This window comes from Microcebus murinus, chromosome 2 (genome assembly GCF_040939455.1).
Source record: "Microcebus murinus isolate Inina chromosome 2, M.murinus_Inina_mat1.0, whole genome shotgun sequence".
Lineage (NCBI taxonomy): Eukaryota > Metazoa > Chordata > Mammalia > Primates > Cheirogaleidae > Microcebus > Microcebus murinus.
The window spans coordinates 24,569,197-24,641,285 of record NC_134105.1 but is presented as its reverse complement, the minus strand read 5'-3'; positions in this window follow the sequence as shown (position 1 = coordinate 24,641,285).

Sequence of the window (72,089 nt, the reverse complement as noted above, 5' to 3'; positions counted from 1 at the left end):
GGGGGTCCTCTATGATTTCAAAGGGCATGCCACTGTCTGCTGGAGGCCCTATCATTTTATTAGTCAGTGTTTGCTTGTTACTTGTCCATGAAAGAAAAATGGGGTGACTGGGGAAGTAAGGGAAAAAACTGCAGTTGCAGGAGCCTCAGGCCAGGAACCAGGGACACACTCACCTTGAGGATGTTTTTTCCTCCTATCTGCTTGCTTGCTTCACTCCCAAGGCAGGTATCTGTTTTCCGCTTAGTGGGGAATGGGGCCACGCATTGCCCCGGGTTCCTATCCTGCCAGTTGCGGAACAACTCACCTCTCAGCTTACTGGTCCCTTCCTCAGGGAATCCTCCCAGATTCCAAGGTTAGGTCTCGCTGTCATGCTCCTCCATGACGCTGAGCTCAGTTCCTAATTACATACCTGCGTGGTTATTTGATTTGTCCTTTGAGGCAAGTAGGCCTCCTCCATGAGACTCTAAATGTCATGAGGACAGTGCTGACACAGCCCTGGTGCTCCATCGACACTGGTTGAATGGATTTGTGGAATAAACTCAGCAAGTGCAGAAGAGGGGAAAGTGTTTTAGGCAGAGGGAATAGCACTTGCCAAGGCCCAGCGGACAGGACGAGTCTGGCCCTCTCAAAGCAGGCATGCCAAGAGTCTGCTCAGGGTTGGGATAGATCATTAACATGTAAATCCATGTAAGGATTTTGAACTTCTTTCCAGGTGCAATGAGAAGCTGTTGCAAGGTTTTAAGCAGAGAAGTGATGAGATAGGTTTTGTGTTTTAGCAAGATTGCTTTGGTGCTAGTGAGGGGTGAGGCTGGAAGCAGGGAGCCTGGGAAGGAGGCTATTGCAACAGCCCAGGAGGAAACAAGGGTGGCGTGGACTAGGATGGTTGGTGGCAGTGGCGTGGGAAGGAAATGACCCATTTGGGAGATGGGATGGGCAGGCTTGGTGTAGGGAGTGAGTTGAGAAGGATGTTAGGATGAAGCTTGCTTGGGTTTCTGGCTGAGGCAAGTTTTGAGCAGGACTGTTGGTTCAGGCTCATTCACAGCAGCAGGGTGGAGGCCCAGTTCCCACAGGGCTCTTGATCTCCCAACACACCTTCTAGAAATCCTCGGAGCACAGCTCGTGATATAGCCCTGCATTCAAGGACTCAGGTAGAATTTATTCTGTAATGGATAGCAGTTCTGGCCCAACTGTCTGGCCACTCGAAGTCCACCTGGGTCCACTGCAGGAGCTCAGGAGGTCTTTGCTGGTCCTGCCCTGCAGAGAAAGGGCCTGTCATGTGGGAAAACGGAGACAGGGCTTGGGAGGTCTGAAAGAGCCAGGCCTTGTTCATACAATCCCAGATGTGAGCACCAGGGGGCCCCCTCGAGTCCTGAGAAAGAAAGCATGGGCCCAAACAAGGAAGCTGCATTTCCTTACCTTTGTCTCTGGTGGATTCTAACAGGCTGCTGGGACTTACTACCTAGGGAGGCTGGGATGGTTGGATGGATTGATCGATTGATTGACAATTATTCATCCAACATATGCTTATTGAGAGCCTACTGTGCTAGGCTCTGGAGTGTCCTGAGAGTCAGAGGTCCTGGACTTGCTACTCATCCACCAGGGAACCTCGGACAAGCCCCTTCTTCTTCTTGGATTAATAGTCATAAAAGCCACACTTTATGGAGTCATTAACATGTTCAAGGCACAGATTGTTTACTACTCACAACAATCATTTGAGGTAAGTGTGATTATCCCATTTTACGGATGAGGAAGCTGAGTCTAAAGAGATTTAGTGACTTACTCAGGGCCACAAGGAAGCTCAGTGGAACTGCAGTTTAAACCCAATGCCAGAGATTGAGGGCGAGTGCATGTTCCCTCCCGCAGGTGGGGGTGTCATGAAAAGATTTTAAGTTGGGGGACCCATACCAGGGTCTGATTGGAAAGGAGGTGATACGGTGGTCTAGGCCAAGGATGAGGCAGGAGCTAGGGACTGTGGGCTGGAGAGGTGGGGTGGATATGGCCACATAGCCATGAATGAATCCCTAGAATGTGGGGTCTCAGTGGACAGAGTGGTGGGAGACGCTGAGGATGTCAGTCGTGTGGCTGGCAGGATGGTGGAGCTGCTGGCAGAGATGAGGAGTGAGGGAAGGGCAGGCTTGGGGGGCAGATGAGAGCTTCACAGCCTAGAAGCAGCCCTGTCCTGGACTTGCAGGAGGGCCTCTGTCCAGGCAGCAGTGCCTGGGAGGGCCCAGGTCGTCTTTGGTGTAGCATCCTCTCTTTCTTAATAGCTTCCCATGCAGGGGCCGAATCTTCCTGCTTAGTCCTTACGAATCATCTGAAATGGAGTATGCGTGTGTCTGTGTGTTTATTTCTCAGATTTTAACCTTGCCAACTTGTGCCTCTTAAATACTAATTACCTCTTGGGCTCTGACAATTCTGCTTTCTTCAAACAACCTCAGCAGGCCCCTCCTGTCCGTGAAAGGCCAAGAGTGTGGCCGTCTCTGTGCTGGAGGCCTCTGGACAGCGCAGGTTTCAGGGGTAATTAGCCAGGGATGGTGACGCTCCAGGAGTAGACCAGGTGACTCGGGGTTGGCGGCCACAGTGTCTCCACAGCAGAGCCCTGGTGGTCAAGGCAGAAGATGTTGCAGCAGGCCGCTGCCGGGCTGCCTCCTGTCCCCTTCGGCCTAATGGGAAGAGGCAGGCCAACCACCGGGCCTGCAGGCTAGGGGGTAGGGCTCTGCGAGGACCGGTAGGCCCTTCCCTGGGCAGGCTGACAGTCCTATTGGCTCCTTAAGTGGGGGAGGGGAAATTAGCTTCCTCCTAAGGGGACAGAGCACATGGTACAGCCACCAAGCTCCCTGCTTTCTGGGATCAAATCCAGTTTTGGAAGACAGAGCAAAGGTGTGTGTGTGGGAGTGGGGCCTTCAGGAGGTGTGTAAGGTCAGCACCTGTGCTGTGAGCTGGGGACTCAGGTCCCAGATATACCGGGAAGGTGACGAGCGCCATTCAACCCTCTCCCCTCCCCCCAGCATCCCACGCAGCATCGCATGGATTAGTGGTTAAAATCTCTCCGTAATCAGGCAAACCTTGCTTCCAACTCGTTCTTGTTCCCTGTGTGAGTGTAGGCAACTTACTCAACCTCTGTGGACTTACCTCCCAGAATGGTGGCCATGGCTTGATGAGATTGTGTTAGTTTGCTAGGCCTGCTGTGACAAAGTACCATGAGCTGGGTGGCTTAAACAACAGAATTTTCTTGTCTCACAGTTCTGGAGGCTGGAAGTCTAAGATCAAGGTGTTGGCAGGGTTGGTTCCCTCTGAGGGCTTGGAGGGAAGGATCTGTTCCCAGCCTGTTTCCTTGGTTTGCAGATGGTCACTTTCATGTCATGTGGCATTCTCCCTGTATGCATGTCTGTCTCCAAATTTCCCCCTTTTTACAAGGACACCAATTGTATCAGATTAGGGCCCACCCTAAAGACCTCATTTTAACTTGGTTACCTGGATTGGGGGACACAATTCAATCCGTAACAGAGAAACCACATGCAAAACACTTAGTACAGGATTCAGAGTATGCCTGCTGTAGATTATTGTCATTGTCATTGCCATAATCCCTAATAGCTAATCTCCAGCTATCCCCCATCTGAAACATACTCTGTTTCAGCCTCAATACCCTGTCTGTTCCCCTGTACTTCCTACCCTATTCTTTCCTACTCTAACCTCTATTTTCTGTCCTCCCTGACCTGAGGATTCAACCCCCATCCCCAAGAAGGAAAAGGAATCCATCGTGAATGGTGTGATGAAGGTTTAGATCACTGGGTATGTGGATCACATGTCCAGGCTGTTGGTCTGAGCCTAGGTCCTAGCTGCCTCCTGCATCTTGGATGCTCATGCTCCGGGACTGGCTTACCTTAGTCTCTAGAGAAAGGTGTGAGTAAATGTCAAGAATTTGTACCTAATATCCATTACTTCCTAGCCCAGGGAACAGCAAACTATAGCCTGTGGGTGATATTTGGCCCACTACCTGATTATTGTAAATAAAGTTTTCTTGGTACAGTTATGTCTGTTCATTGACATATTGTCTATGGCTGCTTTTGTGCTAAAAAGGCAGAGGTGTGTATTTGTGATCAAAATCAACCACATGGCCTGCAAAACTGAAAATTTTTACTATTTTGCCCATGATGTTAAAAGTTTGCCAACCCCTGCCCTAGCTTTATAATGTTGGACATATGAACTAAATAAAATCTTAAGCTCCCCCCTGTTGGCTGACTGAATGGACCCCCTCTTGGCCAAGGGGATACCCTAAAACTGAGTTGCTGGCCATGAGAAGTGAGGTCAGACATGCCTTATCACGTCCCCTCCCTCTTTGAAGATATCCTTTGTAACTCATGAACAGGCCTAAGGCTATGCAAACTGGCAGGTCCTTAATTTACATAACAAATCACTGAGTCTGAGTATATGGCCAGTGGCTTGTCTGTGCTTAACAGACTTCCTTATCTTAACTTAAAACACTCTGAGCCTTTAGGCAAAGCTTCCTTTCTTTAACCAATTACAAATCAAAGGGTCTTTAAACCCACGTATTACCTGTAACCACCCCCCCTTTGAGATGTCCCACTTTTTCAGGCTAAACCTATGTATACTTTCCATGTATTGCTTTATGACTTTATCTGTAACTCCAGTCTCCCTGAAATGTATAAAACCAAACTGTAACCCAGCCACAGTGAGTCCATTTGGTCAAGGCTTCTTGGTCATGGCTCTGGGCCATGGTCCTCAAATCTGGCTCAGAATAAACCTCTTAAAAGTATTTTACAGAGTTTGATTTCTTTTCTGTTGACAAATCTCCTGACCTCACTGTGTGTCACTTTCCCTTTTATTAATTGGAGGTGATGACGGTACAATAAACTTAAAAGAAAATCCTAAGTCCCCCACTGAGTGAACAAGCCCCCTCTTGGCCAAGGAGGACCCCAGAAACTTCCTATAACTGAATTCCGGGCCATGAAGGGAACAGAGGTTGCACACACCTTGTTGTACCCTCTCCCTTTTGGAATTTGGAAACAATGATCTATTAGGTAGATAGTGAGGGATTCATCTAGGGAGGAAAGTGGGTGCTGTTTCTTTGGTGCAATTGCCCCACCTGGGATGAAGGACAACCATCTTGGTCCTGCCCCACCCTAATCCTTTCCTGAGAGACTGCCTACGGGGGGTGGGGGGGAGGGAATACCCTATGAATCAGCCAATCATAACATAGTGTGCCAATTGAAAAAGAATGCAGAGGACTCTCCAGCCCACGGGCCAAGGAGCATAGGTACCATAGAGTCCAGAAATGACCCAGAACAACCCGCATGTGTAGTAATGCAACTCCCAACTGTCCAATCAAAGTGGTTGTATGGTGACCTCTGAACCATGAGGGAGATCCCAATCAGGGCACTATAAAACAAGACACAGATCATAACCAAGACCCTTTTTTGCACCCTTACTTTTGCTCTTCCTTTGCTGTAACAGTGGGTCCTGTCATTATCTGTGGCATATGTATCATGATCTATAAACCTATCTCTTACTTTTGCTCTATAATCCTATCTTTTCTTTCCTTAATAAACCTCATTTTCGTGCTTGCTTTACTTTGGTGTGTCTGGTCATTCTTCAACCATGAGCACGCCAAGAACTGACATTTCAGACTGAAACCTGACAAATCGACCAGCATTAATGTTAAAATGGAGATCCTAAGACAGACAAAACTGGCTTCATGGCAATAAGATACCAAATTAGAAATAAGATGGAGCGCCATGCCAGGCAAGCAAGGGTTAAGCCACACCCTACAATCCATAAAACCTAGTTAAACAGATCTTTGTGTTATTTTTGCTGGCATGGTATCACATGACAGGTAACAGACCCCATTATCTTAATTTAGGCATTCCTTCTTACTGACTCCACATTTTCCCAACAAAGCTTAACTCTCTTGACAATTGCCAATTAAAGAATCTCTAAATCCACCTGTAACTTGTAAGCCTCCCCCCCCCAAAAAAACTGTCAAGATATCCTGCCTTTTCAGGTTGAACCAAGGTATACTTTCCAGGTGTTGACTGATCTATGATTTTACCTGCAATTCCTGTCTTCCTGAAATGTATAAAACCAAATCATAATCCGACAGTCTCAGTATTGCTTACTCAGGCTTACACAAGGCTTCTTGGGTTTGTGCATATTGGTCACTATGCACATCTGCACTATGCCACTCTGCATAGTGGTCACTCATATTGGCTCATAATTAGTTAATTATTTAAATTATTTTCCATAGTTTCATTTTTTCCCCCATTAACAGTACTTTTCTCATGGGGATATTGTTGTTACTGAAAATTCTGCACTTGTCCTCAAGGTTGCATCAGAAGAATGAGGACAAGTGGTTTGAGGAGAAGGATAGAGGAGTTTATTAATTTGCCGGCAAATGAGGAGGTTGGCAGACTCCCATTTCAAAGTCTCAAAGTACCAATGTCCTGCTTCTGCTCAGAAGGGTTCTGATTAATCCCATCTTCAGCTAAGACAATCTTGTGACTGCCAACCAGACAATTCCCTTGAGCCATCTCTTGTGGCACAAAGAACAAAGGACACTCCCCTTCCCCTCCTGACCACTGGCCTGAGGCAGGGCTACAGGTTTTAGTTCTCAAAAAGGGTGAGGGTGTTTTGAAGAGACAGAAAACATTTTTACCATTTTTCAGGCCATTTTCTCTGTTACATTTTGATGATTAAAGGTACTGATACATGCAGTGCAGCATGGACTATTAGTGTTATTATTACACGAGCCACAGCCAAACACCACTGACCTGGAGCCCTTTGCCATTTGCTGGGCTTTGTAATCAGGGCCAAAGATCTGACTTCACAGCCTTGATGGAGGAACTCAGCCTCTCTAAACCTATATTAATAGCATCTTCCTGCCTGAGCAGGCCTCCCCTGGCTACTTCTGGTTTGCATAGTTGTATGCCTCTCTGTTTTTTATCTCCAGCTGCCTCAAGCCAAGTCTCACACTTGCCCCGGTCTCTGCCATCCCATTCTACAACTATTTATTGAGCGCCTACTATGTGTGCAAGGAGTCCTGAGCTAGGCATTCTCAGGGCTAGAAATAAACACAACATCATTCCTGCCTTCACATTCATCCTCCTCCTCTCACTTATATAACGGGGTATGTGGTGGGGACTTGGACCTTACAATTTTTGAAGCTGAAAAACTTATTTAAAAAATTTTGAGCAGTTTCTGTCTTTAAGGGTGGAGACTGAAATTTACCTTTAGGGCAGACAGTCCCTTTGTTCTCTGCAGAACCTCTTGAGTGGGCCCTTGTAGTTATGTAAATGAGAAGCAAGTACTTTCTCCCCAGCTCTCAAGGACCTAAATACAATTGCTTCGGACTCAGACGTTAGGTGTACTGCTTAGTAATGTAAATCAGGAGGGTATTTTAGTGGAACCATGCCTCTGCAAATTATGTTTCCTTTAGAGAAATGTTTCCTTTCCAATTCTGGATCAAGACTGCCCGATGCCTGCAAATTGTCGCATTTGTACCAAGTCGGTGAGACTTTTCTGCAAGTGGCTGTACCTGACTGTACTCTTGGAGAAGCAGATTTTGGGAAATGTGCCGTGAGATTCTTACAGGGTTGTCTTGTTGGGGACCTGATGCCAGATCTCTTCTTTGTGGGTGGGTGGGGGTCGGTTTCAGTGAGGGTTTTCATTTTGGGATAGGATTTGAGGATTTGGGAGGCAGGCTTGGACTCCAGAGAGGGAAGGCTGGCCGGCAGTCAGACAGGGAACCAGTCTAGTAAGAGGTTTTGCTGTTGGGTCTGGGAGTTCCAAGAGTGGCCACTTCTGGTAGCAGTTCTAAATTGGGCTTTAAGTTGTACTTCCCTGTATTAGTCCAAGACCTTCAGTACATCCTTGCTAAAGTTCCAGTCTGTTCTCAGCGGTGGTGCCAGGAATGGGGGTGTTGGATTGGGGGAGGCAACAATCCAGGGTTTAGAAATTTCCAGCATTTAGGAGATGGTCTCCCAGATTAGGCAAAAGCAGCCACCTGCTACTCTTCATTTCTTTGCCTGTTAGACAAAACCACCTAGTAATGATCTGTACTGCCTTTTATCCTGGAATATTTCACTCTCATCTCTACCTTGGTTGACATTCAGGGTCTGTGTAAATTTAATGTGTTTGCCTACTGATGTTGGACAGGACAGAGAACACTAAAATAATGCCACTGTGACATTCTGTCTAGAACAACCCAAACCCGTCAGTATGTGTGAACAGATGCTGAAAGTCACAGATGCCAAGAGTTCTCAAGGAGGAGGGAGCAGGGGACTCTCAGGACAAGCATCCCTGGAAAAGGGGCAATGGTCATGACAGCAGGTGGCCCCCTTGGTAAGTGTTGACATGGTGATGAGAGGGTGTTGAAATGGAAAGTGACTGTGCAAAGTGCAAAGTTTCAATAGTAGAAACTGGTGTTTCTCTTTCTGACCCAAGCATATTCTGAATGTCCACTTTTGAGCTGAGCAAGAAATATCTGTCTGCTAGATCTTGTGATGGGTCATTTAGTAAAATCTCCGAGGCTTCCATATGCTAGACACCCCATCTGTGTCTACTGGTACCAGGAATGTTCTCCATGGGGGAAATCAGAGAATCAGAGCTGCTCTTGGGAGAGAACTAGGTGTGTGTAGTGAGGCAGCAGATTAGAAGCAAGTTCCCTCTGAGAGGACCTAAATAAGAAATGATCAGGCCGGGCGCTGTGGCTCACGCCTGTAATCCTAGCTCTTGGGAGGCCGAGGCGGGCGGATTGCTCAAGGTCAGGAGTTCAAAACCAGCCTGAGCAAGAGCGAGACCCCGTCTCTACTATAAATAGAAAGAAATTAATTGGCCAACTGATATATATATATAAAAAATTAGCCGGGCATGGTGGCGCATGCCTGTAGTCCCAGCTACCCGGGAGGCTGAGGCAGAAGGATCACTCAAGCCCAGGAGTTTGAGGTTGCTGTGAGCTAGGCTGACGCCACGGCACTCACTCTAGCCTGGGCAACAAAGCGAGACTCTGTCTCAAAAAAAAAAAAAAAAAAAAAAAAAAAAGAAATGATCACAGAGGAAAGAGCAAGAAGAGACTCCAAGGAGAAGAACATTTAGTGCATGAACTAACCACGTTGCACACCTTTGGAGCCCTTGAAGGCATCATCCTTCATTACAAGGGGCTGCATGGATCAAATAGCACTTTATTGGGATAATTCAGGTCAACAGCCTGCTTTTACACACCTTGGGGCCAGATGCCTGTTGGTGCATAATGTGTGTCAACTCATAGCTGCAGGTGATTTTCACAAGTGGTCTCTTCCTATGGATGGGGACTTGGTGCTACCCCCATGACACTGAACGTCTCTATTCAAGATCTCCAAAGTATAAGAGGAGAACAGGACTAATGGGCTGCAAGTCATGTGTTTTGGAGAGAGAGGTGGCCTGGCACAGTGCCCTCAGACCTGGCTAGACGCTAAGCCCCATCCCTCCGAGCTGGGATGCCTGTAATTCCAGGGAGACAGAAGCTGGGCAGAGCCCAAAGAGAGACTGGCGATTCTCCTTGGCCCACAGGACTGCTGCAGGGCCAATGTCCTTTTTCTGGAAGTAACTCAGACAGGCAGAACCTACAACTTTTCCTTTGAATAGGAATTGAGTTTTCCAGGGAAGGACATTTAATAAGTTTTACTCAGGAAGTCTGTTACCAATAAAGACTTAACAAAGTTAATTAGACTAAACAGCAATTATCATGTCTCCTCATTGTTCAATTATCTGCTGAACTGGTGTTTCCTGATTAATTTTCTGATTAAAATGTATTAAACTGAAAAGACCAGCAAACAGGCCCTGACAGGTTCCTAAAGAAGGAGGGAAGCTGCAGCTGTGTGTGCGGGGCAGTGGGCCCTGCGGCTGCTGGGGTTGGGTTTCCCCTTCCCAGCTAGGGGACCAGGGCAGGCAGGAGGTGCTAGTGAAGGCGGGTGGCGTCCGTCCACCTGCATCCCCATGGACACACCTGTTGTGGGCACCTCCACTCAGAATCCTCTTTCCCCAAACCTGGACTTACTTCCTCCTCTTGGCAAATGGCATCTGTAGGTGGGTGGCAAAAACCGAGAAGCCACCCTTAGTCTTCCTCGCCCCCCCCCATGTCATTGACCCCCCCTCCTTAACCAGCAACGGATGGAGTATAACCATTTCTTTACAGATATCTTTAACTCTCTTCCTAGCAAAACCTGGATGCTGGCTAACCCTGTCCATTGGTCCTCCCCAAATCTGCACCCAGGTCTCTGAGCATTGCTGGAGAAACCCTTATAATTCTGCTGATGGGCCTCACTTTGAATTCATGACCACAAAACTTTGGATGGACATCCGAGGCTGCCTAGCAATGCCACACCCTTTCCTCGCCATGTTGCCTTCCCCACTCTGAGACAGCAGTCTCAGTCTGCTCAAGCCCCTTCCCCTTCTCCCTTCCTGCCGGTGGGTGACCTTGCTTGATATGTCACTGGGCCACAGGGGCAATCAGACAAGAACTCCTGTGTCTTCCCATTGCCAAGTTGACAAACCCCCTTCCATTACCATGGAAGACGTGTCCCTACCCTTAACAGAGGCCGACCCCTCCGCACGGGCTGGGAGCCTGTTCCTTCTCACCTTCTCAAGGACTTTGTTTCTGTAAATATCCTCTCTCTTTCCTGCATCATCAGTTTCTCCCGTCTCAACTGGATCATTCCCATTAGCATACAAAATGCTGTAGTACCTCTCATCTTAAAAAGAAAAAAAGAAAAAAGAAAAACTCCCTTTGAACAGCACATATGTGCTGTAGCTATTCTTTTGAATGTCTGATCCATTTCACAACCATAAAAGTGTAAAACAAAAGCTTTTTCCCTTGACCCCATGCCCCGCCCCTGTGTTGCCCACTTTTTTGCTGTTCTTTGCAACAAAACTTCTCAAAGGGCTTGTTTGGATTCACTGTCTTCACTTCCATATCTCCCATTCTCTGCTCCACACACCTGAACTTGGCTCCTGTCTTCATGGTGCTGCTGAAACTGCTCTTATCACCGTCGGCAACAGCCTAGATGCTACCCAGTGCGATGGTCCTTTCTGTCCCGACCCACTTCTGCAGACGCATTGTTCTCTCTCAGTGGCATTCCTGGCTGCTGCTTTTCCGTCTGCCTGTTCTCTCCTCCTCCTCTCTCCAACGTTTAAACCCTGGGGCTGCTGGGCCCTCTCTTTCCCCTGGTTCCATACTCTTTTTAGGTGATCTTATGGCTTTCCCATGGCTTTCAACTTCTTCTATGAGTTGAGTGACTCACAAAGTCATATCTCCAGCCTAGATATCTCCCTGGAGCTCCAGTGTGAGTGTCCAGCTTGGAACTCAACATTTCCACTTGGATGTTTAATAGACAAGTATAAGAAAAGGGGGAGAATGCCCCCATTTGTGGGAATGGTCTCTGCACGGGACACCCGCCTAGTCAGTCAGTCATCTGGCCCCCTGACCGTATCTGGACAGTGCCACCAGCTTGCTCTGAGTTCTGTCTTGTCAGAGCACTGCTGGAACCAGCTGCCTGGGCATCAGATGACTCAGCTTTGCCTTGAATTGGCCTGTAGGTGAGAAGCGGCTCCCTGGGAAGCTGGTCAGTTAGGACCACCTGAGAGCCTGGGACACGGTGGTGGCTTTCCTGTTGATCTCACCTGGACTCACTCATTCAGCTGGGGCTGGTTGGTCCAGGGACCCTCAGCTGGGACAGCTGGGCTCTGCTCTATGTGGTCTCACCCTCCAGTGGGCTGGCCTGGGGTGCTTCACAGGGTGATTGGTGCCCAGGTCTTAATTCATAAATGTGATGACATGGAGAGGTCAGTGTCATGGAAAGAAGAACTGTTACAGTTCCCCTGGAAAGGAGAGGATGGCATGCCACACAGGGCCACAGGGGAAGCACCAGTGTCATTTAAGAGTTAGAAGCAGGGGCGAGGGAAGCCCGGATCACAGCCTGCATTGGGTTTCTGCAGGGAGGCAAGGCAGGGCAGAGTAGACATCTTAGGATTGGCTGGTGTGAGTAATTCCGGCAGGCTTTGGGGCATAGGGGATGTTCGTTGTTGTCTGGCACTTGGTCCTGGGTTGATTTAGGGCAGGGGAAATATTGGCCTCATGTGTGAGTTACAGGAAGGGGTGGTTGGGGGTGTGGACTCAGGTTGGTTGGTTTTACGTGAAAGGTGTGCTCACTGACAAGCTGATTCCTAGAGATAGTAAATATTAATAGCAAGCAACCCAGAGAAGCCTCCCTTTACCTGCTAACCAAACTCATCTTTCCCTAGCTCTACTGACTGAAGTCCCTCTCTCATACATTTCCCTGTGTTATTTTTCTTAATGATATTGCTAATACTTACATGGTCTTAACTATGGGCCAGGCACCATTCTAATCTCTGAATATACATTAACTCATTAAAGCCTCACAACCATCTATGAGGCAGGTTCTATTAATATCCTCATTTTATAGATGAGGAAACTGAGGCACAGAAAAACTAAGCGACTTGCCCAAGCTCACACATCTTTATCATGTTTATTTTTATTTGCTTGTTTATATAACTTTCCCCTTCTCCCAATATTAAGTTCCAGGGGCATAGAGACATTGGCTCTTGTTCAGTGTTAAGTTCTCAGTGTCTAGAATAGTGCCTAGTGCCCAGTTGAGGTCCTGTAAATTTTGTTGAATAAATGAATGCATCTTCCAGGCCAATTTATTGCCAAATCTTGTCTGCCAATTTCCCAAATACTGCTTAATTTCAGCACCTTTCTTAATCTTTCTACCACATAAGTAAAGACAATCTCCTTCCTGGCCACTTGTACCATCCTCTGTAGACTCAATCTCACGTTCTCCAATCTATGGCAGAGTTGGCAAGCTGAAACAAAAAGTTTGGCCACATGCTTCTGCCTATAAACCTCATGTAGTTTCTAATTATCATCACAACAGACTGCAGACTCACTGGAATAACCCACACGGCCTTTCCTAATCGGGCTCCCTCCACTTCTTCACCAGATCCTGCAGCGCCTAACTCTCCTCAGTTCCTCAAACTTGCAGGCTTCTTCCCGCATCCACGCCCTTGTCTGGGGTGCCTTTTCTGTCTTTCTCCATGAAGACTCCTATTTAACTTTTTTTTTTTTTTTGAGACAGTCTCGCTCTGTTGTCCCAGATAGAGTGCCATGGTGTCATCATAGCTCACTGTAACCTCACATTCCTGGGCTTAAGCAATCTTCTTGCCTCAGCCTTGCAAATAGCTGGAACTACAGGTGCACACCACCACGCCCAGCTAATTTTCAATTTTTAGTAGAGGCGGGGTCTCGCTTTTGCTCAGGCTGGTCTTGAGCTCCTGAGCTCAAGTGATCCTCCCACCTTAGCCTCCCAAAGTGCTAGGATTACAGGTGTGAGCCATTGTACCCAGCCTATCTAACTTTTGAAACCCATTTAAATGACCCTGGTTTATATTCATGGACACAGTTTGTAACATGCTCCTTTATACCACAGATACTCATTTATTTACTCACCCATCCATCAATCCATTCATTCATTCAGCATTTACTGGACCCAACCTTCAGAAACTCAGACTCTGGGTTGCAGAGTTGCAGTAATTTTTTTGTTTTTTTGCACTTAATTCATCTGCATATTTGTTTCCTCCTTTGCACTGAAAGCCTCATTTGGCTTTATATCCCTAATGCCTAGCTTAATAAATGTTTGTTGAATAAATGAAGATAATTATGAGACAAACAGCACAGATTATTGCGGGAGAACCCAAAGCAGACCTAATGCAGTCTGGCAGGATCAGGGAGGGCTTCCTGAGAGAGGTGATGTCTGAGCTGAGATTTGCTCATTTCTTGCCTCTTCCTCGCAGACTGTGAGCTTCTTATAGGGCAAGGATTTTGTCTTATTTATGTTTTTATCTGGGTCACCATATAACATAATGCTTGACACATATTAGTTAGCTCAAGACATTTTTTTCCAACTTCTAAAATTGTGGCAAAATACATATAACATAAAATTTACCATAATTTTAAGTGTACAGTTAAGTGGTATTAAGTGCATTCATATTCTGTGACCATCATCACCAACCATCTTCACATCTCTTTCATCTTGCAAAACAAGAAATATTTTTGATCAAATCTGTTTTCCCTTGCTTCCCATTCCTATATGTCTACTCCATACCCAGTTTTTAAGGCAGTTGGATAATTTGGGTTCCCATAGAACCTCTTGTCTAAAGTGAGGCCTGGCCACCCTGTACACAACCAGACTACACGACATAGAAGTCTAACCAGGAGTGATCACATTCAGACACATTCAGACTGGAACCCAGGTGACACTTTGCCTTCAAGCTCTACATAAGGATGCTCCCTTCCTTACCTCACATCTGGGAGGGGTTTGTCTGATCACCTCTGCCACTGAGTTAGAATTCTCAATTGGTGGTTGAATCTGAGCCTAAGGGTTCTAATTGGAATCCGGAGGTTGATTAGTTGCATGCTCACCCCTTCCCCTGCTTCCATCCTCCCTTGTGTTAACTGTGTTGGCATCTGTCTCCCCCTCCAAATTACCAGCTCCTCTGAGGCCAGAGACCGTACCTTCGGCATGTTTGTATTCCCCGTAGTGCCTGGCACATTGCAGGCAGGCATCAATAAAGGGTTGTTAAATAAATAAATAACCCACACTGAACGATTTATCCTAATTAACTCCTTAGAAGTAGTTCCCTTAGGATGGATTCAATATGTGGTTTCTCCCATCTTCTAAAAGGCTCACCCTTTATCTACACCAAACTATAGTCATTCCGGTTTCTACACCATTGCTATACCTGTGCAGATCTCTTCATCCGAAACTAATGGCTTGGTTGACTCTGCACCCCAGAACCCTCCTTGTCTTCCAGCTTGATTCCTGGGCGTGCAGGTTTGGTCTCATTGATCCCTGGAAATAATATTGGGGCATGACTGAGCTAGTGTGATGGTGGTAGGCTGGGAACTCGGGACAACCCAAGGTGTTCTATGCATAGGAACCCCACGTGGTGCATAAGTCAACTAGCCTTGGCTGTGAGGGGCTGCCTTTGCCTTACCTATATTGGCGTCAGTGACCTAAACTGTTTATGAGTGGAATCAGAAGGGCAGAGAGACAACTTACCCCCATGCTTAGAGCTTAAGCTGGCTTAAAATCCACCAGGATTTTTCCTCCTGGGAAGTGTCCTTTGAGCTCCCTCACCTAATCTCATGGAAAAAGAGAGAATATCCATAAAATGGGCACACCTGTGTTTGCTTGGCCTCTTTGGGGGTCCCATTCATTGGGACTGTGGTCCAGTGAGCTGGCCCTGAACCTGAGCACTGCAGAGCACCTGTTCTTCAGGGCTCCGGGAACAAGGTATCTGGGAAGGCACAGATTCCTTGATCTTTCCCTAAAACCCAGCACCCTCTTCCCCCCATCTCCAGACTCTGGGCCCAATTCAGTCCTTGGGAAGGGGAAATTGAAGGAGCCCCTTTTTAGGATGTAGTACCTCAGGGACTCAGTCCAATCTTGAACAGAAGCCCTCTGCTTAGTCCTGAAACCAAGCGCTAACTTTGCGCCCTTGCTATCTGGGGCTTATTTTGCGTGTCCCTCTCTCCCTATCTTACGCTCTGGCCTGTATCCTAGTCCTACTAGTATTGGTGACTTACTTGGCTCAGACCATTCTTGTGAGTCTGAGATGCCCTGTTGAGTTATTTGCATTTGCTGGTTCCACTCACCTGCAGAAACACTCATTGTCTCCTAAACATTCTGTGGCTAAACTTGCTTGGACAACTATTCATTTGCCGGCTACTTGTTAGCCCTTCTTCAGATCCTGGGCCAGCACTGACATGGACTGACTTATTATGATCAGCTCTAGCTGGGCTTCCCTTCCAGCCCTTGCCTCACCCCAGCTGTATGCTGAGTCTTCAGGCTCTGGGCGTTCCTGGTGCCACCTCAACTCCTGCTTCTGAGTTCCAAGCTCCTCTTTTGATCGATCTCGCATGAAAACTAACGAGGCTTAGACACAACTGCTTCATTCCTGATTGTGGCTGTATTCTTTAGTGCTACCCAGATAGCAGCTTAAAATAATGAAAAGCTTTGTTTTTTCAGTATTATTGATTTACTATCAGTCATTAGTCCCCAAAGAGAAAATATCTGAAAGTGAACTCAGACTAAATCATAACAGGGGAGCATAGTAACAGCCCCATGTTAAATGGAATAAAATAAGATTGCACACTGTTATTTCTAAATGTATGTCTAAGTGATCTAATGGATTGAGTTTTTAGATGACCTGGTTATATTTGCTCCTGACACAGCAGTTTTGGAGATAAATACGTTTTCTTTGCTGGAGACTGGCTTGATGAGTATACATAAAGCTTAAGAAGCAATGATTTCATCCTTTGTGCATTCATTAATTATTTCATTCACACATGCATGCATGCGTTTATGCTTTGTCCATTCTGCCAAACACCCCCTGAGTGCCCAGCATATCCTAGACCCCAGGCTAGGTGTTAGAGATTAAGAGGTAAATAAACAGGGGTCTCAAGCTCAAGGAGCAACTGTTCTAGAAGAAGAGGCAGATTATTACAATGGAACAGGTGTGGCAGGCAGCCTCCAAGACAGCCCCCGGTGGTCCCTGCCTCCTGGTGTTCATGCCCTGGTGTGTGATCTATGCTCGTGTGTGGTCTGGACCTAGGGAATCACTTCTAACAAGTAGAATACAGCAAGAGTGATGAGATGTCTCTCCCGAGATTAGGTTTCAAAAAGACCTGCTTCTGTCTTCGGCTGCCCTGCCACTCTCCGGCTTGTTTGCTCTGAGGGAAGGCTGCTGCCATGTTGTGAGCTCTTCTATGGAGAAGCCCATGTGGCAAGAGCCCGATAGCTTCAGCAATAGCCAGTGAGGACTTGAAGCCTGCCAATAGCCACGCAAATGGGCTTGGAAGTGGATCCTCTGAGGCCTACCAGCAGCTGCATGAGTGAACTTGGAAGTGGATCCTGCCCTCTGTGATTACAGCATCGTGGAGGGCTCAGAGCCAGATCCCCTGATCCAAGCTATACCTGGATTCCTGATGCACCAAAACTGTGAGATAATAAACCTTTTTCGAGGTACTAAGTTTTGGGGTAATTTGTTATGCAGCAATAGATAACTAACGTGATATGGTGCTTTGCTAGAGAGATGAACCATGTGCTGTAGAGAGGCAAGAGTGATCAAATCTGCACGAAGAAGTTGGGCAAGGCCTCTCCAAGGAGGCAAAGCTCCTCTAGCTAGAGAAGGTGGCTGTCGATAATTGGTGGTGACCCATCACCCTCCCTTTCCCTTTTCTGTTATCACCATTGTACAATTTCCCAGCTCACCCCCTGGAGTCCAAAGAATCTTCACCATGTTCCATAGATCTGGACTGATGCACGCTTGTTAATGGACTAAAAGAGATGCTGGTGGTCCCTCCCTCCCACACCTCTCTTTCAGCCACAGAGAACTGGCTCTGGCCTGGCTATCTCATCCGGATCACTGGATCCCAATCTAGCTGCTTTTTCCCCAAAAGGGGCCTCAGGCATCCCATCTTGCATTTGCAAAGTCTCAGCTCAGCACAGCTTGGCACATCTCCCTGTGCCCTCCTCAATTAAAAATGACACAAAAGTAAAGGAGACACATAGCTCTTTGAAAAAGCTTCCAGATCCAAACTTTTTAATGAAGACAGAATATAAAGAGCCTGTCTTATCTCTCCGATGCGACTCCCATGTGCTGTAATCAAGCAGAATTAATTAAAAGCAATCAAGTGGCGAGTTGGCATGGGGGCCTGCGGCACCAGTCTTTCATCTTAGCCACAAGAGTGCTGTCCCTAAGGGGGTGGGACTGCAGGCAGGAGGGCTGGGTGGGCCCAGCGCTTGAGGGAAAACTAGCTCACCCAACAAGCTTGCAGTGCCGGGGCATGGCCCAAGCTGCTGAGGGAGTTCAGTCTGACTCAGAGAAGCATTTCCACATTGCTGTGGGTGAGGTGCCCAGACCAGGGTTTCTCAACCGTGCAGCCTATGGACATTTTGTGCTGGATACTTCTTTGTTGTGAGGGCTGTCTTGTGTATTATGGGATGTTTAGTAGCATCCCTGATGTCTACCCACTAAGTGCCAGTAGCAACACCTTCCCAATTGTGACAACTGAAAATTGCCCCCAGTTGGAGAGCCATTGGCTCAGACTAGAATTTCCTTTGATAAATGTGCATTGTTCCTTCCTGCAATACAGGTGCACCTGGACTAGGACACCTTTCAGTCACTGTGGCACCTGGGACACTGGGGCAACTTAATGATAATGAAGAGCCTCTGGCTTGCAGCCACTTGGAAAATGATATTATCCCGGTGGGACAAAAGGCCAGTAACATGGAGGCAGAAATTTGAAGCCTTGAGTCTAAAGGGGTGATTCTTCCCAAGACTTATCCAGGATGCAGGAAACCTCTTCCTTGGGCAATATTTTACAGCCACTGCCCAGCATCACACAATCTCTCCTGACGTCAGCCACCTCCCCATATTGTGACATTTCCCAGTACAGAGTGGCAAATGGGAACTGAGAGTGTGGGATGTCAGAGGACTTTCATCCCTAATTTGGTGATGTTTGTTCTCAGTGGTCTCCTTTTGTCTCTTTGCTTACAAGTATCTTATAGGATCTTGGGATCTTTGGCACCAGTCTAGCTTTGCTAGACTTTCGACACCTAGAGTGTGACCTGGACAGCCTGTCTTGGTCCAGCAATAGTAGCTTAGGTGACTGATACCGTATCCTACACAGCAACCGGGAGGGAAGAGAAAAGCGTGCTAAGGAACCAAGGGAGTGCCGGCTTTCACCCAGTGGCCCTGTTTATTAGATAAAGAAGGACAGAGAGTTGAAAGATGGCTTAATGCAGGGTGGCAGGGGCTGAAGCATTGTGGGTCCAAAAGGACAAAGGAGGAGGAGTTTCTGCCCAAGCCTGTTTGTGCTGCTTAAGTAGAGAGTCTATTAGAGCTGCCCTCCTCTCATGATTATCTGTCTTTTTTCCGCCTCCCCTTCAGACTGGAAGCCTGCAGGATGGGGAGAGGCATGGGACTCCCCTATCCTGGATATACACAGAAGGAACAGGTGACCTTTGAAGGGGGTGAGGAGACCGCGCATTATGTGCTGGGCACAGTGCTCATATTCATTTACCCTAACAGCCTTGAGAGAGAACCTTCATTATCCTCTTTCACAGTGAAGGAAACTGAAGCAACTAGGAAGAGGCAGAGGCAGGATCTAACCCAGTCTGCAGACTCCTGAGTTTATGGTCTTGACCCTCCATCAGCTGCTTTCCCTGAGCTCGTAAGACAGGCTTAGGGGTGGAGTCTCAGCGCTTTCAGGTCAAGGGCTGCCGACAGGCAGGCCGCGTTGTGGGATCCCAGTCCGGGAGGAGGCAGGGACAGGCTTCTCGGGCCTCAGGTTCTGGTCTATGTCAGAGCCCTTCTGGGTTTCCAGGGGGGTCACCAGGGCTTCAGCACAAAACCGGGGTACATTTTAAAGAGCAAATTGAGGTGCACCTTTGTGCTTCCTGTTACCTCCCTGGGCCACTCTGCCATACCTCATCTGCTACTTATATTTCCAGAAGGGTCTCCTGCCCAAGAGTTACTCCCAACTCACCCTTCTCTGTCTGGTCAGATCCCTAAAGGATGCGTTGCAGTGAGGGGCAGGTGCGTGCTCTGGAGGCACGTGAAAGCCATTCCCTGCTGCAGAAGCACAGAGTGTTGGGGGCTTGGGAGGGAGCCTGGGGCCTGACCCCAAAGGGCCCAAAGGGTTTTGATTTCATCCCCAGGCTCTCAAGAAGTCCTGCAGGTTTTAAGGAGCATGATGAGTCGGTGAGTGTGTGTTGTAGGACACTCTCACTGGGCGCTAATGGAGGACGCATTTGAGGGGCGAGATGCCCACACACCTTTATCGAGCTCTGCCATTCCCTTTTGCCCCCAGTGACCCCTGACTGGGTGGGCTGTCCCTGCTTGGTCAAGGGGCACACTTGGGAGAAGAGTTAGTCCCCGAGGGAGCCAGCCTGAGGGATCAGTGGCAACGGTGGAAGCTCTTTAGACATTTTAATTTTTATTTGTCACAAGGTGTTTCTACTGGTGGCCTATTTCCATGAAAGTCATCACAGAAATTGTTTTTAAAAATCAATTTGATTAAATCAAGCTTCCTCCTCGGTATCCTGAAGAGACTGGGGGGTCAGAGACCCCAAAACCTGCACTGGCTGACAATGTTGGGATCTCCAGCCCCTGCATGCAGCAGCAAGGCGTCAACCACTGTGGGTGACTCTTGTTCTGCCTGTGTTGACAAATGGAAACAGAAGCAGCTTGCGGGTCTGGGGCAGCAGCCAGGATTGAGTCAGTTCTTTAGTTTGCACTGAGAGTGAAAACAGAATCACAGGGCTGAACAGGGCTGCCCACTGCCTCTCACTCCCTAGATACTACGCTGTGTTCTGCTGCCATGGCTCCTGTATTCCCCAGGCCACCTTCCAAGTCCAGTTACTTCTCACCTGTCACCTGGGCACCCCGAAGCCTACCAGCTGATCTTCTGTCTTTTCTTCCTTTCTCACCTACCTTGTCCGTCACCCACAGAAAGCTCTGTCTCAGGTAATTGTGATTCTAACCCACCTCCTGTTGCCTCTGGTCCCACTCTGAAGTCTTTAGCCCGATAGTCAGTTGTATCCTTCAGTCCTCTCCTTGTCTTCTTCCCTCTGCTTCCCTACATCTGCAGGAGCCGACAGCCTGTCACATCTTGTCCAAGACCTTCTTATTGCCATCTTTGTCTTTGTTGGATGTCTCTGCTTGGAACGTCTTCCTGTTTCATCTCCATCCAAGCTTTGAGAGACTTTGTAGTATATTCATTAAGTGTGTAGCTCTGGAATCAGACTCTTTGGGTTCACATTCTGCCTGTGTCACTTACATGAAATAAAATATATAAAGCTCTTGGCTCCAAGCCTGACATGAAATAAGTGTTCAATAATGTATGCTGTGACAATATTATTACTCCTGCCCATCACTTCCTTTGAGTCCCAGTGTTCGTTTCTTTCCTGAATTTGTTCCTGAGTGACACGTTAGCCTGGTCCTCTCTGGCCCTGCTCACTCACAGGCAATACAACCTCCCCTGGTGAGTCTAATCAGGGCAGCATCCTTCCAGAGTGTCTGACCCCAGGGGTGGGTCTGCAGTGACTCACGCTCTCTGCCTCTCTTTGGCCCGTGTTCAGCACGTTTTGGTGGGTTTCCATTGAACCATCCTGAATCAAAGCCTGCTCTTCACACTCATCATGTAGCGTCTCTCTGCCCACCATCTATCCATCCATTCAGTCATGGAGCAATATTTAGAACACTTATGTGCCAGGCACTGTGCTAGGTGTTGGGTGTACCCTGGTGGACAAGACAGACTCTGCCCTGCCTTTGTGAAGTCATTGCCTAGTAGGAAGACAGCCACTGAGATAGACAAGTGCGATACAGAGTGGCAGGTGCTCTGATGAGGGAGGTGCTGGGTGCCAAGATAACCCAAAAGCCCAAAGGAAAAGCTCTGCAGCCCTGCCTTGGAAGGCCAGGAACCACTTCAAAGGAAGCAGGGCCTAAGCTGAGGCCCAAAGAATGAGCAAAATTGAGTCAGGTAAAAGAGAATTACTGGTGAAGAGTGTTTCAGTCGAGGGAACTGTATGTGAAAAGACGCAGAGGTGAGAGAGGAGTGGCATAGTGGAAAGCCAGGTGGTGTGTATGTATATGTGTGCACGTGAGTGTGTGTGTGAGCATATGTGTATGTGTGTGAGTGCATGTGTGTGTGTGCGCGCTGTGGGTGGAAGTGTGAGATGAGGCGGGAGAGGCAGGCAGGGGCCAGGGTATGCAGGGACTTATAAGCCACATGAAAGGGTTTGGACCTGCACATCACAGGCATGGAACAAAGGAGAAAGTGGGGGAATGGCATGATCGGTTTATAATTTAGAAAAATGACCCTGGCTGTGGTGTGGAGAATGGAGGGAGGTTGGTTTGTTGGTCTCTGTGACAGAGTCTGCCTCAGTTCTTTCCCCGAGCAATCTGATTCTTACCTGGGCTTGAGCCCCGCTGAGGCCAGCTGCCCTGTTTGGTTCTTGCAAGGCCTTGTCCAGGGTGCTGAACTCTGCCTCTGATGCTCAGCTGTTGACTCACGTCCTGCTCAAAACGGACGAGTGACCTAGAACCAGGATCCTGCAACTCCAGGTATAGTTTTTACCTACAGGGAACCTGTCCATATGACCGAGTCTCTTGCACACTGGTACTCTTGGCCACTGGTTTGGGCCAAGCTTGCGTTGGCTGCACATCTTTGGGCAATATAGTTTGAAACTTGTTTGGGTAGCAGCAACTTTATCCACTCATTCATTGGTCTGAAACAGTTACCAGTTACCTTCTCTGTCCGCAGCAATGCGCCGCGTCCTGAGTTCCCAGTGGTGAGCAAAGCTGACATAGGTCCAGTGCTCATGGCAATTGTCAGAGATAGATCTTAAGTAAACAGAGATTGTTCTAACTGTGATTAAAGGAAAGAACAAGATTCCGTGAAGATGACAAAGAGAATGTGCTTTAGATGGTGTGCCAGGTGTCTCTACTTTGCTCCTGGTAGTCTTTGCCCCGGACGGTCCACACCAATGGGTTCTCTTGTCCTCTGGCTTCTAGAAGGGTTCAGCCAAAGGGAGTCACCCATAGGAGATTAGAGAGTGAGGTTTGAGTATTTATTCCCTGGCCTTCTCCGAGCTGGTCACCCTGGGCTGGCTGCATTCACTGTCCGCCTCCTTCATCCTTCTGGCCTAAGGGTAGCTCTGCCCTGTCCCTGGTGGTCCCCCTTTGTTTCACGTCACACCTTTATGAACAGTCCTTTTATCAGATCTCCTTGAATTATCCCAAGTGAGTGCACCATTGTTTCCCGCCAGGACCCTGGTGGATACAGATGGCGATGGAAAGCCTCTCTGAGGAAGTGACATTTAAGCTAGACTTTCGGATGAGTGGGAGGCAGCCTTGTGAAGAACGGGGGAGGAGAGACACTCCAGGCAGGAGGAAGTCGCGTGTGAAAACTCCGAGGTGGAAAGAGCTCGCTGTCATGCTCAAGGAACAGAGAGAAGGGCAGTGTGCTTGAGTGCGGCAGTCGAGAGAGACGGCACGAGATGAGATTTTCTGAATTTCATCTGTACCGCATAGCACCCAGCAGAGGAGCTTGTTGGCCTGCCTTCCTGGTCACCTCTCTCCTCATGGTGGCCCTTACCGGAGACAGAAATATTAATTAATGCTTACTGAGCACGTACTGTGTTTCAGGCAGTTTTCTAAGTGCGTTGTGTGAGTTGGTTCATTTAATCTTTCAACAATCCCACGAGAGAGATATTAGCATCCGCATTTTACAGATGAAGAAACTGAGGTTCAGAGAGATTGAATAATTTATCCAAATTCTGCTGCTCTGAAATGCAACAGCTGGGATCCGAAATCAGGCTGTCTGGAACCAGGCCCTACTCATAACCTCCTGCTGGAACTCCATTAAACATGCAGTTGCCAAGTCCTCAGCCCCACTGGTCCGTCATCTCACACACCTCAAACGTGCAGTGATTTCCTATATCTGTCAATCATTTCGAGTGGTTTCCTATATATGTCACTTGTTTAATAAATTATTCATATTTACTCTGCCTTCTCAAAAGCATCATAGACTCCTTAAAGACCTAGACAGAGTCTTTTAATTCTCACTACCCACAGAATCTTGTAAAGAGATGAAACACACAAAAAATTACTCAATAAGTGTGTTTTGGATTCTTGATTTAAATTAGATAGTGGGTGTAAAGTCATAGTGCCTAGAAAATAGAAGGTGTTTAACAGATGGAACCTGTCACTGGTGCTCATCAGGAAGGAAATGAGAAGGAAGGAAGTTAGTTTCCTAGGCAATTGTTACCTCCAGATCAAACACGAGTTCACTGGATCGTCTCATTAGGTCATCGCCTTGGTGCCTGCAGTCCAGGATCTTGTCTTAATCTAGGGCATTGAAGACAAAATGAGGAGAGAACAGGATTGTTCTCTTTGATGTCAATTTACTGTCACCATCTTCTTACAATAACTCAACATATATCTGCAAGTTTGGGGATCCTAATTTTCAGCTGTGTCTTCTCTTGGGATGATGAGTTCTATAAATCTGCTCCCTGCTGTGTGAAGCAGCACTTCCTTTTATTGAGCCTGAATTTACCTCCTGCAAGTTTCAAGTTTCAAGATCTTCTTCCCTTCTGGTTCCTTTATCTTCTGTGGAGCAAGCACCTGGGAACAGGTGAGCAATTCTCCATGGTATGTCCCCAAGCCCACCTCATTCTTCATCCCAAGAGACCAGGTGGTTTTCTCTGTTCTTACTGTCCTCCAAATCTTTCTTTTCTGAAAGTGAAGTAGAATGGACTTTCAAAAAAACATTTTTAAAAATGAAGGCAATCCACATAGGAAAGAGGCATAAAATACCATCAGGGTTGAAATCGTCCTCTGGCCCAAGCTTAGGCACCCCCACTGAAGCAGAGAAGCACCTCCCAGATTGCTGCTTCCCAGGCACCAAGAACACCATGTTTGTTCTGCAAGTGGTTGGCTTGCTCTCCTCCTGGTTTCCTGCCTGTCCCTTGGCCAGGTGCTCACCAGGGATCTTGCTGTTTCCATGTACAGCAAAAGCTCATCTGCCATCTTGTCTCATAAGCAAGACATTTTGACAGACGAGACATTTTATCTTGACCATTTTGATGCCACTGGGGCAAAGTGGCTACATACAAATGTAAAACAAAGATTTTAATGACCAAGTAATGTGTATTTTAGACATCTTTGAGCCTCTCTCCCCATGTGTTTTCCTTCTTCTTGGAATCGTGCTCCATTCTTGCATTTTATCACATCTGACCTCTACTTCGGAACTCTGCCCCTGGGTCCACCCTGTAAAATCAGGTGAGAGTCACAGGGCAAGTCTTCCCCCTCAAAAGGGTGTGGGCAGGGTGGGCAATGAAATAAGTCTTGTAGATTGAGGGTGCCAGTTTCACATATTACTCAGTTCAAAGAGCAGCAGAAAGGCTGATTTTTTTTTGTTTGGTCACATGAGAATGTCACTGGCATCTAAATGATTATGTCCAAGTAGCCACATCAAAATTCATTCACCATGGAACCTTTCACCATGGCTGCACAGGAGAATCTGTGGGTGCCTTTATAAAAAACAAAGAAAGCAGCACCTGCCTCCCTTCTGCCTCCTGACCTCTGCCCTCTGCCCCAAATCCAGGTAACTCAGAATTACTTTTAAGAAATTCCCCACATAATTCTAAAGCACAGCTAGGAAAAAGAGCCACTGTCTTGAGCAAATATACAATCTTTCGACACCTACACATGGTCTCTCAATCTGTCATTTTCAGAATGTCCACAGCTCCAGTGACAGCCAAAGGGTGGGGCTGAGAAGCTGTGCTGAAGACTTGTCCAGAAGAATATTGATCTGGGGGCACTGATCAATGAGCTCTGTATTATCACAGGTTTTTGTTTTTAATTGCTTTATTGTATTTTTACTATCAAGTTCCATTTTCCAGTCTCCAGAGCATGCCTGGTTTATGCCTGAGTTACAGGCCTCACTAAAACTCGTTTATTAATTTGCTCATTTATTTCTTCACTCATATATTCACTCATTCAATGACTCATTCACTAATTCACTTACTTACTCTCCCAGGGATTCATTCATTCACTCATCCATCCCTCTGCCCCTCACATCCATCTGTCTATTTAATGTCCATTTATTTACTCATTGGTTCATTCACTGATTGTTTCATTTCTCTTATTTATTCAGTTGTTCATTAGTTCATTCATGTACCATCTATCCATTCATCCATCTGTTCACGCTTTCAGTCATTTGCTCATTCATTCATTCTTTGTTAATTTGCTCACTTTTCAGAAATTTTCTGACACTTTAGAGATGCAGCCTCCTGAATGTGATCCTGGCAGAGCTCACAGGGCTGAACATGAAGTAGTGTTGTATTTGGAGGCTGAACTTATTGGCTCTCTGGGCCAGACATTCCTGGCCTTTTGCTCTTCATTGTGATCAGATGCAGTGACTTTTGGTGGGAAATATTTCACCATCCTAGTGAGCAGTCTTTACACTCTCGGGACTCTCCCAGGACTAGACCAGGAGGTGTCCTGTGGACAGAGGAAATTGCTCTGTAGTGGGAACTGCTGGGGAGGAATGGGAGAAGATGGGAGTGACATTTCATGTTCCTGGTTTAGGACAAATCATCTGCTAGAGCTATACCTTCTTACAATAAAACTTTATTTTAAATAGGAATAAAGAAAATAGGAGAAAATATAATTCAAAGGAATAAAATGGGCTAAAAATGGCACAATGAAAGGAAAGCAGAGAAAAGGTAAATGTAAACTGCTGTAGTAAACACAGCATATGGGATAACATAAATACTAACCCTCAAGAGACGGTGAGTGTTGGTGGGTGAGGTAGGCACAGCAAGCCTGGGGCAGGAGAGGGGCAGCATGGGGTGGGCTATCTTCTAGAAGGGCAGACATGTAGACTGGGGCTCCCTGCAATGTTCTCTGGTCAGAGAATCTGGCTGAGAGTTCTTGGGAGAAAGGTCCTAACTCTGAATGCACGTGTTTCATGGAGAAATCCGTTCGTTCTGCAAATATTTACAGACTGTGTGCTCCACTGCCTGCTTGTAGTTCACCATGTAGTGGGGAGGCCAGATGCTTGGACAAGTAGGTACGTGCATGGTGATGGGTGCTGCGAGGAGAAAGCACAGGAGCTGTGGGAATGTCCCGTGGGAGAGACTAGTCTAAGGAGGCAGGGAAGTTTCCTGGGGAAAGTGGAGGTGTAAGCGGCGACTTGAGGCAGATGTGTGTAATGGAGTGAGAAAAGAGTATGCGAAGGCAGCGGGTAAGGGACAGCACAAAAGGAAATCGACCCTGTGTGGTTGGTATGCACAGTGCAAGGGGAGAGGGGCAGGAAAAGAGGCAAAAACCAGAGTGTCATTCATTCGACAAACCGTCACTATCTAGGCGTCCTCAAACTACAGTCCGTGGTCCACATGCAGATGTTTTTGCCCGTTTGTTTTTTTACTTCAAAATAAGATATGTGCAGTGTGCATAGGAATTTGTTCATAGTTTTTTTTTAACTATAGTCCGGCCCTCCAACGGTCTGAGGGACAGTGAACTGGCCCCCTGTTTAAAAAGTTTGAGGACCCCTGGTCTACGCTCTGCACAGTCCAGAGCCAGGGTTTGGGAAGATAAAGACATGGGGACACAGTTTCTGCCTTCAAAAGCATCTGTTGTTTGAGGAGCTCAAATGGAACAGACAGCAAAGGATGGGTTAAGAGAAAATCCCTGCCAAGGCGCTGACTTTGATGCATGACTCCCTGCTGTGGTTGCTTGGGAAAAGCACAACCTGCTTTGTCTCTTGCCTGGGTGGAAATGCCTCCAGACTGGGCTTTTCTGGCCAAAATGGCAGAGTTTCCTGATGAGCAGCTAACTGGGCCATCCCGCTGTGTGGTGATTTTGTCATAGGAGGGACCAGGCAGGGAGCAGCAGGAGGAGAACCGGGGATGGAGGACACGGTTAAGGCGTCCAGATCTGCTGCCTGGGCGGCAGAGCCTGGCAGGGCTGGGCTCACCAGGAGTGGAGTGTCCACAAGGAGTGTCCACAAGGAGATTCAGACTTATGGGGTGTCTGAATGTTGAGGTGTATGTGAAGTTAAGGTGCCACCAGAAAAAGCCAGGTGGCCTGTTTCCTCCAAGGTCTCACAAGATGGCATTTTCCTTGGTGAATTCACTCATGTCCAGACATCAGTCTAACCTTATGTATAGAAACACAGTTTGGTCATGCCCCTGGATAGCTCAGACTCAGGAGTGAATGCCAATGAACTTATGCCAATGACCTTCATAAGAGTCTGACGGGCAGCATCAGACCTCCCCGAGAAATATTACCACTCGGAATGGCTACTCACGTCCTCTGACCACAAAGCATACTCTCTTTGTGGCCATGCCAAATGAGCAGTTAAATTACAATCAGAAGGTGCTTTCATGCATCAGTCGGGGCTTAATGCTGGAAAAAGAAACTCTGGATATTTGAAGGAGAAAGAGATTTATTTAACATGAGGAATTGGGTGCTTCCAAATTTGTTGGATGGGTTGGAGAACAGACTCTAAGCTGGCCCTCCAGGAATGAGTCCTAGCAGAGAGCTGTTACCTTTGACATAATCTGGAGTGATCAGAGTGGTGACCCTGACATCACTGAGGTCAATCACACAAAGCTATAGCTGTGATGCAGAGCTCAGGAATCCACGCCTGCCACCCTGACAACTGCCTGGACACCGAGACATGGAGTCTGACAAAAGCCTACTGGCATCACTACCCCTTGCTTGTCTGCAGGAAGACAGCCTCTGCCTCACTTTCACCTGCAAAATTTCACTCAAATACATTTGAGTGGTGAAACCTATTTCTCTCCCAGAACTCAATCACTCAATCAGCAAGGGAGTCTGGGAAATGTTTTTGTTATATTGTTGTTTTTAGGAAATGTTTCCAGCCTTTCCAGTATCCGAATGCCCAGCAGAAGAGGGGGGTGGATGCTGAAAGCCAGCTGACAGTTCCATCACCCCTGGCACGTGTAGAATTAGAACAGTAGGATTTAATTACACAGCTTGAAAACTGAGTAGCGTGAAGCTAAGACATCCTAAAGAATCAACCTCTGCGTTTGCTACAGATATGCCACCAGTAACTGAAGGGCTCGAGGTCATGGCCCACGGTGACCTGAATCCTCAGGGCTCAGAGACACCCTGGTGGTTCTCTAAGTACCTCTTTTGGTTTTGTGCCAGTGGCTGGACACTTTTCTGCTTTGTTTGATTCACAAATAATTTTGTTAGCTATAACACTCCGGCCAAATATTTTATGTGACTTTGCTGAACTTAGAAAATATCTGTAGACTTATCTGTACCATTGTGTTGAATACGCATGACTCGTGCGATGGAATCATAAAGGAGCTTTATTTTTGTCCCCCACGGTCCCAGTTTACATACATTCTGTGGGGCTAGTTCTTCTCCTGCCTCTGGATGAAAACTCAGCTGGGCTCTTGACCTCTGCAATTATTATTATGTAAGAAAGAGTTCCATGGATTCTTCTGAGTGAGTGAATTACACTAGCAGCACCACAATCTGGCCTTAAAGGGGTGACTTCTTCCTTTCTCCACCGCAGGCCAGAAGCTGCTGCGGAAGGAAGATAAATGGTCAGTACTTTCTCCCTTTCTTCATTCACCTAGTACTTCTGCTCCTCTCTTGTCTTGCTAGCCATGTTCAGGACACCTCCAGGACTGGATGCAGGGAGAGAGAAGAGGGAAGGGGAGCAGGGAAGTCTTCATTTGACTGTTACCGTGGTGTTGACCAGCTGCAACGCTCTTTGAAATTCTTGTCATCTCTTTGCTATGGCACACTCTGGAAGTAAGTTATTTCCCAAACAGTAGCCCTCAGCTCTGCTCTGAACAGTTAATAAAGAGTTCCCAACCAAAGTGGCTTCATACTACACACGTTCATTTCTTGCTCTCAGGTCTGCTGGGGATCTGGATAAAATAATGAAAAGATAAGTTTTACCTTAACTAGGTGCTAGATGGTCACTCAGATATTGTCAATATTTTTGGTGCTTGGGTTAAATCACTTTAATAGAATTAAGTAATTAGAAAATGCTTCGACAAGTGCCACAGCAAGGGAAGAGGGGACTGTAGGGCTGATTCCTGTCGGAAAATGCTTCAGTCTGCAAGGGGCACATTTCACTGGTCAAAGCAGATCGCAGGCCATTTCTAATTTCAAGGGCAGAGGGGTAGATCAGATGGCGTGCTGTCTCTCCGGGGCCCAGAAGTAGAAAAAAAAAAACCAAACACCTGTGAATATAATAGTGCCTCCCACAGCCTCCCATAGTCTCCCACTCCTCCTCGCTGGGTAGGGGTGGGATTCACAGCAGAGCTTTACTCCAAGAAATTCTCTGCTTAAAATATTTTTCCCAAATCCAACTCTTGGCCTGTATATACGGTTGATATGAAGCTGATTTTGACAGCCTACTTTGCAAATTCTGCATATGGTCTAGTACTTCCTTTGAAATATGAGAGCTATTGTCTGTTGGTGCCCTGGCTACACTTCCATTTTAACATCCTGTTATATATTTGTTCATGTTCTGTCTCTCCTATCTGAATGAAGGCCCTTGAGATCAGGGACTGCATTTGTCTTGTTTCTGGGCCTGCCTGTTGGGCTACATGCCTAGCACGGCACTGGACACGTAGTAGAATGTCTGCAGCTATTGTGGACAGGACAGAGGGGGAAAGGAGAGAAGAAAGGAAGGAGGGAAAGTAGGAGGGAAGGAGAGAGAGAGGGAGGAAGGGAAGGAAAGAAAGAAGGAGGATGGAAGAAAGGAAAGGAGGGAGGGAGGAAGGAAGAAACAGAAAGAGAAAAAAAAAATAGAAAATAGGTAGAATGGAGTGGAATCAGGCAGCAGGGACAGCAAAAGGAGTTCACAGGAGGAGACACAGCCAGAAAACCCAATTTTGGGAGCAAAAATTAGACAGAGACCCAAAATACCAGGGGCAAAATCAGATCTAATACTCAGGGATGATGCATCTCAGGAACAGAAATGAAATTATGATAGAACAAGCCAGGATTTGGTGACTGATCCTGGGCGACAAGGCTCAGTGTTTCCTGGAGGTTTCATGTTCCCTACTGTCCCCCATGGGATGGAGGGAAAAGAGAAATAGCGTTTGTTGAATGTCCACTCTATGCTAGGCATTGTGCCAAGCACTGCCTACATCTTACTGAACTCTCAAGGTAAACCTTATTATAAAACTGGGAAATTGAAGCTCAGAGAGGTAAGGTAACTCGTCCAAGGTCACACAGCTAATCAGTGCAGTTGAAACCCAGACCCAGGTGTCTCTAGGGTCTGGGTTGTCTTTATTATAAGACAGATCCTTCTTGGTCTATCTCTGAGGACAAATGACTCCCCCACCCATTTCCCTCTGTCTTTCTGTCTTTTGAGGAACTTGATTCCAGATAGCCACTCTGCTAAGTGGATAGTGTGAGATGTTTACTTCTCCCTTCCTAACTTCTGAGATGTCAGTAGCTCTTGTGAGAGGCATAAAATAACTTCAGGGCAAACCTACCCGCCTCCACTCCATTGATGTCTGGCTTCAAGATTCCTCCCCTTGCCCGGTCCTTGACCTGCCTCCCACGCAGGATCTCTGGGCTTTCTAAGTAGATGGCTTAAAATCCTGTGGCATAATTCCATTTTAAAGAAGATGCGTGTGTTTGTGTATTTGTGTAGGAGTGTGTGCGCAGAATTGGTGATGGTGTGCTGTCTGGCGAACCTTTCCGAGGTGTGCAGGTGTGAGGAGGGGGAAGCATGAGGAGGGTGTGGGCTATGTGTGTGCACAAAGTTGCTTACAGTTAGCGTTGGCCTTGGCCTAACAAAAGCCTGGAGGGCTAGTGACCGTGCCAAGTGAACTGTGCTGCCAAGGACACCCTTTAGGTGTGAACAGTCATTGAGTTCCTGACTGTGGCTTTGCTGAGTGCCCTTGGAAAATGGCACAGCGGCCAGTTCACAGGGGGAGCTGATAGTGTCTTGGCTTGTGCTGAACTCTGGCGTACCCCTTGAGCTGAGGGTGGACGTTAGTAAGATTGCCTGCATGCACATGCACATCTGTGCTCGATGCCTGCATTTGAAGTGCTCGAAGCCCTGGCCGGTGGTGCTGATGATCTGAGAGTTCTCCTGGAAGAAAGCGTCTGCAAAACCTCCCTGGGTGTGTGGAAGGGCGGGAGTTGGGAGCTGTGGTGGCACTGAACATTTGTAGATCCCATCTGTGTGAGATTTGGGTTGCATCAACATGCCACCAAGACAACCAACTGACACTGATGAAAACATATCATCATAGTGGATATTTGACATTTAAAATTTTTGCAACAGCTGTTTTTCTTCTTTTTCAAGGTGGTGCTCTGTATAGGGAGTTAAAGGAAAGAGGTCTCCTTCCATCAACCCTGACTTGATGGACATCTTCAACCAAATCTACTTCCCACCCTCTGCACCTTGCTGTCAGTCCCAGGAGGCAATTCAGCCGGTGGGGACTACTGGCAGAAGATGAGAAGGAGGAAGGAGAATGAGGTTTGCACAGTTTTTTCCAGGCCAAATTTGTCCACATGTATTCCCTGGGATTCAGAATTTAAAGTGCCAGCATGAGTATTGAAGAGTGGCGTACGTAGTCTGCAACTGGAGCCGGCAAACACCACCCACGGTCACATCCAGCCCGCTGTGTGCTTTTGTGTGGCATTGGAGATAAGAATGGTTTCTTATCTTGGAAATAAGAATGGTTTTTTAAATAGTTAAAAAAAATCAAAAGAAGGATACTATTTTGTGATATGTGAAAGATATATGAAATTCAAATTTCAAAATCAAGTTTTATGGAGACATAGCTATGCTTATTTGGTTAGGTGTTGTGGACATCTGCTTTCACACTATAGAGTTAAGCAGGGCAAAGGCAGAGTCGAGTAGTTATGACAGACTTACTATCTTTAGTGTAAATCTCTTTACGGAAAAGGTTTGCCAACTTCTGGTCTACTAGAATGGTTCTCAAACTTTAGGATCAGAGTCACCTAGAGGGCTTTTTAAGCCACAGATTACGGGCCTCACCCCAGAGTTTCTGATTCAACAGGTCTGGCGGGGGAAGGGGGGGGGCGCTCTGAAAATATGCATCTCTAACAAGTTTACAGGTGATACTGTTGCTGCTGGTCCAGGGACCACACTTTGAGAATCACTGGCATGTGAGGTTGGCTGAGGGAAAGCTGGACCCAGTGGCCTATAGTTAATGAGGTCAAAGAGCCAGACCTTCCCTGGCCTAGAGCAGAGTATCTCAACCTTGACATGGTTGCTGCACTTCTTTGTGATGGGAGGCTGTGGTATGCGTTGTCGGATGTTTAATGTCATCCCTGGCCTCTACGCACTAGATTTCAGTAGGAACTGCCAAGTTGTGACAATCATAAATGTCTCCAGACACTGTAAAATGTCCCCTGGGGAGCAAGATCGTACCCAGCTGTGAACTATTGCTACAGAAGAAGGTGTCTGAAGACGCAGTGATAGGAAGAAATAGATCATTTGTGCGCCACCTGCTCAGCCCCCCCTCCCCCCAGGAGGATCTGAAGCATACTCCTTTGACCAAGGTATTAAGAAATGCATTGGCCACAGGCACCAGAATCCTTGAAGAGCTCTGTAGCGACTCATCTGTAAGCTGGAGACAGAGCTGGGATCCTTGATCTTGGTGGGAATAAAGAGGACCTTGAACTGTCCAGGCAGGATGGTAGTGCCGAACCGTCAGAGACAAGGTGTGGGCAGTTTCCATAGTAGCCTTCAAGTAGAGATATTCACCTTGAACTTTCCCCAGGCTGTTTCACTTTCTTGTCAGGCCAGCTGCTTTTGGGAAGCGGGGCAGGTGCCAAGCCCAGTGATCCGTGAATTCTGATGCCCTCTCGCCATTGCATGTCCTGATACTTTGGTGAGACCAAAGCCCTCCTGCATGGTATATTGTTTGGACATGGCTGAGTAGGTCATACATTAAGTATAGACTTGCTGTTCCTGCCCACAGGCACTTCTTCCAGAACCATCAATTCTGGACTTACAGAATCTGTCCCCTTGGTATTCCACACAATACCTTCAAGCAGGGCACACTTTTTAAAAATTATTTATTTTAGCGTATTATGGGGGTACAAGTGTTAAGGTTACTTATATTGCCCATGCCCCCCTCCCCCCTCGAGTAAGAGCTTCAAGTATGTCCATCCCCCAAACGTTGCATATCTTACTCGTTGTAGTTGTATATGCCCCTCCCCTCCTCCCACCCTCTCAACACCCGATAAATGTTACTTCTATATGTCCACTTAGGTGTTGATCCGTTAATACCAATTTGCTGGTGAGTACATGTGGTGCTTGTTTTTCCATTCTTGAGATACTTCACTTAGTAGAATGGGTTCCAGCTGTATCCAGGAATATACAACAGGTGCTATATCACCATTGTTTCTTAAAGCTGAGTAGTATTCCATGGTATACATATACCACATTTTATTAATCCACTCATGAATTGATAGGTACTTGGGTTGTTTCCATAGCTTTGCAATTCAGGGCACACTTTTAAAAGGCAAAGGAGTAAGACAGTGAACTCAAGCCCATGAGATTCACTGTTCTCACCATGTGGCCCATCACCCAGAAGCAGCTGGCTCGATACATGGTGGAGAGGTCTGCTGACAGCTCAGCCACAATAGTGGGGAGCAGCATCTGTGAAGGGCATGGGTTCTACAGGGTGTGGTGTGTGCCTTAAACCAGTACCCTCAGTTGGGATGAAGAGATCTGGGCCTCAGGGTAGAGGTGGAAGCAGTTCTTTCACTATTACTCCCCCTTTTGCTTGCTGTCTCCTTGACTTTGTGCTTCACTGAGAATTAAAAGCTGAGACAGCCCCCTGGCCATTCTGGGATCCTTGTGTGGTTGAACCCACAGGCTGAAGAGGGCATCTCGGTACTGGCCAGGGTGGTTGACCCTGGCTACCAGGTGAAATTGGTTTGCTGTCACACTGTGTGGGCCAGAAAAACACTGTTTGGAAACACAGAGTTCCCAGGACAACTCTTAGTACTCCCTTGTGCAATAATCCTGACCAATGGAAAACTACAGCAACCCAATAGAAACAAGACCACCAAGGACTCAGACATCACAGAAATGAAGCATTGGGTCACCCCACAAGATTATAAGTCTCATCTAGCAAAGGCATTCCTAGGGTCCAAGGGGAACATGGGTGGGGGGGTGGTGGAAGAGGGCCACTATGATTACCAACTTAGACCTCACATCCTGCTATAAAAACGTGGACAGTAGCACCTAAGCTTTGTGTGTGTGTTTTTGTCTTATTCCTCCTCCTCTACTACCTTATATGAAGAATACTGGTGGTAGCTAAATTTGTAGGTTTCAGTAGAGAGTTTGACTGAATTGGCGCCCCCTGTGATGATACATAAGACATGGACTTTTTTTTAATTTCAGCATATTATGGGGGTACAGATTTTAAGGTTTCAATAAATGCCCATTTCCCCTCCTCCCCCTACAAGTCTGAGTTTCCAGCATGACCATCCCCCAGATGGTGCACATCTCACTCATAAGACATGGACTTTGTGTGTTCTCCGAATTCAACTTCTTACCCAGAAGAAGAATGACCAACGTGGATGCCAAGAGGTAACAAGGCCGGCTGTGCTAGATATTGTTCACTGGCTTCTTCAAATCCTACTGTTGCCCTCTGCACTCTGCTCTGGTCCCCAGAGCTGACCTTTATCCACTAGATCAACAAGCTTCTTTTGGGTTTCAGTAGGGTGTGGTCAACGGGGAGTATTGTATGAGATTGGAGAGAGGAAAGAGAGTGGGGTAGTACTACACACAGCTAGTACTGGGGAGGGGAGGACAAGCTGAGAACAATGTCATGAATATATATTGGCCCATTCATTCCATGAGTATTTCTTGAATTCTTATCTTGTGCCTGGCCTGGGTGCAACATTGGAGATATAAATATGGATACAGAAAGATCCCTGCCATTGAGGTCCACCAAAGAAATGGTCTCAGTGCAGGATGTTGGGAGGTTGGATAAGGAAGATGGAGAGGTCTGGGCAGATTTAAGAGATGTTTAAAAGGAAAAATCAGCAGTTCTTGGTGATGGATTGCTATAGAGAGTCAAGGGAGAGAAAGGTATTCCTAGGTTTCTGGCTTCACACTTAGGAGAAAAGTGTGGTTGTTACTGGGATAGGGAACATGGAAGGGAAAGCAGGGGCGGTGGGTGGGGAGAGCTGAGGGCAGGTGACCAGGAGTGGGTGGGTTTCCGAGGTAGGGCATTTCTGGGTAAGCACGAGCTCCAGGCTGTTGTCATGGGAATGGAAAGTCAAGGCTGGCTGGGGAGGGAAGCCTCAACTGCTGACTGTTAGCAGCACCTTAACTGTCCCACCCCTTCCGGTGGCCTGTGCAACTGGAGCCACAGGAACAGCCAGAGGACGACTGTGCTCTCACGGCGGGCCTTGGCAGGGCTCTCTCCTCTCCCTAGCCATTTCCTGGGCTCAAATTCAAAGTTCAGTCGATCTTCTCATTAGGAGGCACGGCTCTGTGGGGCTGCAGGATCACTCGATACAGTAAGTGAGCCAACCCCAGGGGTTCTCGTGGTAACAAGTACTTAAGCCCGCCATTAGCCACCATTAGGGCTGCACTTACTGCTTAATGATCACCAGCTACCAGGCCTGGTGGGGCTGGACAGATGGAGAGCAGGGAGGAGCTTCCCACGCAAGCCATTCCAGGCCCTCCCCCAGAGACTCCAGAACGGAGGCTGCTCTGCCCCTGGCACAAGATTAGTTACAGGGCACTGGTCTGTCTTGGTTGGAATGGGTAGAAATCTGTGTTGGATGAGTCTATGTAAGGAAGGATGGGAATGCTTTGAGAAGCTAAGGCTCCTGTTTCTTTCTAATGGGTGGGAGCTAAAGGTATCTGTGCTCTGTGTGTGTGTGTGTGTGTGTGTGTGTGTGTGTGTGTGTGTGTGTGTACCAGTTCTCTGCTCTGAGGGTCTGAGATTCAGGGTTAGATATTCCAGTTTATATGATATAAATTTCTCCAGTATCCACCAGTCAGTGGGGATCAATGAGACCAAAAGAAACAGAAACAGACTCAAATTTCACTGCCTTGTGTCCCCATCTTTGCCCCATGTGAAAAATCTGGTTTTCCAAGCATCCCCCTGGCACTTGGGAACAAATGTGCTGCTGCTTCACCGAGTACCCTGTTCCCCTCTAGAGGGCGCTGCTGCTCCACTGGGTATGGCAGGCCCTGCAGCCGCCATTGCTGCTCTGCAGGAGCCAGATGGTGCAGGCAGTGCTGCTGCTCTGCTGGACACTGCAGCCTCTCCCTCTGCACTCTGGGCCAACCTCTTGAGCTCTGCTGCTGGTCTTCTAGGCCCAGCTGTGCCCACCAGTCACCCTGTGGCCCTGTTTGTTGCTTCACTGGGCCCTGTCATTGCTGCCATCTCTCAAGGGGCACAGTTCCAACGCTATGAGTGTTCTGTAGGGTAAGTGGAGAGAAGGGGAGAAGGCCTCTCTCCCCTGTGCTGCACGGTCTTGGAGGTAACCCAAAGTTCTATAGAGTTTGATGACACAGGCCTTCCAGTTTGTACTTAGGTACCGTACCTTACTGTTCAGCAAATATTCAATTCCTCTCCCCAGACTTCCAGGAGAGGAGTGTACTTCTCAGCCATTCATGTTGGGCTTGGCCACAGGACTTGCTTTGGCTAATGGGAAGTTAGCAGATGTAAAGTAAGCAAAAGCTTGAAATGTGCTTGTGTTAATCGCAAAGCTGTGGAAACAACCCAAGTGCCCATCAATTCATGAGTGGATTAATAGAATGTGGTATATGTATACCATGGAATACTATTCAGTTTTAAGAAACAACGGTGATATAGCACCTCTTGTATATTCCTGGATACAGCTGGAACCCATTCTACTAAGTGAAGTATCTCAAGAATGGAAAAACAAGCACCACATGTACTCACCAGCAAATTGGTATTAATGGATCAACACCTAAGTGGACATATAGAAGTAACATTTATTGGGTGTCAGGAGAGTGGGAGAGGGGAGGAAGGGATGGGTATATACAACCACAACGAATAAGATGTGCAACGTTTGGGGGATGGACATGCTTGAAGCTTTTACTCGAGGGGGGAGGGGGGCATGGGCAATATATGTAACCTTAACATTTGTACCCCCATAATACGCTAAAATAAATAAAAAAAAATAAAAGAAATGTGATTGTGTTATTGGACTTGCCTTCTTGGGCTTTTGCTGTTGCCAGGAGAACGTGTCCTCCTGCATAGACCACTGCCCCAGGGGGACGGAGGGACCTGAGAACAGATGCAGCAGATCTGCGGCTTGAGGCAGAGTTTCCCCAGTACCCCTGCAGATGATGGAGCAAGGAGGAAATGCTGATGGTTGTGTGCCACTGAGTTTTTGAAATGGTTTGTTATGTAGCGTCATTGGGGCTGCCGCTGACTGAGATTAGCTCTTGACTGCTCAAGATCCGCATGTCCATCAGCCATGGGGATAGCTAAGGAGGAGTTGGAGTTACAGCTATCATGTAGTGATGGGAAATTTTCTTTCATTGACTCAAGTTTTCCACTGGGTCATGCTATTTGAGTTCAACCCTTCTTTACTTAGGATGAATTCTCTCAAAAGGCTGTCAGGTCTCATGCAAAGGAGCTTCACAAGCGCCATCTATCTGAGTCATGTGTGGATTTGCACTGTGTACTCCTCTGCTTGCAAACTTTAAATTTTTTAGTTTTTATAAACACGCCAGAGTGGGAGTGGGCAGACTCTTTCTGTAAAGTGACAGATTGTTAGTACTTTAGGCTTTGAGGACCACACAATTCTGTCACAGCTATTCAACTCTGCCATTGTAGCTCAAAAGCTGACATATATGATGCCTAAATGAATAGGCATGGTTGTGTTTCAATAAAACTTTATTTAGGGGTAGAGAGAGTTTGCCAACCCCTGCTCCATAGCAAATGCACTTCAACTCTTCCTGCCACCCACAGATGGCAGTAGCGGTTGTGCTTGGTTATCACTTGATTTGTTAGGGCATGTTTATGCTGTTTGTGCTTAGACTTGAAGGTGTTTTACAAACGTTGTTATCATTATGACCAATAAGTGGAGAAGCAGTGAGTGAGCTTGTTGAGAACGCTGGTTAGAACAGACATATGGTTACGATGGAAACCAAAGTGGAATAATAATTTCAAAAATTGAAAGTGGTGAGAAAATGGATGTTGCAAGTGAAAATGGGATACTTTTTTTTTTTTTTAGAGTGGTGTGATTGTAAAGGACGGAGAGTAAATCAGGCAACATGGAAACAATGTTGCACACACTCCGCTGACAATGATCAGCAAAACATGATGAGAAGCAATTGGCAAAAATCAAAAAAATAGAAAAAACTTTTGAGTGTATGGCTAGAGAGGGGCGGCATTAATGGAGGCTTATTAGTCTAATGTGAGTTCAGCAAAGGGCAGGAGTCTGTTTGAGAACTTGGAGGCCACGGGGAAATTGCTGTTGCTTGTTTGGAGTCACGAATGATTCCATGGGTTCAGAGCGCCCTAAAGTCTGTACAAGGTCAAAGCGATGCTGATACTATAGCTGCTAAGGACTTCTCTGTAGAGAGCTTGGAGGAGGGGGTTTGCTTGCCTTAATAGATTTTCAAAGGGGGAGAACTAGGGCTATTTTGGAAAAAAAAAAACAAAACTATTCAGAGCAAAACAGATTATGTGAAGCATCAGTTCACTCTTCTATTTAGTGGAAATGGACCTGGGATTACAAGCTTAACCTTCACTGGGTTCTTTGGACTTGCAAACAAACAGACTTACGAACAGCTGTCTGGAACTAAACTTATTGTTAACACACATACATGCATGCATGTACACACCCCCAACACACAAAAGAGGGTGATAAAATGAAGGGTAAATCTGTTGCTTCGCAGAGCACTATATAGTCATGAACCACATAATGACATTTTGGTCAACAGCTGACTGCATATAAGATGTGGTCCCATAAGATCACAGTACTGTATTTTTACTATACCTTTTCTACATTTAGATATATTTAGATACATCTAAATATGTATTTAGATGTATAAATACATATTTATACATCTACAGTATTTAGTACAGTAACATGCTGTACAGGTTTGTAGCCTGGGAGCCTTGGGCACTATACCATATAGCTACGTGTGTCGTAGGCTAGACCATCTAGGGTTGTGTAAGTGCACTCTATGATGTTCTCACAATGAAATCACGTAAGGACACATTCCTCAGAATGTATCCCTGCTCTTAAGTGATGCATAACTATACACAGGTTGAGTGAGAGGATGGGAACTCCTTCAGCTCAGCTGCTCCCTCGTGCTTCAGGGGCAGGAAGGATGAAGGAGATGATTTGCAGATGAAACAGTGATATGGTGGAATGAATATGGGTTTTAGAGTCAGGCAGACTTAGGCCCCTTACTAACCACGTGATCCTTGGTGCTGCTGTGAGAAGCTTTCCAGCTCCCTCAAAGGAAATGGAGAAGAAATGCACCCCTGGGAACAGGTGGGGAGACCTCTGCTTTAGAGAACAGTGGGGTGGTCTGGGAGGAGCCTTATAGCCCTGATTAAAGAAGGAAAAACCAAGGCGTTATAGTAACATGTCAGATCCCAGGTTGAGATGATAAACAAAGGATCAGGGGAAAGAGGAAGTGTTGGCCAAAGGGTACAAGGTTCCAGTTAGACAGGAGGAATAGGTTCTGGGATCTACTGCACAGCATGGAGACTACAGCTAATAATATGAATGATAATGTGTCGTATGTTTCAAAATTGTTAAAGGAGTGGATTTTAAATGTTCTCACCTCAAAGAAATGATAAGTATGTGAGGGGAGGAATATGTTAATTAGCTTGATTTGCTTATTCTGCAATGTACACATGTATCGAAACATCACATTGTACCCCATAAATATATGCAATTATTATTTGTCAATTTAAAACAAGTGAACAGAAAAAACAAGTTAATAAAAGAGCAAACCCAAAGAACTGTGGGTGGGAGCGGGGTGGAGGTGGGAAACACCAGAGCAGCAGGGGCGGGTTGGCTGTGGGCCACCCTGCTCTGGGGGCCAGGATTGGGTGGGGGTGTGGTGACGGGGGATGGAGCAGTGTACTTCTGTTATCTCAGGCTCACCCGCTGCATTAGTTAGGGCTCTCTTGGTTGCAAGTAATAGAAACCAATTTGCAGTAGCTTAAGGAATAATATATTGGAAATATATTTGGGTTTCTCATGGAATTCAAAGAAACAGTTGAACAACCTCGCTGAGGGAAGGACTTAGCAGTAGGAGTTCATGCACTTCCTTCCCTCTAGGGCAAAACTCCTTTAACTTTAGTAGCATCAGCATCACCTGGAAGACCTCCAGCCAGAATTTGCATTTATAACACACTCCCAGTGTTGCTGCTGCAGCTTCTGCTGGTTGGCCCAAGAGCACTATTAGCCTGACCCAGTGGTCAGCTCCCAGCCCTGTCCCTCCATTCAGATGGCTTGGCCCATCCTGCTTAGGTGATCTCCTCTGGTCCAATCATTCATGGCCAGGCACTGGAGTCACATGGGGTAGACATGGCTGCCTGCAGGCTACCCCGGTGTATCACGGAAGATTTCAGAGATAAGAAGAATTTGGCAGATGCACCACAGTGTCTGTGATTCCACTCCTCTCAAATGATGCATACGGGAATCTGAGTCTTGAACTCTGGAGTTCGTTCTGTGGCATCTGTCTTTGAGCTGCCACTCAATCCCTTGGGATTCTTCCCACTAAGATTGGCCTTCAAGGGGGACTTTATCTTCTGGGTTCTTTGCTTTCTAGTCCCTCAAAATGAACAAGTAGGACATTTACATGTTAAGGGTTTTACTGCTAATCCCTACCAGGAAACTTGGAGGAGATAATAAATCTAACCAACAACTTGTGAGAAGTTACACACGTTCTGGAATCTTCCAAATCCTTTATGGTGGTAGGGTATGCTCAAAGCTTCCTGGTTCTCTTCTGAGTTGGTAGCCGGGCAGCTGGTAGAGGGCCTGTACCCTTCCTTTCCTCTGCCAGGAAGGCCTCTCTCCTTAGCAGGAGGCCTGCCTTTGCTGCCAGGGCAGAGACACTGAAGCTTTATTCTCTAAGCGGTTTATTATATCTTTGGGGACAGCCGAGGTTGATCCTCACTGGGCATCTCCCTAGGAAATAAAATCCTAGGGAAGAGAGCTGCAGATTCCTGGATGCCTGCCTCTTCTGCTTACTTACTTACAGCATCTTTATTTATTTCTTGGAGTATAACAAGCTTTCTTAAAAAGTAAACTAAACCCTAGCTGTGTTTAGAGCAGAAAGAACAAGAGAGGTGTTGCCTGCCACTGGGGAGGCAGCATGCAAAGGCAAACAGAGAGAAAGCAGACTTCTGCTGCCATTTGGCACCGTATTTTCTGCCAAAGAAACAGATCCTCAGAGTGGCGAGAGCACATAAAGCTTCGGCAGGAGGAGCCTGTCCTAAGTGGAGAGGCTCTATGAGAGCCTAGAATCACAGACTGAGGACTGGGAAAGACTTTTTGAGATGACTTTCCTCTACAACTTCTCCACCAGGTAGTTAGGGTTCTGCTTGAACCTTTTCAGTAATGGGGAGATCACCACCTGCAAAGTTAGTCCGCTCTTTCTTCGGGTGGTTCTGATACTTAGAAACTTGCTGCATAGAGCGGCCTGTCATCTCTCCCCTTCTAAGCTGATGAGTTCACTAGGTCCCTTTTCATTTGGGTCACTGCACCAGCCTTGAGCCTGAATCCTGGAAGGTATGAGAACCAGGCACCAAATCAGAACCACCCCAATTCAGAAAAGGACTTTTCTGAATTTTTCTCAAGACTCTTTCTATATAAAGCAATACAAAGATTAAATGTGAATGATACTCAGACTCATAGCCATTCTGATAATGCCCCTTGTGGAGGAGAAATAGAACAGGCTGTGTGGTTCCAGTCCCTTCTCTCCTGTCCTGAGCAGTTCAACTGTCCCCTAAACTTGCATGTCTCCCTTAGCACAACAAAAGTGCTGCAGTTAACCAGACTGAGCCTCCTTAGGAGGAAGTGAGTCACCTATTATTTCTTAAGCATGTGCCTTGAGGCTTCATCCCCACAATTGGTTTAGCAAAATCTTCTTTTCCAAGCACAGAGCATATTCCCCCTGAGGGGAGTTCTGTGAATACAATTTTCTCCGTATCATTGCATGTCTAACAATGTCTCCATGTCTCTAATGCATTGGACTAGATTTGATTAACCCATCCCCTCTTTCATTTACTCTTCTGTACTCTTCCCTTGGACCTTTCCATTAATGGAGCCTCTGGTGTTAATCTTGGCTTCAAGGTCTGTTTTCTAGGGAACATGGGCATGTCCCCATTTTTTTTAATCATTGTATTCCCAGTGTCTGGCCCAAGCCCTGAGATAGGCGCTCAGTGTATTCCTGCAATTATGGTCACAAGAATTGTATCAAAGGGTTAAACCAACAGTTCAAAACCCGTTCTAGAGGCTGGCAGGCTCTGGAGAGAGAGGAAGCAGCTGTGCCCTCTAGGAGGGAAGGGGAAAGAGGAACTCAGAAGCCCGGAATAAGGCACATTTCAAAAGGGTTTGGTTACCAGGAGACTTGCTTCTACCCTCAGTGTCCACCCCCTCACACCCACCAGGCTAGCCCCGGGAGGGACAGTGGTTAATTTATGGTGCCCTGCTTGCTCCTGTCTCCTGAGTTTGGAGAAGCCTTCCCAGAACTCGTGCACCAGAGACCGCCACTCAGCTTCACAGCGGGAGCAAAGAGGCTGCCTGGGCCTCGGCTGTCTGCCAGGGAGGCCTTCCACGTGTTGTCATGGCAATGCTGGGGTCAGGAGTCACTCACCACAACTCTGCTTTTTTTTTTTTATTTCGGCATATTATGGGGGTACAGATTTTAAGGTTTCAATAAATGCCCATTTCCCCCCCTCCCCCCAAAAGTCTGAGTCTCCATCATGACCATCCCCCAGATGGTGCACATCTCACTCATTATGTATGTATATACACAACTCTGCTTTGATGGCAGAAAGTAAATTCCTTCTTCCTCTTTCCTAAAGTGCCAGGTGAAACCTTCCCTGCTGGGGGCAAGGGTGGGGGAAGCAGCCCTGTTGGCGCAGGTGGCTGGACGCGGGCCACTTCTGAGCCAGCCCCCTAGGGCTTGCAGGGAGCATCACCTGCTGGGGTCAGGAAGCTGCAGATCACATAACTGACCATCAGGTCCTGGTCCAAACTGGGAACAATTCAAATGGTCAGTGCCTACAATGAAGGGCGTCTCTGATATTAGGGAGACCTAAGAACTTACAGCATCAGCCTGTCTATTCTGAGCCAGTGAGGGCTGGCTTGGGAGTTCACTGGGTGCCCACAGTTAACAACAACAATGACATCGACATTTGCTAGCATTTGTATGGTGCTTAGCATGTACTAGGCACAGATCCAGGGAACATGGAAAGGAGTTTGGATTTGCCACTGTCGTGCATGTGAAATGCCCAGCACAATACCTGGGATATAGAAAAGCTCCACACATAGAGCCACTATTGTCATTATCAGAATCCTTGGCCTCTGATGCCTCCTCCTGCCTTCTTCAACTGCTGAGGCCATCCCAGGGTGGCTGGAGGTCACCTTGCCCCCTTGGATTTAGAATGTAATTGTCAATTTGAAGGGCCCAGCTGGATGCACCATTTCCTTGTTCCTAGTTCTCCAGAGCTCTGCCCTGGCCCCAGCTACCGCTGATCTCTTCTGTGGAAGTTGTGACATGTTCCTATGGGATCCATGTCCACAGACCCTCTGTGCTGAACCCCTGTACTAATGGTCAATTTTGCAAGATTCCAACTCAGAGAAATCCCCAGGTTGTATTTGTGTCCAGCCGCCAGGCTCAGCATAATGGCCTTGACAGTTGAAATAAGCAATTGGCCAATTTCCTTCAGGAACGTTTGAAATAAAAAGCAGTTTGTCTGAGTGGAAGAAATTGTGAGAACCCCAAATGGAATTGTTTAAATTTATTGCTGGAGAGTTTTTACATATTGAACCAAAGGCATAACTTTTTGCACTCGGTCTTGGGTTTTTGGAAGTGCTGCACTGCTCCAGGGATGGGGAGGTCTGGGCTGGCTCCAAAGTTGGCCTGTAGGAGTGTCCATCCCATCCCCAGTGTTCCCATGAGCAGCCTTAGGTCTGCCCCACGCTGTAGGAAAGATGTGAATGCCAGTGTGAGAAACACTGCAGCCTTTTCCACTGGAAAGCAAGAAGTGGTATCTGCATTTCCAAATAGGACATTGATCAAGACTTAGCATCCATAGTGTCCACCATGACCCTCAGATGCTGGATGGGCCAAAGCCTGCGGCAGGTGTGACTTTTTAGGTGGGGCTTGCAGTCATTGAGAGATGAGTGCAGGAGGCAGGAAATGTGGGTGCTGCAACAGTTTTTCCTGGTTGGGACAGAAAATTTTGATCTCAAGTTCTGGAAGACACAGAAGACTTTTACACAAGTCTGCATGAGAATAACATGTAAATTATTTGTAGAACAGCAGGAGAATGTAGTCAAGAGAGGTTGGCCAGGCCATTATCAGACCAGAGATCTAGTCTCATGTGGCAGTAGTTTGCTGCGTGACCATGGGCAAGCCACTTTTCTGTGGACATCACTTTCCCTATGTGTAAAATGAGGTGGTTAGACAAAATAATCTGAGGTCCTGCCCAGCCCCAACATACTGTGATCTGTGCCTCTTTATTGATCACACCCCAAAATCTTCTCTTTCTTTTCTCTCTTTCCAAATATGACTTACATATTTGATACACATTGAAGACTTCTCATTGCGATGCTGACCTCAGTGCATTTCAGTATCCTGAGAGGAGGCATCCTGGCACGGTGGAAAGAGTATGGACCGGGAGTTAGCCTGGCCTGGGTTCAAGTCCTAGGTCTGCTCCTTACTTCCTGTGACCTTGAACAAGTTACTTACCCTTTCTGACCCTCAGTATCTTTCTCTTAGCCTAGGAATAATGTTGTGAGGATGAAATAAGGAATGAGCTGGGCAAACATAGGTGCTCACCCAGCATGAATTTCCTTCCTCTGCCCACACGCAGACCCATGTAAACTGCATCACTATACAGCACTGCTGGATGAGAGGGGACCCCACCTTGATGTTTGCATGGGTCTGTAACTCTTAAGAGAAAGTGTTATCTTTCACGTTATCCTCTAAGCAGTTAGAATGAAAGATTCCTGGACCAAATGATAGATGTGCCTGGAAGAGCTACATTGATAAATGGCTTGGGCTGGGGATTGAGTGAGACCCCTGGGATTATCCTTAAGTAAAATAGATTATAGCTAAACTGCCTTCTAAAGTGAGGATGGGTCCTACTCACTGCAGAACTTTTGTCTTGCTGAGCAGAGAGATTGAGTGGGCTATGGGAATCTAGGAACACAGTGGAATTACTCTGAACTGTAGGCGAGAGGGATATTTTCAGGGCTGCGGGAGAGCAAAAGAACCAAGTGTGGCACAAGAGAGAAGAGACTTTGGGGAAAAGATGGAAGCATTTAAGGGGAGACTTTAGAAAGGCAGCTGCTTACTCATCTTAATACATACAATACACATGCACAAGATTTACCTTCACATCAGAGATGTTACATAGCAGTATGTGCACCCTCAGATGTAGGCATGGAGCTATCTAGGGCCATGCTAATGAATCTATATGTGTGTGTGTGTGTGTGTGTGTGTGAGAGAGAGAGAGAGAGAGAGAGAGAGCGAGAGCGCAGAGCATGTACACCCACATGCACACATACTCTGGCCCTGTGGACACTAGTTTGTATTAACCTTTCTCCCTTTGCCTGCCCCATGCCTTGAGGCCGGGCTGGTGTCAGAACTGCTGTTTGCAGAAGGAGGGCTCAGCGCCCTGCCCTGGCTTACCAGGCTGAGCTGGGAGCTGGGGTACCTAGAGAAAGTGACATTTCTTTCTTGCATTTGGTAGCCTGAATAATAACATATTTTTCTGCCTGTAAAAGTAATAGGCTCAGTCACTGGGAATACAATAATGAGCAAAACAGGCATTGACCTGACCTTGCTGCCCTCATGTAGGGTAAGGAGAGGAACCCAGCCCTGGAGGACCCAAAAGAAATTCAAGAGTGTTTGGAGTGTAGACAAGGAGAGGCAGTGAGACAGAGGGTGAGGCTGGAAATGGACACAGGCCAGATCACAAGGGCTTATAAAATATGTTCAAAGATCTGAACTTGATCTTCAGGGCCCCAGGGAGCCATTGAAGAGTTTTTAGCTTTGCCTTCTAGAAAGATCACTTTGGCTTCTATGTGCATGCTGAGCCCATCCCTTAGAGCGAGCATTCTTTAAAGCCACTATAATAAAAGGCAGCAAAGTCCAGCCAGGACCCAAGATCGCGGGCCTGGACTAGGCCTGGCCATACAAAACAGGCCGGACTCTCACCTCGGCTTGCTGTGCACAGGCTGAGACTTCATGGAGGCAACATAGAGTCAATCATTTTCGGATATTTGATTTTAATTAACATTTACCGAGTGCCTGAAATTTGCCAGGTTGGAAATGTCATTTCATGCTCATAGCAGCCTCACAAAACATGCAAAATGAGTCTCATCTTAGAAATGAATGGAGAGAGGCAGAGGCAGGGGCCTGACACTGTGGCATCCCAGCCATATTCCAGGTATGAAGCTAGGGGCTGGCCTGCCTTAATCCCATCTGAACATCTATGAGACCAAGATTATTATTTTCATTTTAAGATAAGGAAGCTAACTTAGGAGGTGAAACAGTTTTTCCAAGAACATCAAGTAAGTGGAGCAACTGGGATTTCCTTTCCTAGTTCTTGGGCTGCAAGTCAAGTTCATTCTGCTAGGGTCATTTCCTGAAAACTTAATAGAAAATCTTTTGCCTAGCAGAGTCATCCCATGTGCTGCTTGGGGAAGACACAATGGAGCTAAGACAAGGGCAACTGCAGAGGCTCAGGGCATCCTTGTGCTGGCAGACTGGGAGGGTGAGCTCTCTCCAGCTCCTTGGGGGTGGCACAGCCTCTCACCCTCTCTTAGGGTGCCCCAAGAGATGGAATTCAGGGCTGCAGGATGAAGGGATCAAGAGCTCTGGTGTACACAGGCTCCCATGCTCAGTCATCACATGCCTTAGACCCCTCAGCGTCCGCTGGTTGCAGGAAAACAAGCCGGCAGGGATAAAAGGCAGAAGGTTGTGCAGTGCGGGGAAGGGCCTAAGTGTGGAGTCCGAGCTCTCTGGGTTTAAACACAAGCTCTGCTATTTAGGAGCCATGGAACCATTATACTATACCAAGTCACTTTGAGGCAACTTCTCTGCCCATGTGATGTCAGGCAAGCCTCTTTGTGCCTTTGTTTGCTCATCTGTAAAATGCAGATAATAATAGTGCTTACCTGACAAAATTGTGTGGATTAATGAAATAAAGGAATGCATTAACCCAGTGCCTGCGTGTTCTAAGTTCTTAATAAATGTCCCCTATTATTGGCAACCCTTCACTTAGGAGGCACATCTCTAAGATGAGAATGACTAATCTCTTGGTAGAGAGTTTGGGTAGTGGTGGGAGGAATGAAAGGACAAAATGCAAAGAGAGCATGCAGCACAGTAATGGCCAACAGCTGGTATCCAAGGGGTGCCCAACCCTTGGGTTTGTACAGTTTCCCTTTCCCTGCATCTGTGTAAAAGAAACCACCAGATGTTCTCACCTACTGCCAATACCGGAGGTCTTCAAGGCTGATCCTTTGCTCTCTCAATCCTTGAGGGAGTAGCTTAGATTGTGTTTGCTGTTACATACCCCCTCTCTGCCTGTACGCTGGGCTTCCAGGAGAGCTATGAAATAATACAATTATTCCTCTCCCCAGATGGCAATCCCCTCACATTACTTCACTTTACCAATTACACACATCTTTTGAGCAGGTTTTTCCCTGCCCTGATCACAAAGGGTAATGAGGGGTGAGACCTGCTCCGGCTGGAATTCCAACTGCAGAGCCGTACTCCGGTTAGATTTCACGTCACTCAGCAGCTTGCTAGTTCTCAGAGCCCTGCTAGAGATGGTGAGATGCTCCGCCCTGTACCCAAAGGTGGCAACAAGGTGCATAGGTGCCAGATTGAGGAGATCACTTACTCTCTGCTCAAGTCCCTTTCTGGTTGCCAGAAACTGACCTTGACCTTCACATCTCCCTTTACTTTTCATCCCATTTTTCCTGATTCTTTTTGTAGCAGGATCTCGAGAGTCACCTGCTCTCTCTGTCTATATGTCCCCTTCTCTCCTTCTCACCTGGTTCACTCCCATCAGGCTCTAGTTTTTGTCAAGGTCACCAATGAGCTGTGCCTGTGCGTTGTTACACTTGCTGGTTAATCTCAGAAACTGGTGGTTCTCAGGGGCCATTTGTGTGGCTTCTCAGCAGCCTCCTTCTTGAAACGCTTTCTCCCCCTGGCTTCTGTGTCATCAATCACTCTTGCTTTTCTTTCTATTTTATTGGCTTCTCCTTTGAAGTCTCTTCTACATTCATCTCATACCCACAACCTCGAGGACCTCTCTCCTTCCTATTTGCACCCACCCCTCCATGGTTTCATCCTGCAATATGGCTGTAAACACCATCTGGATGCTGCTGACTCCGAAATATACATCCTTAGCCCGACATTGTCTTTTGCATCCCTGACTCACACTTAACCTCTCTGCGTGGATGTCTAATCAACACCTCAATTTTAATATGTCCCACATCACAGTCTTGGGTTTTTTCCTTTCAAATTTACTCTTTCCTCTGTTTTCTGTATCTCAGTTGATGGTAACTTCATTATTTATTTATTTACTTAGGCCAATTATCTTGGAGTTTTCTTTGGTTCTTTGCTTTCTCTCACACCCTACTTTCAATCAATCGATGAAAACTTGTCTCTATTTTCAAAATATATTCCCAATGTTTCATTTCTTGCCATCTCCAAATCTGTAAACTAGGAGATAGCTTAAGCCGCTCTTTTCTTGTCTGGATGAATTGAAGGGCTCCAACTCGTCTCCCATCCTCCAGTCTTGCCCCTCCCACCCACTTTTCTGCCTGTCCAACGGCAGCCAGTATGATCTTTTAAAAACAGTTAGGTCTTGTCATTCCTCTGCTCAGTTTCCTACAGAGGCTTCCTGTCTCAGTCAGAATAAAATACAACGTCCTTATCGGCATCCATAAGCGCAACATGAACTGGCCTCTTTATTTCTCTCACTTCCTTGTCTGCATCTCTTCCCTGGCTCAGTTGACTTTAGAGCACCCTAGATTGCTGTCTACCAAACACATCAAACACACTCCTGTTCACACCGGCTGCTCTTTCTACTGGAACACTCCACCTCCAAACGTCTGCCTGGTTTGTCCTCACATCTTTCAAGTTTCTGCTCAAATGCTAATTTATCAGAGAAGCTCCCTTGACCTCCCTCTCTACCCTCTACCCTCTACCCTCTAACCTCCCTACTCATTCTTAAAAATTTGTCTGCTGGTGGTGGTGGTTGTTTTTTATAGTCTCATTGTTGTTGGTTTTTGTGATTCTGTCTTGCACTTCTTTAAGCATTTCTTATAAAGTTATTTTCTGTTCTGTGTCTCACAATTCTAGTATCTGAAGGCTTTAGAGGAGGATTAAGTCTGTTGTTTGTTGATTCTGCTCTTATTCATGGTGGTTTTTTTTCCTTGTGTATTTTTTTTTTTTTGAGACAGTCTCACTCTGTTGCCTGGGCTAGAATGCCGTGGCGTCAGCCTAGCTCACAGCAACCTCAGACCCCTGGGCTCAAGCAATCCTTCTGTCTCAGCCTCTCGAGTAGCTGGGATTACAGGCATGCACCACCATGCCTGGCTAAATTTTCTATATATTTTTAGTTGGCCAATTAATTTCTTTCTATTTTTAGTAGAGACAGGATCTCGCTCTTGCTCAGCCTGGTTTCGAACTCCTGACCTTGAGCGATCCGCCCACCTCGGCCTCCCAGAGTGCTAGGATTACAGGTGTGAGCCACCATACCCTGTCATGGTTGATCTTAATCTATGGAAAATCTGGGTCAATACATTGAGGATGCTTTGTATTTTCCTCAATACATTGAGGAAAATGTAAATCTTCCAGAGAAGATTTATATTTACTTCTTCCAGGCACCAGAAGTCATGATCAACCAGAAATCTTTTTAGCCCCTTTTAGGATTCTTAGCTAAATCTGGGGGTCTCAGGCTCAGATCTCCTGTTGTGCTCCTAGCTCAAGGCTCCATCCCTAGGTTGCCTTTCTCCCTCCAAGCTCATAGCTTACTGTTTCTTTTTTTTAATTTAAAAATATTAAGGGGGTACTAATGTTTTTGGCTATATGAATTGCTTTTGTAATGCTTGAATCATGTTATAAGTGTGCCCATAACCCAAATACTGTTCATTGTACCTGTTAGGTAAGTTTTAGGGATGAACAGAAGCTTTTAAAAAAAAAGGTAGACAGATAAGATCAGGCACATTCAGGGTGGTATATGTATACCATGGAGTTCTATTCAGCCACAAAAAACAATGGTGATAAAGCACCTCTCTTATTATCCTGGATAGAGCTGGAACCCATTCTATGAAGTGAAGTATCACAAGAATGGAAAAACAAGCACCACATGTACTCACCATCAAATTGGTTTTAACTGATCACACTTAAGTGCACATATAATAATAACCTTCACTGGGTGTTAGGCAGATGTTAGGGTGGAGAAGGGGATGGGTATATATACACCTAATGGGTGTGTTGTACACCGTCTGGGGGATGGACACTCTTGAAGCTCTGACTCGGGTGGAGCAAGGCAAAATCATAACCTAAACATTTGTACTCCCATAATATGCTGAAACAAAACAAACAAACAAAAAATAAGATAACAGAAAACCCCACAATGAGATATCACCTCACCCCTGTTAGAATGGCTTTTATTGAAAAGTCCAAAAACAGTAGATGCTAGTGTGGATGCAGAGAGAAAGGAATGCTTATACTTTGTTGGTGGGACTGCAAATTAGTACAACCTGTATGGAAAACAGTATGGAGATTCCTCAAAGAACTAAAAGTAGATCTATTCAATCCAGCAATCCTGCTACTGTGTATCTACCCAGAGGAAAAGAAGTCATTTTATCAAAAAGACATCTGCACTCCAGTGTCTATTGTAGCACAATTCATAATTGTGAAGATGTGAAAACAACCCAAGTGCCCATCAATTCATGAGTGTATTAACAAAATGTGGTATATGTATACCGTGGGGTATACTCAGACATAAAAAGGATGAATATTAATTCATGTCTTTTGCAACAATTTGGATGGAATTGGAAATCATTATCCTAAGTGAAGTATCTCAAGAATGGAAAAGCAAACACTACATGTACTCGCTATTAAATTGGAACTAACTGATGAGCACACATGTGCACAGAGGGAAGTAGAACTCATTGGAAATCAAGCAGGGGGGAAGGGGAAGGGGGAGGGACAGCTTACTATTGCCCATAGTTCATGGCCTTTTTCTTTCAGCCCCTTAGAAATGTGCCCCATCTCCTGAGAGCCTATGTTTTGTGCAGTATATAATTGTGTTTGAGTAGAAGAGAATATCTTGACGACAGCTCCAGAAGTGGAAGCATCTTTTCACTACCTTGACCCCCTTAATTAATCACAATTTGACACAGTACATGGTTTTTGTTTATTTATTTTATGTCTTCCCCAACTAAAATGCAGGCCCCAGGAGAGCAGGGATTTTGGCTGATTGGTTCATTGCAATATCCCTTGTGCCTAGAATAACATCTTGCATACATATAGTAGATATTCAATTCATATTGTTGACTACAAGAATAAGGACTCCTTTAAGTGGGTTCAAGCCAAGGAGGTTATTTTAAGAATTCGCATGGAGAGATGGGACCTCTCAAGACAATCCAAGGACAGGAGGAGCTGCTGGGCTGGGCTACACAAGGCTGGGACGCAGTGGCTGCTTCTGAATCTAAGGTGGTTCTGGGTTTGGGTCAGGTGTTCAACCCCTGACCCAATCCAATATGGCAGGTCAAGAAGATGGCCAGGTACAATAACACATGGAAGCTGGCCAGCAGGGATGAAGTAGTTTCCTCTAGAAGGGGCCATGGTTGGGGCACATATGAAGACTGTGAAATTCAGAACAATCTCTGAGAGTGAAACTGTGAAGAATCAACATTTGATGGAATAAATAAACATCGTGAGAAGGCAGAAACCCACCCTGAGTGACGGCAAAACACCCAAGTCCAATCAAGGGAAGGAGGCAGTAGTCTCAGGAAGACGTGATTATGCTGAATAAAGTTGTAGCCTAATCAATTATATTGAACCACGTTCCAAGTGGTCAATCAGGAAACAAGAAGTGTCTGTGTTTCTTCTTGCCCTTGCCCCAGGGGAGAGAGACCAGTGCACAGGGAGCAAGGTGTTAAGTTGAGCCAGCTAGTCTAATAAAGTAGACTGTAATGAAACAATGACTCTCATGCCTAAACTAACTGGTGCTGAGGGTTATGAAGGAAGAGAATAGGGAACCATGAGAGCTTAGAACAGAGGGTTTAATCTAGGCTGGGGGGGATCAGAAAAGGCTGCTTAGGGGACATGAACTTTGGCAGCTTGGAAACTTGACAGGCAAAAGTTGGGAATGGATAAAGTGTTACTGATGCCCTGGGGTTGTTTGCTGTCCTTCAGACATACGTGTTCAGCACTTTTCTGCCTTGGGGCTTTGCCTTGGCTGTTCCCTCTGCCTGAAAAACCCTTTCTCCGGATAATCTGATAGCTCACTTTGTGCTCAAAGATCTGGTCCCTGGCATTCTAGCTAGCACAGCACCCCCTGACATTCTGCACTCCTTTCTCTGATTGATGCTTTTTCTTAGCATTTACCCACCCTGTGATTTTGTGTTATATAGTGATTCATTTATGATCTGTCTTCCCTTCCCTAAGCTTCATGCAGGCAACAGTTTTGTCTTTTGTTCACTATTATATATCCACCCCAGTGTCCAGTACATAATTTGCCTCAATAAATATATATTCAAATATTAAATTAAAAGAGCAAGGTACATCTAGGAACAGAAGGGAGGCCAGTATGGTCAGACTTTAATAAGCAAGAGGGTGGATGGTAAGAGAAGAGGAGAGATAGGTAGACAGGGGCTAGAGCATCGTAAGACAATATGGACTTTAAGAGTTTAAGCCTCATTCTATGAGCAATGGAAAGCCACCAAAGCTTTTAAATAATGGGAGTATTGGGATGGAATTTCCATTTTAAAAGGCCTTTCTGGCTTCTGTGGGAAGACTAGATCATTGGAGGTAAGGGAGTGTGGAGAGATGGAGACACATTTGGAGGCTAGTGTAGTTTCTCAGCCTGGAGATGGTGGTGCCTAGGACTAGGGTGGTGATGGTGGAGGTGAGGAGAAGAGGTGAATGCAAATGATGTTAATGAGACAGAATCAGTGGGAGGTGGGAATAAATTTTGATACAGAGAGTGAGAGACAAGGAGGGGTCAGGGATCAGTCCTAGGTTTCTGACTTATGAAACTGATGGGTGGTGGTCCATTTGCTAAAATGGAACTTTGGAGAAGGAGGCGTATAAGGGCAGGAGAGGGCTGGAGAGAGTTGGAAAAATCAGACCACACCAGGCCCTGAGATATTGGAATTTAAGATTTAGAACATGGGGCAGATCTAGGGGATGGCCATAACTATAGATAAACTTGAGATTTGGTGGATTGATTCACTCAGAAATATTTATTAAACATCTACTATGTTTCAGGCACCATATGGGCCCTGGGCTTGGCCTACAAGAATGCAAAAAAAGTCCTTGCCCTTAACTGGGAGAGTCATATTGAACTTCTGTACATTAAAACAATCTGTAACTCCAGATAGTAAGAAGAAAAACAAAGCAGAGTAAAGGGACAAAGAGCAGAGCGTATCTCAGGCAGGTTGGATGGCGAAGGCCTTTCTGAAGGTAACATTTGAACACAGATGTGTGAGATGAGAAGCAGCCATTCACACACAAATCTGTGGGAAGTGCAATTCCTGGTCAAGGACACAGTGAGTGCAAAAGCCCGAGGTGGGAAAAGCTTGACGTGCTTAAGGAATAGCAGGAAGGCCGGCACAGCAGAAAGTGAGTGGTAGAGGAGCACTTGTAGAAGAAAAGTTAGCAGTAGGCAAGGAACAGGTAAATGAAAAAATGCTCAACATCACTAATCATTGGGGAAATGCAAATTAAACTATAGTATCACCTCGTACCTCTTAGAATGGCTATTATCGATAAGATTAAAGATAAGCGTTGGCAAGATTGTGGAGAAAAGAAACCCTTACAGACTGTTGGTGGGAATGAAAATGAGTACAGCCATTATGGAAAACAGCAAGGTAGTTCCTCAAAATATTAAAAATGGAACTACCCCATGATCCAGCAGTCCCATTGCTGGGTACACATATAGCCAAAGCATGTGAAAACAGGATGTGGAAGAGCTGTCTACACTCCCATGTTCACTGCAGCCTTATCCACAGCGGCCGAGACGTGGAATCAACCTAAGTGTCCACCAGTGGAAGAACGGATAAAGACAATGCGGGATTTGTATACACAGCGGAATGTTATCCAGCCTTCAAAACGAAGGAGCTCCTGTCATTTTTGACAACATGGATGAACCTGGAGGACATTATGCTAAGTGAAATAAGCCAGGCACAGAAAGACAAACACTGCATGATCTCACACATACACGGAATCTAAAAGATTGAAGTCACAGAAGCAGAGTAGAACGGTGGTTACCATGGCCTGGGGCTGTTGGGTAGGAGGATTGGGGAGATGCTGGGAAAAGGATACGACATTTCAGTTAGACAGGAAGAATATGTTCAAGAGATCTGTTGTACAACACGGTGACTATAATTAATAACAATGTATGTTTGAAAGTCGCTGAGACAGATTTTAAGTGTTCTCACTACAAAAATTGGTATGTGAAGTAACACATATGTTAATTATCTTGATGTGACCATTCCACAATGTATATGTATTTCAAAACATAGTGCTGTATACAATAAATATCTATAGTTTTTGTCAATCAAAAAAATAAAAAAAATAATTAAAAAGAAGAAGCAGTGAGCAGGGGAGGTCAGCTCATCCCTTTTCTGCCTGTGTTTGGGACTTGGAAATTATTCTAAATGTAACAAGAAACCATCCTTGGGTTTTAAGCAGGGGAGTGACTTCATCTGACAAATGTTTTCAAAGGTCACCCTTGTGCCATGTGGAGAATGAGCTGTAAGGGGCAAGAGTGGAAGGGACAGACCAGGTAGGAAGTCACTTCCAGGATCTGGGTGAGCTGGGATGGTGACCAGGCCAAAGTGGTGGGGGTGGGCGGAGCCGTGGGGCTGGCTGTGGGACTGTCGGAGGGTAGTAAGGCATTCCCATGCTAGCTGGTGACCAAGATGAGGACAGAGGCTCGTCCCTCCCACCCTGGAGCCCAAAGGGCTTAAGAGAATGAGGCCAGGAGGAGAGCGGATCTTAGTCACCCCTGGAAGCAGGGGGGGGCTAGGAGCGGGGGCGATGCTGGAGCCTGTCGCTAAGGAATGGGAGTGGGGTGCGGGTGGCGTCTGCCCAGCCCAGTGGAAATGTTGGCAAGGGCTATAGTACACTTGACATCTGGATCAACTTTTAAATGGTCCCCCTCCTCTAGCCACCAAAATTATTTTCAGGGCTAATTGTGAAATGAAATCAGTAAGAATAATGGCCAGAAAAGAAACTCGGTTAAATGTTTCTTTTATTGAACTTCATATATGTTATCATGCCAGTAAAATCAGTAACAAATAAATAAAATGTTATAATATAAAAATTTATAAACTAATGAATCCATAGTTTGTGATTATATTAATGTATATTTTGAAAAAAGGTAGAAAACGTATGCCTACTTTTGGCCTGTCACAATAACAAATAATACATTACAATTTCTGTTTCCTCGAGTCCTTCCTTCATTTTAAAATAAGCAGCAATTAAAAAAGAGGAATTAATTTTAACATTAAAGATAGGATTCAAATCCAGTGAAATGGTACCTGTGCGAGCTAAAATTTGCACTTCCGAACAAAAGACGGCTCACCTCGCAGTTCGTATTCTGTTTTACTGTTCTAAAAATTTATACACAAATAAAAATTCCATGTGGCTCCCTAGAATGACAGAATTGAATTAACTCAAGTTCCGTGTCTTTGCTTTAGCATCACTGTGCTATCATTGTTTATTTAGAAGCTTCTCTTTAAACACAGGAATACGTAGTATCCTGGGAGTTGGAGTCATAAACCGCTCCAGAAGTGAGCTTGAATGATGCTGAAGGTCGGAACACTCTGGAAATGAACACGCAGCTGAGTCCCCCGTGAGCGAGGCCAACTGTGTAACTGAAAGGGCTCTGGATGAACCTCCGTGAAGAATACAATGTTCATTAAGGGACAAGCAATCAAAAAGGACTAATTTGAACATACATTATATGCACATATATATATATTAAAACTCAAGAGTGACTACAACAATTGTTAAGCATTTTACCAGCAAAAGACTTTTGAGGAGAATGGTGTTTTAGACAGTGTTTAGAATCCTCAGTACGTGGTGATAAAAAAAAGAGACTGGTGGTTACCCGAGGCTGGAGTGGGTGGGGGCAGGGGAGGAGGGTGCGGCCATGTTGGTGAAAGAATACATAATTACAGTAAGATAGGAGGAATACATTTCAAGAGATCTGTTGTACAGCAAGGTGACTACAGTTAATGATGACATATTGTATTCTTGAAAAATGTAGAGAGAGTGGATGTTAATTGCTCTCACCACAAAAATAACTATGCAAAGTGATGCATTTGTTAATTAGCTAGATGTAACCGTTCCGTAATGTATATGTACTTCAGAACATTATGTCATACATGATAAAAACATACAAGGTTACCTGTCCATTAAAAAAAAGAGAGGGACTAACTCTTAGTTGGTTTTATTACCGTGTTGAGAATCTCTGCAGAAAACACATCCCACTTTGCCTGCCCCAGGGCACCCCCATGCCCCGCCGCCCTGCCCTAGGCATTCGCTGTGTGGGCACAGGTCCAGGGCAGGTGTGGTGGGGGTGAGGTTTGGGAGAAGGCAGGCTGTGGGATCCATCTGGATTGGTGGGGGTGGCAAAGGGTGTTTGGGGTGAGAGGTCTCCTCCAAGAGGCCCTACTGGGAGCCTTGGAGGAGGGAGCCTCAGCCATAGGTCCCCCTGACTTTTATTGGAGCCTCCTTTCACTGAGACAGAACAAAACTCAGACCCCAGTAGAGAGGGCAGTGGAAACCATAGGCGTGGGGTATCCTGGTCCCTGGGTGCTAGGGAAGTTGCATCCCTTATATAAATGAGGAGACTGAGGTGCAGAAAGGTGCCCCAATAGCATGAGCCTGGAGTCCATTCAGTCTGGGTTCCTTCTTCCCACTTCCTCCCCTGGATCCTCCATGCTCCTCAAACACCCAGAATGCCTCTGCCTCAGGGCCTTTGCACCTGCTATTCCCGCTGCCCGGAATGCTCTTCCCCTAAACATCTGGACGGCTTGTTCTCTCACCCCCTTCAAGTGTTTTGCTCAAATATCCTTCTTAGGAAGTCTTCTCTGACCATCTTATTCTTCTAAAACTCCCTGCTTAATTCCTTTCCTGCCTTGTTTTTCTGCAGAGCATTTATCATCCGACATACTATAGAGTTAATTGGCTATTTTTTTATTGCCTGTCTTTCTCACTAGCAGGTAAGCTCCCCCAGTGCAGGGAATTCTGTCTATCTTGTTGAAGACAGTCTTCCCAGCTCCCAGAACACAATCCAGCACCTTGGAGGCAACTACTAAACAAATTTTGAATGAATTTAGAGGCCCTGGCACAGAGTCCGGTCCACAGTGGGTGCTACTGTTGTACGGGCCAGCGCTGACTAAGCGACCGCAGCTTCCCTGACTCAGCAGGACGTCAGGCAGCCCTGAGTCCTAACTGCTGTGGTGGCCTGGCCAGAATGCCCCTTCTCTGCTGGCCAGGAGAATCCCTGCCTAAGCTCGAAGGCTCAGCCCACGTCTGCCTCAAAGCCTCTGCCAGTGTCCAGGCAGATTTCTTTCTCCCTCCACCTGCTCCCCCTTCACGCTTCGCCAAACACCTGTCGCTCAGGGATTCACATCTTTGCTTCACCTCTTCCTGGCCATGGACCAGTGGCCTAACTCCTCTGGGCCTCAGTTTCCTCATGAATAAAATGGGCTGATACAACTGATATAATACAACACGTTTCTGAGAGCGGTTCTGAGCATCAGTAGCCTTCTGTGAGATGGACCCGGCTCTGCAGGCTCGAGCCAGTGGGCCAAGCTGGTGGCGGCGGTATGTTCTCGGCAGCAGCGGCTCCATCTCAGATTCCCGGGGGCGGTGGAGGCTGTGCATGCCTGTTGCAAGCGAGCATGCAACAGCATGCCACAGGAGACAGACGTGGCAGTGTTCAGTGAGCATTTGCATCTGTGGGGAGGACCCTGCCATAGGCCGTGTGGGCACGCATGACTGGGCCTGCTAGGACAAGCCACTTCCCTGTGAGACCCCATGCCCATGGGGACATGGGCAGGGCACCCACAACTGCCGACTCCAGAGACTGTGCCTGCTGCGGCTTCCACGTGCTGCTCGTGCTGCCACCTGTCCTGTGGAACCTGCAGTGAGGACACCATTGCCCCACCATCCACGTCTACAGGTGAGTCCTGGATGCTGACCTGTCTGCCCCCTTTGGGGTGCCAGGCCTTTGGTGGGAGACAGAAGTTTGAGGAGGTACAGACTCTCTTTGAGCTGGCTGCGAGGGGCTCTCTAAGGGCTATTTTACCATTTGTGGGAAATTGGCCTTGCCAACCTTGAATGTCCCAATTCTGAGAACCTACAGTTCTAGGAATATTTATGTTCTACATCCAGCCAAAGTTTCTTTTGCCAGCCTTTTTTTCTGCTCTTTGTGTTCAAAAATTGGAAAGCAAATACTCAGGCCTTGTGTACCCAGAGGCAAGTTCCTTCTCCTCTAGTGCTCCTTTGAGCCAGGGAGGGAATTCCTGGTCAGCTGTGGGCATCGATAAATCAAAGGCAGTTTGAGTGGAAGAGAAAAGTGGACTCTGGTGTGTGTTCAGCCAAATAGCAAATGCCCAATGTCTCTCTCAACTGAGCAGCTTCTCTTAATGATCTTGTGCCTGTGAAACCAACAAATACATTTGCCTAGAAATGGCTTTTCATTGATGAATACAATATGATGTATTGAGTGACTTCTCTGGTAGGTGCTAGGCTGGGTACTGAGGACATTGCATGTGCAAGACCAGACATAGAACCCACCACTCTGTGTCTGCTAGCTAAGGGGGCAGGTGGTGGTGGGGGGGCAGGCAGATCTTTGCACCAGTAGAAATTCTAGGACTTGCAAGAAATGGCAGTCAGCTGCTCTCCTAGAGGGGGATAAAGACACCTTCACAGGGCTCTTGGTGTAGGCTCAGGCCATGCTTTTGACTATGCATGGGCCCTGATTATTGTGCTCATTGGCCTGTGTTTCAGTCAGTGGCCAATGAGCACAATAATCAGAAGCCACTTAAGGTATCTCAACCACAAGGGGTTTGTCATAGGGAGCTTGCAGACTCTAAATGTGGGTTGCATGGCCAGGCCTGGTGACTTCTAGAAAGTCATCAGGCAGCTACTCTGCCTTGAGGTCATGTGGTTTTTCTTCTACAAGGGCCATCATAACTGCCCCCAAATTGTGACCTCAAGCCATGAAATCTATGAGCCTTTTCAGCCAGGCTGTGGATATGATCAGGGGTCCAGAAGGACACACCTGCTCAAAAGGGGTGACGAGGAGCAATTAAGGGAGAGAGTATTTAACCAGTGCAAAGTTCAGGGAAACCAACAAGGGATGCTGAAGCACTCTGGGACTGGCAACATAGCAAACCATCTCCTCCTGTAGACTAGGAGGGTGGGGGGAAGGAATGGTGTTACTGAACCTGGCAATGGCTGTAGCAATGGGAGAAGTCATGGCCTCAGTCAGAGGAACTCAGCCACTGGCAAACTGTAGGCTGGAATTTATGCCCCTCCTCCTCTCGCCTTCCACTCTTCCATGTCCTGCTGGTGCCTATGTTGGCCAAATCTGACTAGAAACTAGGAGGCCAGGTAGGCCAGTGGATGACCCCATAGACAGAGGTCAGCCTTCCAGGGCACAGAGCAGGGCAGAGAAGGATGAAAGGTGGAAGTGGAGGGGCAAGTGGGGAATGTCCATGGCCACTTTATGTGGCCTCTCCATCTTACTTTCAAACGCCCTAGAGAGAGCATCTAATCGGATCTGCTCAGACTGAGGCAATAGTAGAAGGAGCTTTTTGGGAAAAAAGTACACCCTCATTTTCAGGATGAGCAAACTAAAGTGGGGAGAGGGGAAATGCATGTCCAGGGTAACACAGAGAACAATGGCAGTGCCACTGTGCTGTAAATGGCCAAAAGCCACAAGCTCAAGTGAGCTGTGTGTTCTCTCGGGGACATTCCTGGCATGGGCTTAGGGATGCGCTTGCTGGGTCTCTCCCTAGGTGTTTCAGGTGCTACTTTTAGGTGTCTCTTTAGAAATCATCAGAGGAGTTAATTTTTTAAATTTTTTTTAAATTTCAGCATATTACGGGGGTACAAATGTTTAGGTTACGTATATTGCCTTTGCCCCACCTGAGTCAGAGCTTCAAGTGTGTCCACCCCCAGACAATGTACAAAGCACCCATTAGGTGTGAATATACCTGTAGGTGTTTTGTGTGTCCATCTTCCATCTGCCTGATACCCGATGAATGTTACTACTATATGTGCACTTAAGTGTAGATCAGTTAACACCAATTGGATGGTGAGTACATGTGGTGCTTGTTTTTCCATTTTTGGGATACTTCACTTAGTAGAATGGGTTCCAGCTCTATCCAGGATAATACAAGAGGTGCTAGATCACCATTGTTTTCTGTGGCTCAGTAGAACTCCATGGTATACATATACCACATTTTATTAATCCACTCATGTATCAATGGGCACCTGGGTTGTCTACACATCTTTGCAATTGTGAATTGTGCTGCTATAAATGTTCTAATGCAGATGTCTTTTTTATAGAATGTCTTTTGTTCTTTTGGGTAGATGCCCAGTAATGGGATTGCTGGATCAAATGGTAGTTCAAAGGTCATAAAACTTAGGTATGAATCCATGAGCATCTTTCAAAGTCTGTTCCATCTTAGTAGAACACTGTTCCTGACATTCTGTTCAACCCACTGTGGACTGTCTGGTTTTGCATCCGTGACTCCCATGATGCTCCTGTCCACCTGCAATCTGACTCCATTGTTCCTCTTTGCCTGGGCTTATCTGGAGACATTCTGGAAGGTGCAGAGTCTCCACACCACGGTCACTACACCTTCACTAGAGTCGCAGCCTGACCTTCACAGGGCTCTTGGTGTAGGCTCAGGCCATGCTTTTGACTGTGCATGGGCCAAGTGCGCTGGGTCAGCACTGCACCTTGAAGGTCAAAGTTTCCCTAAGAAGCCTCTGAGTAGAACTGCTCTCACTCCATCTGAGAAACCTGTTAGTGCTTTCTTTTCTGGGACTCTTTAAAGGAAGGGGTTTCTAGTGGGAGTTCCTGAAACTCTTCTAGCTAGAAAGCTCTCCTAGGTGTCTTCCCTAATTCACCCAAGTGTAATTGAAGCTTGTTTTGTTTAGTGAGAAGAGTGATTTGAGTTGTGTTCAGAGGCCAGCGCAGACTGCTTTGTTCAGAGCAGGGAAGAGTGAGAAGCTTCCAGCTGGTGCAGCAGCCATTCTGGGGTGCCAGCTGTACAGAGTGGGTACCGGCTGTGAGGACCTGGATTCCAGCCAGCTGTATGGACTGGGCCACCATCTGTGGGTTGCAGTGCCAGCCAGTTGTATGGACCCGAGTGCCAGCTGTGTGCCTTGGGGTGCTAGCCAGGTGTTGGGACCGGGTGCCAGCTGTGAGAATAGGGGTGCCATAGGGGGCCAAGTTGAAACTGGACTCCATCTCAGCAGCTTGCTTATGGCATGTGCTTCTGTTTATGGCACAAGCAATTTCAATAAATCAAGGACACTGAATCAAATTGACTTCACCCAGTGACTTTTGTTGCAGAACTGAAGAAGAGTTTCTCTGATGGGAAGAAAAGAAAATGTCCTTAAGGAGAATAAAATCATCATTAGGAATGGGCCAGATCTTTCAGAATCATATTTGCAAGAGAGACTATTTATGTTAAAATGTTTGTTTGTTCAACAAATATGTTGAATGCCTACTATGTGCCAGGCAGTGTATAAAGAGTCCCACTTACAATAGGTAGCTCAGGAGCAAGGTAAAGTACCTGGAGTTATTTTGATATTTGCTGCATCCTATAAGTGAGGACTCCATGGCAGAGGCCAGAAGAGGTTCAGATGGGTCTTACCTTGATCCTTTTCTTCTCATAGGAAACAATCTTCATCCTCAGTCTTTGGGGCCCAGCTGTCAGAACTGGGCTCACTCAGGGGCAGCCACAGAGGACCATCATTGGCACAGCAGAGCTGGGGGGCACCCAGAGGTGCTGCTGGTGACGAGGGGAAAGACATGCGCTCATGGCTGAGACCTGCACAGTTCTGCAAAGGGAGGCGATCCCCTGACTTACCTGGTCTCCCAGCTCGGTTATTTCCACAGTTATGCTACATCATTCCTCCCTCTTTTCTGCTACATCCTAGAATTTCACTGTGTTACCTTAGGGGAAGTGCATTTGATGGTTGTTTTGAAAAAAACGAATGAACAATGGAGGACCAGCTCATATCACCTTTCAAAAAGGCATTGGAGCTGGCATGGTGGCGCATGCTTGTAGTCCAGCCACTGGGGAGGCTGAGGAAGAAGGATCGCTTGAGTCCAGGAGTTTGAGGTTGCTGTGAGCTAGGCTGACGCCACGGCACTCTAGCCCGGGCAACAGAGTGAGACTCTGTCTCAAAAAAAAAAAAAAAAGAGGTATTGGAAAGACACATGCATATGTATATATACATATATACACCGCACACGCGCACACACACACACACACACACACACACACACACACACACACACACACACACATATACGGTGGGTTCTTATTATTTGTGGAAGTTGTTCTACAAAGTTGCCGCAAACACTGAATTAGTGAACAGCAAATCATTGCTCCCAGAGGAAATACAGGGTTAGGTTGCTATGAACCTGTGGTCGCAACATTTCTGTCAACTGATCGATACATAACCTTATTTATGTGGGTTTCTCTTTAAAGATGCCTTATTTAATATATGTTGTTGATTCATGAACATTGAATTCACGGGCAGCAGCACTGTAACTCTTGCCTGAAGGAAGTTCACCTAGCACGTGTCTTTTCTTCATAAAGCACATAGAAGGAACACTAGACAGCATTTTAGCACTATGCTTGGGGGGCCATTTTATATGCAAAATCACCAACAAAAAGCACAAAAATGCAAATAAAAAAAGTGACACTAAATAGACTGTGAAAAGGACACTTGCTTCCAGTATGAGAGCTGAAACAAGAAGGCAGAGGGCTACTGTCTGACTTCAGTTGGGATGTGTGTATACTGGGGGACTTGAATTTTCAGCTGCTTGGCACATGTCCACAGGTGACGGTAAGAGTGCTGTGAATATTGATTTTGGGGTACAAATAAATTTTAGCAAGTGGGTGGATTCATAACCATGGAATCTGTAATGAGAAAGGATCTATGTATACATAGCTGTACATATATCTGTGTACACACACACACACACACACACACACACACAGGCACATGAAGGACATAGTACTTTCAGGCTAGATACTCAACCTAGAGGCACAGAACACCAATTAGAGGTGATCTGGTGCTTTGGAACAGAGACATGTGAAGATGTGTTCCTTTGAGGTGGTCTCTCTACTGGGTCTCTCTGAGCATAAGTGACCTAGGGTGGGGGATGGGGTGGTGCACACTGTCTAAATCTACACTTGTATTGAGCTAGTTAGGAGATGTATTATTGAGTCTTTTAGGATAGACTCTGGGGAGACCTTCCAACTTTTTTCTAGTGGACAGAAAACAGAAATATGAAGTTGGTATGAATGTAACACATTTAGAAAGGAATAGTTATAAAATTAACAGGTTCGGGCCTTGGGATGGCCCTGGGGGTAGCAAGTCAATGTAGAGTTTTAAACAACTCTGGTGCAATGTGCTGCAAAGATGGAGGCAGCCAGTCCTGGTCTAGGCAACATCATATCACCCGCCCAGACACACCAAGTCGGACACCTGAGAGGCACCCTCAACAACCTTTCCTTCAAGATTTATGATTCCATTTCCTTTGTAACTCTATAACCAGGCCATTGGCCATTCTCTGGACCCTCACAAACTGGAAGTGCCAGAACTGTCACCGGGGTGTGGACCGTGAGTGTTATGTAAAAGGTAGTAGATTTTTGCTTATGTTTCCAGAGCCACACAGTAGGTCCTAGGCCCTGGGTGGGTAGAATGGTGAGAAAAAATTGTCCTTGGTTGATTTTTTTTTTCTGTCATTATCTGAAACAACCAGTGGTTTATCACTATCTTTTCTATTAAATTGGACCATGTGGTGAGAAATGATGATGATGATGGTAAAAACAATAATGTTAGCTAACATTTTTTAGGTACCTATATATGCCAAGCATTGGGCCAAGTATTTTATTTTTAAATGTTAATTTTATCAGAATAAAACATGCACCTAGTTTTTCCTTAAATATTTTATTTTGAAGAATTTTTAAAAAGACAGAAAAGTTCAAAGAAAAGTACAATGAACATCTATATACCATTTATTTAGATTCACCAATTACTGTGTTGTCACATTTGCCTTATTTTCTCATCTGTCTTTTTTGTTTTTTTTGACAAATGATTTAAAAGTATATTACAGGCATTGTATTATTTTACCCCAAACACTTTATTACGTACTTACTTGTTTTTGTATGTACTTTCACTATTTTATTTCATTCCTGAGCTCTCGGAGGAATTATAATTTTCCTTTAAACATATTGACATATATCCAATTATGTATTGTTTTAATTCTTTCCTTGGTCCTCCTGCTCTAACCTGCACTGCCTTTCATCTGCCACCCTGCCACTTCCCCTCACCATCAAATTGGGAATTCCCTTGGTTCTCTCATGTATTAAATTCCTGGCTTTTGGGATCCTGGGCATCTTCTTTCTTGATTTACTTTCTCATCTTGGTGGGGAATATACTTTAGCAACTTTCTCAGTCCTTACTGAGGACTACCTTCACAGGAGGCAATATTTTTGCCATCTTGTATGTATGTGTGAGACGGTTTTCTAGTCTCACAATTGATTAATAGTATGGCTGAATAAAAAACTGTAACATGGAAATCATTGTCCCCACCTCAGGATTTTGAAAGTATTTCTTCATCATTTCTTGTTCATGTGTTGATATTGAGAAGTCTGATGCTCTTCTGGCTCCTGATTCTTTGAATACCAGTGAGTGGGGGATGTTTTCCATCCATTGTTCTGGCACTTGGTGGCCCTTTCATTCTAGAAACACAAATCTTGATTTATTGCTTCAATAATTTCCCCTCTTGGTGTCTCTCTTTCTAGAACTTCTGCTATTCAAATAAATATTGGCTTTCTTCACTGGTGTTATCATCTTATACTTTCTCCCATTTTCCGTCTCTTTGGAGTTGTGTGCTTCTCTGAAGAATTTCTTAATTTATCTTTATAACCATCCTATTGAGTTATTTAATTTCTGTTATATGTTTAATTTTTGAGAGCTTTCTTTACTATTTCTTCTTTAATAATTACATGTTCTTGCTTAAGGATATACTATTTCCCCTTATATCTCTGAGAATACTAGTTATAGGGTTTTTTTCCTTCCTACATTGCTTTTATTACCTCCAATTTTTTTCTGTTTGCTTATTTCAGTCTTTCTTTTCATGATAGAGCAGTTCCTAAAATGTCCTTCATTGCCTTTTATATTTAAAAGGGAGGCACTAAAATGCTTAAGGGAAGCTCCATGTGTGCAGGTTTGCAGATGCATGTGTTTCTCTGGGATAATGGGGCAGGACCCGGCTGTTCAAGTAGGATGCCATAAAGGCTGATACCTTAAGGTCTCTTCTCTTGGGTCATTCGGTGGCTGTGCTCTCTAGCCCACGGCCAGACATACCCTGCTCTCCTGCCCTTTCCCTGACCCGAGTACACAGGCTGCTCTCTAGTCACACTACCCCTCCTGGTTGACCCCTGGAAGGGAGTAGTGGATATCTGCCTGGAATGCCTTTTCTCACTCTTACCTAACAGGGCTCTGTTGCACTTACTTCTATTGCCTCCACACTTCTTCCCCACTCCCTATCCCAGGGCAGAGTTAGCCTCTCCCTGCTGTCTGCCCTCATAGCTCCCAGTGGCTCTCCATGGGCATCTCATCTGCAACATCATGATTTCCTGCTTGTCTCTCCCACCAAACTCAATGCCTTTCGAAGAGCTCTCTTACTCTATTACCTGGTCCTGATCTGGCCAGTTCCATTAGCAGTGGTGACACCTTAGCATCTTGGGGTAATATAGAGATAACAGAGACACTGTGGTTTCCAGAAATCAAGGAAATTTTATGGATCAGCTACCAATACAGGCATCTAAGCCAACTCAAGGAGCTTAAGTCTTATCACCAAGACTTATGCATTTTTTCCTTTTTATTTGCACAAATTTATGGGGTACATGTACAATTTTGTTACCACCATAGATCTTGACCACCATAGATTGCACAGTGGTCAAGCCAAGGCTTTTAGAATATCCATTACCCAAATAATGTACATTGTACCCATTAAACAGTTTCTCATCATCATTCTCATCTCATCATTTACCCGTATCAACTCACTCTTCTGAGTCACCATTATCTATCATACCACTCTCTATGTCCATGTGAACACATTTTTTAGCAACTCACTTATGAGTAGCAACATGGGATATTTTTTTCTTTCTGTGCCTGGCTCTTTTCACTTAAGATAATGACCTTCAGTTCCATCCATGTTGCTACAAAAGACATGATTTCATTCCTTTTATGGCTGAATAATATTCCATTGTGTATATATGCCACATTTTCTTTATCTATTCTTTCATTGATGGATGCTTAGGTTGACTCAATATTTTTGCTATTGTGAATAATGCTACGATAAACATATGAGTGCAGGTATCTTTTTGATGTATTGATTTCTTTTCCTTTGAGTAAATACCTAGAAGTGAGATTGTTGGATCAAACGGTAGTTCTATTTTTAGTTTTTTGAGAAATCTCCGTACTGTTTCCCACAGAGGCTGTACTAATTTACATTCCAACAGACAGGGTATGAGAATTCCCTTTTCTCAGCATCCTCACCAACATCTGTTATTTTTAGTCATTTTAATAGCCATTCTGATCAGGGTAACCACATCTCATTGTGGTTTTGATTTGCATTTCTCTGATGATTAGTGATGTTGAACATTTTTTCATATACCTGTTGGCTATTTTTATGTCTGCTTTTGAAAAATGTCTATTCATGTTCTTAGCCCACTTTTGAATGGGATTATTTATTTTGTTTTTGTTGTTGTCTGAGTTCCTTGTATATTCTGGGTATTAGTCCTTTGTTAGATAAATAGTTTGCAAATATTTTCTCCCACTCAACAGGTTGTCCCTTCATTCTGTTGATTATTTCTTTTGCTGTGCAGATGCTTTTTAGTTTAATTAGGTCCCATTTGTCTAATTTTGTTCTTGTGCCTTTTGTGGTCTTAGTTATAAATTTTTTGCCTACACCAATGTCCAGAAGGGTTTTCCCTAGGCTTTTTTCCAGTATTTTTATAGTTTCAGGTCTTACATTTTAGTCTTTAATCCATCTTGAGTGGATTTTTGTGTATGGTGAGAGATAGGGATCCAGTTTCATTCTTCTGCATATTGCTTTCCAATTTTACCAGCACCATTTATTGAAGGTGTCCTTTCCCCAGTATAAAGGCCATATATGACAAACACACAGCCTGTATTATTTTGACAAAGGTGTCCCTTTGTCAAAGATCAGTTGGCTGTAAATATTATTTCTTGGTTCTCTATTCTCTTCCATTGATCTATGTGTCTGTTTTTATACCAATACCTTGATGTTTTGGTTATTATTATTCCCTTGTAATATATTTTGAAGTCAGGTAATGTGATGCTTCTAGCTTCGTTCTTTCTGCTCAGGATTGTTTTGGCTATTTGTGCTCTTTTTGGATTCATATGAATTTTAGGATTATTTTTTCTAATTCTGTGAAAAATGACATTGGTATTTTGATAGAGATTACATTAAATTTGTAGATTGCTTTGGGTAGCATGGTTATTTTAATGATATCAATTCTTCAGATCCATGAGCACGGAATATTTTTCCATTTGTTTGTGTTACCTACGATTTTTATTATCAGTGTTTTTTTTTGTTTTTTTTTTTTTCCGAGACAGAGTCTCACTTTGTTGCCCAGGCTAGAGTGAGTGCTGTGGCGTCAGCCTAGTTCACAGCAACCTCAAACTCCTGGGCTCAAGCAATCCTGCTGCCTCAGCCTCCCAAGTAACTGGGACTACAGGCATGTGCCACCATGCCTGGCTAATTTTTTTTCTATATATATTAGTTGGCCAATTAATTTCTTTCTATTTATAGTAGAGACGGGATCTTACTCTTGCTTAGGCTGGTTTCCAACTCCTGACCTCAAGCAATCCACCTGTCTTGGCCTCCCAGAGTGCTAGGATTACAAGCATGAGCCACTGCGCCTGGCCTATTATCAGTGTTTTATAGTTTTCCTTGTAGAGATCTTTCATCTCTTTTGTGAATAGGATTGCCTTGTTAATTTCTTTCTCAGCTAGATAGGTATGGGTGTATGGAAACACTACTGGTTTTGTATATTGATTTTGTATCCTAGAACTTTACTGAATTCATTTATCAAATCTAAGAGCTTTGGTGGAGTCTTTAGGTATTCTTGGGTATAAGATCATATCGCCGGCAAATAGAATCTGACCTCCTGTTTTCCAATTTGAATGTTTTTTATCTTTTTCTCTTGCCTGATTGCTCTGGCTCAGACTTCCAGGACTATTTTGAATAGGAGTGGTGAAATGGGCATTCTTGTCTTGTTCAAATTCTTAGATGAAATGCTTTCAACTTTTCCTCATTCTGTATGATGTTAGCTGTGGGTTTGTCATGTATGGCCTTTATTATTTTGAGATATATTTCTTCCATTCTTAGCTTGTTGAGAGTTTTTTATCATGAAGTGATGTTGAATTTTATCAAATGCTTTTTCTGTGTCAATTGAGATGACCACATGCTTTTCCCCCTTAATTCTATTTATATGATGTATAACATTTATTAATTCGTGTGTTGAACCATCCTTGTATCCTTGGTATAAAACCTACTTGATCAAGGTGTATTATTTTTCTGATGTGCTGTTAGATTGGTTTGCTAGTATTTTGTTGAGGATTTTTGTGTCTAGGTTCATCAGGGATATTGGTCTGTAGTTTTCTTTATTTTTTTGGTTGTGTCCTTGTCTGTTTTTGGCATTAGGGTGATATTAGCCTCATAGAATGAGTTCGGGAGAATTACTTCCTCCTCAATTTTTTTGAATAGTTTCAGGACAGTTAGTATTTGTCCTTCTTTGTTTGGTAGAATTTGGCTGTCCTGGTGTTTTCTTTACTGGGAGATTTTTTATTACTGATTCAATCTCATTGCTCTTTATTGGTCTGTTCAGGGTTTCTAATTCTTCCTGATTCAATCTTGGTAGGTTGTATGTTTCCAGGAATTTATCCATTTCTTTTAGGTTTTTAATTAATAGTTTGTGAGAATATAGTTGTTCATAGTAGGCTCTGATGATCCTTTGTATTTCTGTGTTATCAGTTGTAGTGATTCATTTTCCATTTCTGATTTTGTTTATTTGGGTTTTTCCTCTTCTTAGTCTAACTTAGTCAATTTTGTTTATCTGTTCACAGAACTAACTTTTAATTTAATTGATCCTTTGAATTTTTTTGGTCTCTATTTCAATTAGTTCTGCTCTGATCTTTGTTGTTTCTTCTGCTAAATTTGAGTTTCACTTGTTCTTGCTTTTCTAGTTCCTTGAGGTATGCATTAGATTGTTAACTCATAATCTTTCTGCACTTTTAATGTAGCCATTTAATGTTATAAACTTTTCTTATTTTGCTGTATCAGACTAATTTTGATATGCTGTGTTTCCATTTTCATTTTTTTTCAAAAAATGTTTCAATTTCTTTCTTAATTTCTTTATTGACCCCATGGTCATTCAGAAGCATCTTGTTTAATTTCCATATTTTGTATACTTTCCGAAGTTTCTTTTGGTATCAATTTCCAGTTTTATTCTACAATGTTGTGAGAAGATACTTGATATGATTTTGATTTTTAAAAATTTGTTGAGATTTGTTTTGTGGCATAACATATACTCAGGGACTGCAAGGGTCAGGCTGCCCTCCTATGTCCTGGGTTGTATGATTTCTTAGTGGTCAAGTGGACCATGGAAACTCTCTCACTCACCCTCTCCCCATAGTGGGGACTTATTTCCAGCTCCCAGCCAGTTCTGGCCAAGGAAGCTGCTTCTTTTCCTTCTTCTTCCTAGTTTTTGGTGTTTCCTCTCATTTTTCGGTTGAACTCCTGTGTTCTCTCTTGGATGATGTGTTCAAAGTGCAATTATCTACACACTATTTTGGTTCTTCTAAGTGGATGAGGTATGCATGAAATGCTTCTAGTCAGCCATCTTTCCAATGAAGCTCAGACTTATAAAAGTTTTTAAAATCCCACGAAACCTTCTCCCACCCCACACTTTCTAGTCTCCTCTTCCAAGGATGGCAAGCAGACATGCTATACTGCTACTTAGCTACCACACCCTATGGCCTATTTTTTGGAAAAGCAGGAGGAAAATGCCCACTCTAGGGACCTTTGACCCTTCTCTAAAGACATCTATCTGTGAAGGTGTCAATTGACATGAATAGAAAGTCTCAGAGGATTTGGGGTCAGTCTCCCAGAGTCTTTACAGCTAGACTTCTTGCACATCCATCACCAGCCTATCAGGAAAATGTCAACATCACACGAATACATACTAACTAGGGCCTGGATGGCAATTTTATTTCCTCTGCAGTGTAACTCCACCTGATAACTGGTGGCTGCCTCAAGTGCTTGTTAAGGGTTCTGAGGTCCCAACCAGGTTCAGTATGAGAGAGTCCTGTGATCAATTAATGATGTCTGCCATGGGCAGTTAGTTATTCACCAGCCTGGAACCAGGGGGAAGATGAAAGTAAAGACAGTGTTTCCCAACCATGGCTTATGATAAGAATTACCTGGAGGTACTTGTTAAAAATAGATTCCAAACTCTTCATCAGGTGATTTGAATTCAAGAGGTCTGGAGCGAGGTCTGAGAGGAGTCTATACTTAGCAAGCACCCACGCAGCTCATGCCATCAGGCAAGTGTGGAAACACTTTTTCTAAGAAAACAAGTGGGTTTCCAGGACTCCCTGCTTAAGGGGAGGAAATGCA